The following is a 70,497-nucleotide window of genomic DNA, read 5'->3' as shown; positions in this document are numbered from 1 at the left end:
GGTCATGGAGTTTTGCATTGCTGTTTTTTAACCCATGGAAGCATGCTTTATGGAATTTTAAATGCAAAAAGTATTTGTGGTTTCACAGACATTTGCTGTGCTATAAATATTACACTTTATGGTTTAATTATTATTGGTTTAAGAGAAATAAACAGCATAAACAAAATATGGCCAATGGTATAAAAAAGCACACCATATAAATTAGAAGCATAAAACAATTACTCGGTATCCTGAGGAATATTTGATACATACATGTGAAATATCTCACACATGTACACAATAAAAGCTTAGGAGTGATTTAAAATTTGACATTGCTAAATACATGGTCTCTGGATAAAAGATATAGCTACATATTCTTGGAAATGCAATTTTATTCTTGTAAAGAACATAGACATTAGAACTCAACTAATAGAATGTTAGAGTCTTCTTTTAATGGATATAAAAAAAAATCAATTTATAAAAAGCCCACTGGTCATTAGTTTCCGAGTAAAAGAGAGCTTCTAAAATATGTTAGGAGAGCCTGAAAACAATTTTTTGAGCCTAGTGAAACATCTCTCTGCCCACCACCTATGTGACTTCCAGATTTAGCAAATAAAAATATACAATGCTCAAGGAAATGGGAACTCGAGACAAAAACAAAGAATTTTTAGTATAAGTATATCCCGGATGTTGCATGGGACATACTTATACTAAAAAATTTATTCATTGTTTATCTAAAATTCAAATTTATCCAGGCATCCTGTACTTCATCTGGCAGCCTTAGACACCTCACTTCCTTAAACCCTCATTTTGCACCATCCTCTAGAAGAACCTGGTCAGCCTCTGCCTCATACTCCATAATTTCTGTATTAGTGAGCTTTCCTTAATGCATTTTCACTTACATATTGTGAGGCTTATGAAGAAACTAGGTTCACCAGCCAAGGTCCCTCAAACCCATTGCACCGTCCTAAAGCAGCATGGCCTCTAGAACTTCTGCAAGGGGAGGGTTATGTGGGCTCTCCCCATAATACCTATTTTAGTCACAGTCAGCGCTGGAGAAAAAACACGCTGGTCATGAGATTCACCTTCTACCATGTCACAAGAGAGTCAGTAAAACCAAATGCCTGAAAGAAAGTGTAGGAGAAAAGATCTGTCTTTTGAACCGAAGACTCTGGAAGCCTTCTTCTGCAACATGCCCACATGTTTTTAGTCAAAACTTCTGACATCTTTCCTGGCACAGAGTTGAGCAACACTTTTTTAACTAAAAAAGAGACTGAGTGATCAGATATTCATTCAGGCATAGCTATGAGACTTAAGAACTTAGGAGAACCAGGAGGAAACACCAACTTTACCGAGCTCATGATACAAATAACCTTGATTTATTTACTCCTCTGCTGGAGCGTGGCTCCATTTTACAAGCAGAAGACAGAAGCTCAGAGAAGTCAAGCCAGAGACACATAACTAGTGCAGAGACACATAACTAGTACAGAGCCTGGATTTAAATTTAGGTGTCTGGGGCTACAGAGGGCCAAGCCCTATTTCCATGCTACCAACCTTCTTCCCTAGGAGGAAGGAGATGCTAAAGAAAGCTAGGGTTGGGGATCCCTGGTGGCTCAGTGGTTTAGTGCCTGCCTTCGGCCCAGGGTGTGATCCTGGAGTCCCAGGATCGAGTCCCGCATCAGGCTCCCTGCATGGAGCCTGCTTCTCCCTCTGCCTGTGTCTCTGCCTCTCTCTTTCTCTCTCATGAATAAATAAATAAAATGTTTTTAAAAAAATTCTCTACAGGGCAGCCCCGGTGGCCCAGCGGTTTAGCTCTGCTTTTGGCCCAGGGCGTGATTCTGGAGTCCCGGGATCGAGTCCCACATCGGGTTCCCTGCATGGAGCCTGCTTCTCCCTCTGCCTGGATCCCTGCCTCTCTCTCTCTCTCTGTGTCTCTCATGAGTAAATAAATAAAATCTTTAAAAAAAAAAAGAAAGAAAGCTAGGGTTATAGAATGTTCTAAAAGAAATTATAGGATGTAACGGGGTAGCTTGATTCCTAACCAATTTGCAAGAGAAGAGTAGAGGTTATGATGTATAACAAAACGAAAATGGGCTTCAGAGATAGACATACCGGGGTTTGAACTCTGCCTCTACCACCTTTTAGCTGCATGATTTTGTTACCTAATTTCTCTTTGTCAGTCAGGATCCCAGCAGGAAAAAGATGGTATACACAAGTGATTTAACGGAGAAGAGTTTATTTTTTATTTTTTTTAAAGATTTTATTCATTTATTCATGAGACTCACAGAAAGAGAGAGAGAGGCAGGGACACAGGCAGAGGGAGAAGCAGGCTCCATGCAAGGAGCCCGATGTGGGACTCGAACCTAGGACTCCAGGATCATGCCTTGGGCCAAAGGCAGGCGCCAAACCACTGAGCCACCCAGGGATCCCCCTGGAGGAGAGTTTAATAAAGAGATATTAACTGAGCCTTGGGCAGCATTAAGAGATTTGGCGAGAAGGGATGGTGAAGTATGGAGAAACTGGTGAGAGCAGGAAGTCATTACCGCGCCAGGCCTGAAGGGCAAGGGGAGGAATATTTTATTGGATCCTGCTGAAAGCTGGAGCCATGAAAGGGAGGCGGGCTGATAGGAGCCATGGCCCTGGAGGAACACAGGCACTGACTCAGCACGACTCCTGGAACAGAGGTCCTAACCTTGACCTCTCTTTCCCTGGCCAAGACTCCAAGTTTATGTGTCTGTGGAGCTCAGCCTCCTGGGGCCCAGAGCAAGGCAGACACGGAAGGAAGGGAGTGAGGCATTGTAATCAGAGAACAATAGCTTTCAAGCTGAGCTTCAGTTTGCTTTTTTAAAGATGGGAATTGCAGTACCTACCATGTGGTCTTGTGGTGAGGAATAGCTATGAATCTACCGACTCTTCCACAAGTGTTTACCAAGCACCTACTGTGTGCCAGGCTCTCTCTCACAGGTACAGTGGTGATCAAAACAGAGTATTTCTGCCCTCATGGAGAGTATACGTACAGGAAAGCGAACATCACATAAATATTTACAAGGGGGAAGAGATAAAATGTCACCCGAGAGCACTCATAAATAGGAGCTACAATTATTTTTTAAAGTCTCCCCAAAAGGCCCACGTCACATGGCACTTTCTCATTTCATATACCAATGTCTATAAACAACTTTCACCATCAGACAGTATTCCCCACCATACTAAAAAGTTCTGAGCATCCTGAAAAGAAAAAAAAAAAAAGCAGTTATTATTACCTATATTAGTCAGGCTTCTCCAGAGAAACAGAACCAATAGGAGATTAGATGGATAGATTGATAGATAATAGAATTGGCTCCATGAGTATGGAGGCTGGCAAGTCCTAAGATCTGCAGTCAGCAAGCCAGAGACCCAGGAGAACTGGCAGTGGAGTTCCAGTCAAAAGACTGGCAGGCTTGAGACCCAGGAAGGGCCAATGCTTCAGTTCAAGTCTGAGGGCAGGAAGAAAATTGTGTCCCAGCTCAAAAACAAGTTCCCTCTTACTGGACAGAAGGTCAGCCCTTTTGTTTTCTTCAAGCCTTCAACTGATTAGATAACGCCCATATTATGGAGAGTAATCTGCTTTATTCAGTCTACTGATTTAAAAGCTAAACTCATCTACAAACACCTAGAATAATGGTTGACCAAATATCTGGTCACCTGATGATGCAGTTCGCTTGATAGAAAATTAACTGTCACACCACACTGGTCTCAAAATTTGTCACTAAGTTGCCCCACTCTTTCTCCCTCCTGCCTAAATATGGCCTCCCTCTTTCACCTGGAGTCTCTCAGACTGTGCCCTCAGACCACCTGTATCACTCCTGTGGGAGCTTGTTAGTCATGCAGAATGCAGGCCCCACCCGAACCTCCTGCATGAGAGCGCCCAGGAAGGAGAACCAAAGATCTACTCTTTGTTAAGCCCTTAATCGTCTAATATGCCCCCTTCCAACCTGCCAATACCAAGAGGAGGAAGTGAGGAGAAACCCTACGAGGGAAGGTCTGTTCTGAGGACCACTGAGGCTTCCAAAGGCACAAGGGAGATAGGCCTTGTATAGTGAGTCAGAACCACAAGCACAGTGCGAAGAAGAGGAGGGTTTATTATGAAGACAGGGGGCCAGGGGTGGAAGAAGGACTTCTGCATTATAGCAGCTTTAGGGCTGTTAACTCCTGAAGGACCCAAAGGCCCTGCTGGATCTGCTTGTCCATCTACCTCTACAAGCTCACTTTGGTGTCCTCCCTTGCTCACTATGCTCTGTCACACTGAAATTCCTGCAGTTCCTCGGAGAGCCCAGCTCTCTCCAGCCTCAGGACCTTGGCTCATGCTATTCCCTCTGCCTAGAGCCCCGTTGGCATGTCTGGCTCCTTCTCATCCTACAGGCTTCAGCTGGAAGATAGACCTGTTTATTTTTTTTTAAGATTTTATTTATTTATTTATTCATGAGAGACAGAGAGAGGCAGAGACATAGGCAGAGGGAGAAGCAGGCTCCCCTCAGGGAGCCCGATGTGGGACTCGATCCCAGGACCCCTGGATCACAACCTGAGCCAAAGGCAGACGCTCCACCACTGAACCACCCAGGTGCCCTGAGGATAGACCTGTTCAAAGGGCCCTCCTCAAACCACCTCTTCCCACGTGAATCCTCCCTCTCAGCCTCTATGTCATCACCTGTTTTTTTCTCCAGAGATTTTATGAAGTGTGTCATTTTAAAATTTATTTGTTTGTGAAGGGAAAACAAATTCATAAGTCACATATGGGTAAAATGTAATAAATTATATTTTGTAATTTTTCATTGCTTTGTCAGAGGAAACATAATCTTACCTTCTTCTGATAAACTCAGCCAGATTAATGACTCTGGAGTCATCTCAGATTGTCAATTTAGGTTTAGCATTCTGCGCTTTAATCTCTTTCTCAAGTCCCCTTAGCCTTTGATCATTGAAATCTATCCTCCTGGCTTTCATGTTGACCATGACCCGGGTCCTGCTGGGGCCTCCAAAGCCCTCTGCATCCTCCTTTTCCCAAACCTGATGGGGTGTCTGGCCTCCTTCACCTCTCCTGGGTCCCACCTGTGGACAGAGAGTCTCGGCTACTCTTTCTGCACCACGCTGTGAGGCTGCCCCCAGGCCAAGGACCTGGATGCCTCCCTCACCCACACCTCTTCTACTCTCACAGCACAGGGTTCTCTGGGAGTTTCCTGTGGAAGCAGGGCATAAGTCTCCTCTGCTCTGAGCTTCTCCAGTTTTCCATGGAACTTCTTTTATCTTTGACCCCAGGGCTTTTTGATGGCAGAGAGGAGATGTACACAGCCAGCTCCCCTATTGCTACCTCTCCTGCTTCTCCCTTCTCTACCAAGCTGGAATTTTATTTGGGGCAAGGGAAAGGTCAGAGGGAAGGAACACTGCTCTTGGGCCATGGTACTTTCTTCCTCTCTACTTCCTCATCAACCAAGTGCAGGGTTGATGGTATGAAGGTAACTTCAGGAAGGCACCCCCAGCCCTAAGCATGGTGTCGGGCACATAGTTAGCCTTCAGTAAGACTCGATGAATGAAAGAATGAATGAACAAATGATTGTTATCAGTATGTGTTTGCCATCTTGGATGAGACTCTTGCCCAGAATAACCTTGGAGAAAGTGCCAAGGAACTTAATTTGGTAAGAGTTTCAAATGTCCGCTGCAAGGCAGTTGTCCCCTCTCCTCATAGTGAGAGCATTGTTCTCTGGGAGCCAGAAGCAGCCCAGCGTACAAGAAAATAAACACATGAAGTGCTGCAGCGGGAAGGCCAAAGAGAGCCAATGGTTATTGGTGTTAAGTCTTAAAGAGTGCTTTTTTGTTCAAGTCAGTGCTGCAGCCTTAGTAATCCCAAAGATATTGATAAGGAGCTAATTTCCAATTCTCACAGTGTCCTGGAGAACGCACTGAGTGGCTTCCTAGGCAGATCCCGTCACTGGGCAGAGGAGTCCTCTGGGTGCTTCTCCCTTCTAGCATCATCAGGAACTTTCTGTCTCTGACAAAGGAACATTTTCACTGACTCTGACATAAGTTTTGCTTGTCTCTAAGGTGAGGCTGGTGAGTTGGGGGAAGGAGGGAAGAAGGGGGTTATGTTTGGAAAAGAGATGACCATTTGGAAGTTAAAAACAATAGAAGCTAAAAATTGAGCCAAATGATGTATTTTTAAAATTTTTTTGATAGACTCATGATAATATAATGCTCAATTGGTATTCAATAAATATAAAGGATGAGTATATTAGTAAATAAAGAATATATCATATATATATATATATATATATATATATATATATATAAGCTTTAAATAGACCCTTAAAAGCTGGCCTAGGAACTAAAATAGTTCTTTCTTATATTGTTTCTGTAGGAAAATATGTTTTGCATTCCAAACAACTGACTTGCAGTGGGACTTTGTAGAAAGTGGGGTCACTGCCACGGGGGTGGGTTACGTGACACATACCACAGTCACTCGCCTCGGCCTCTTGTGATCAACCCACATGTTTAGAAGCCCACAGGCTGGGGGCTCAGGGAAGCAGTATTGGCCAAAGGGACAAAGTCTCACTAACAGGGAAATACCTCAGGATATGAACCCACAAGAAAGGGCAGGAAATGGTAAATAAAATCCAGACTTTCTGTTTTAAAGTCAGTTGCCACTTCAGTTAAAATGGAGAATTAACCATTCATTCATTTATTCATTCACTCACTCATTAAAAATACGTGTATAGTCCCACTCTTTCTCCCCATAAGCCTCCTGAAAATAACACCAAAGGGATAAAAACGCGAGTTAACTTGAAAGGACAGGGGGATTGAGAACAGTAGACAAGAGATGTCAACAGAATTCTGGAAGATGGGGTGCAGGGATGGGATGGGGCACATGTGATTACTTTAGGAAAACGGAAGAGTCCAAGTGAAGTGCCAGCCAGAAGGGATGGGGGTCTCTCTACAGACCCCTGCCAGGCTTAGCATCTGAAGGCAGCAGTAACTGCAAGAGGTGAGGGTGAGGGACGAGGCTGAAATCAGGGAGACTTACAAATCTTTATCAAGAGGGTGACCCACGACTGCCCCTACCACCTGTAGCTAGGTGACTGACTACTCCTCCCACGTTGAGAAGCTTCTTCTAAGGAGAAATTAAAACTGGAGAGGCTCAGGATGTGAAGACTATAAGCAGGATGTGGACTTGGATGTTAATGGGGGGGGTTAAGTGAGGTTGCACGTTCTGAATTTTGGGGTGCTCAGCACACTTCCCACTCTGCTCACAGACAGTCCCCAACCAGGTGTGCTACAGCCAGCCCTGACCAGAGGGAAATCAGAGAAAGGACTTAGGCTTGCTACCCTCATGGTCCTCCAATGAAGAACCACATCTCATGCCCCTCAGGCATCACCACCAGGCACAAGGCTTGCCTCACACAAACAGCCCCAATCCCCTCTCTTTTTGGTGCCTTGCTTTCAGCTATTAGATTGGGTGGGCAGCAATCATTTGAGGAGCGGGATAAGAGAGCAGTTACTATATTTTTAAATTTAATTTTTATTTGTATCAAAGCAATACATGCACAAAGTCCAACTATTCTGCGGGACTCTGTAATGAAATATACAACTGTCTCCCAGCCAAGGCCACCCCATCCTTGATTTCCATTTGCCAAAGGCAATTGCTTTCCATTCTTTGAGCTGCTTTTGCTTCTATATTTATAAATAATATGGTTATACTTGTTAATTTCCTGATTTTTCCATTTTTGGATGTTATCTACTGACTTCTCACTTTGGACATTTTGGATTTAGCTCTCTTCCTCCCCCATCTTCGTAATCCCTTCCCTCAACTGCTCAAAATAATGCCACAATTTAGTTGTCTTCATATTTGGTCAATAATTTCCTTTTCAAAAATATAGGTAATACGGGTATGTGATTTTTTTTTCTGTGACTATGTAGACACCGTTACATTTTGAAAAAGAAAATTATTGCCCCAGTTGAAAGCCAACTAAGATATAGCATCACTTTGAGCCCAAGAGGGAATCTGTGTGATTGGCTTTACTAGGCCTGTTCTGTAAGTGACAGAGAGGTGATGACTTGATCTGGCAGAGAAGGAAATATGGTCCTAGCATGCTCCTGGGCATCACAGTAATCCAAATTTACATGGTCATAATAATACAGACCCTGTCTGTTCACTTTTCATTCTTAAAATCAAACCACCCACAAAGCAAGGAAGACTTAACTTTGGTGAGAGAGCTGGTATAGAGGTTTCTTGATGTAAAAGTAAGAGTACAATAGCAGATAGTGGGAAGTAAGGAGAGAGGCAGATGGAAGGGAATGATGCTAATATCCTCAGCTAACAGTGGGGAGTTGAAATGTGCTGCATTGATAAAAGAAGAAAAGGTGGATTAAGTATGTCATATATGTGTACAGAGGGAACCAAAAGAATAACTAACATAAATCAGAGCTGGGAGCAAGGAAGTAGGAAGCTAAATCCTCGTATTTAATGGAAGTGAGTCAAGAGACAGTGTCCTAAGCTGACCAAGAAATTGTTTTCAAATTTTATTTAAGATTTTATTTATTCATGAGAGACAGAGAGAGGCAGAGACACAGGCAGAGGGAGAAGCAGGCTCCCTGTGGGGAGCCTGAGGAGGGCTCAATCCCAGGACCCCAGGACCACAGTCCAAGCCAAAGGCAGTTGAGCACCCAACCTTTTGGCTTGGTTCGTGGTCCCGGGGTCCTGGGATCGAGCCCCCAGTAGAGCTCCTCGCTCAGTGGGGAGTCAGCTTCTCCCTCTGCCCCTCCCCCCTTCTGTGCTCTCTCTCTCTCTCTCTCTCTCTCTCTCAAACAAATAAATAAATAAAACCAATAAATAAATATAATATGTATATTGTTTAAAACAATTTTTTAAAGAGGTGGGCAAAAGCAGTGGTCTCTAGAAAGTGGCGTCAGTGTGGAGTGAGCACTGTGGGATTTCTCCCAAACAACTGAAGTTTTGTTATATATTACTTCAATTTTTCAAGTGGAAAAGAAGGAAATGCACACATTTTTAAAAGTTGAATTCAATGTGAATACAGGAGCCAGAATACAGACGTCCATTTTGCAATGGCAATCCGTATGATTATTTCTTCAAAAACTGCACATTTTCCAGGCACTTCTTTAAATGGTAACATAAGCTTAATGGCTGTCCTGTTGAGATACTTACAAAGTTAGCATTGGATACGGGCAACATGAGAGGAGTAGATAATGTATTTTCATTGCTCTTAATGTTGGCTACGACGTAAGTGAGCCAACCACTCAGATAATGAGGACAATCTGCACAGAAGTGGGAAATATCTCTTTGTGATGGACCTGGTTTCTTGTATCAAGCCCAATTTATCATCTGGAATCTTCTTTTATTACCTAAGCAGGTCTCTCTTACTTGCCCTAGTCCCACCCATTTCTGCAAAGCTGGGTTTAAAGGAGGATTTGATTCAAATAACTTTGGGTCCTACAGCTACATGTCCCACATTGTGCATGGATAATGCATTTCCCTTCATCATTTCTCCTCTTGGTCAAACTTTTTAGAAAGTCTGGAGGGAAAGGGGCAGTGTCCATCTTTGCAAAGAATGTGCCTCTTAGTAGGTTCTTAATTTGTTAAAAGAATGAAATTCATAGCAAGACATATAAAAGCACAATTTGAGCCCAGCTAGCTTTTCCAGCCTCCTCTTCCCTTCCATGTCCCTGCAGCAGGAGACACTCCTTTGTGCTCCAGTGCCTTTGCATAACCCGATTCCTCTGCCTGGAATGCTTTCTTCCACTGTCTTAAGGCAATGAATTCAAGACCTGCCTTCTCTGAAGGAGCCTCCCCCACTGCAGCTTCCTCACTCTCCTTAGCAGACAGGACTCCTTGCAAGTATTTCCAGCAGCCTGGAACTCAATAAAGAGCCATCCTATTGCTCAGCAGTCAATTATTGTCCCCAGGACCCTACTGCAAGGAAAATCTAAAGTGTTATCTTGGCTTATACTTGCAGGAAAAATATAATTCAAAAACTCATCAAACTGGTTGAGAAAGACAGGTGTTGCAGTAAGGGCAGAGGTCAGGAAAATGTTGTAACTGAGTTTTGAAAAAGCAAGCAGTCTTTACACTCTAATGGTGTATGGATTACTCGGGTGGAATGTAGAAGAGGCTCTTCGTAGCCTGGCATGCAGTCCATTGCATGTGCCCTTCCAATCGGCTGGACTTCATTATGTTTGCCAACAGATTTCTACTGAATTCATTTACCCTTGAGAGTCAAACATTTTGCTGTCATTTAAAACCTTCTACTTATGGAAATTTTCAAACATGCACATATCAATTCTCATATACCCATCCCCCAGTTTTAACAATGATGGATATTTTGCCAATCTTATCTAGCCTTCCACACCCCTTTTTACAGGAGAAGGAGGTAGAAGTATTTTAAAGCAAAGCACAGGCATCTATCTCAGGTTATGTCTCTAACAGAGAAGTACTTTTTAAAAATTGTGGTAAAGTACACATAACCTAAAATTAACCATTTTCTCATTTTAAGTATATAATTCAGTGGCATAATGTACATTCACATTATTGCGCAATTGTCGCCACAATCCCTCTCCAGAACATTATCAGCATCGTAAAGTGAAACTCTATACCCATTAAACACTAAATCCTCATTCTCCCCTCACCATGACCCCTGGTAACTTCTATTGTACTGTTTGTCCCTATAAATTTACCTATTCTGGGATCCCTGGGTGGCGCAGCGGTTTAGCACCTGCCTTTGGCCCAGGGCGCGATCCTGGAGACACGGGATTGAATCCCACGTCGGGCTCCCGGTGCATGGAGCCTGCTTCTCCCTCTGCCTATGTCTCTGCCTCTCTCTCTCTCTCTCTGTGTGACTATCATAAATAAATAAATAAATTTAAATAAATAAATAAATAAATTTACCTATTCTAAATACCTGGTACAAGTGGAATTGTCTAACAGAATTGTCTAACACTTGTCCTTTTGTGTCTGGCTTGTTGCACTTCGCATAACGTCTGTAAGGTTCATCCACACATTGTCACATGTATCAGAAGTTCCTTCCTTTTAAGACTCATAAGGACTTTGTAAGTAATCATCACAGCAATAATCCCACTACACCACAGCAAGAGAGGACCCTGGTGTCTGGTGGTCCTACTTCTGGGGATATTAAGATGGATCGATGGGTTCAAGGGCTGTCAGCCAGATCCACCTGTTGATAATGTGGCATTTTAAGATAAGTGTCCTTAAGTCTTTGTAAGTGATCTTAAGCACACATGTGTCTGTATAGCTCTGTGTATGTATCTATACCAGTTGCCATGCTCAGCCCTACATCTGTCCTCTCTTTGTTCTGTAGATCTTCAAAACTCCCCACCGTCCCTGCTCAATCTCTGATGCTGAATAGCCACTCTTAGGATTCTTGAGCTCTCAGGTTTCATCCAAGACAGCTCTCTATTTCCAGTTAGTCCTTGACTTGCTTGCAAATGGGAACCCTCCCAGAGCCACACAGATCTACCTAACAGGACCCTCTCCCGCCTGCCTTGAACGCTTGTCCTAAAAGCAAAGCTTTCTCAGAGAGTAAGAGTAAGTGTAGGAGCTGAATTCTGTTTCCTCTAAGTTTGGAGCTTGGTGAGGCTGAAGAGCAGACTTTGCAGATGGGGCCTGGGGACATGACACACGAGGCTAAGACACATCCTAGGCGGCCTACAAGCTTCATGAGTTTAACAAAACAAGGACTAGAGTATGTTTTATTGTAACTTCCCAGCTTGGGTTTCTTATTTTTCTTTTAAAATGAAATACAGATAAGTTGTGTTTAAAAAGTACGTATTTAGAGAATAGGAACTAGAAAGGCCCTGACCATTTCCCAAAGTTCAGAGTTGACGTTGTGCTTATTTTGCATCCTTATAAATTGGCAGAGGCCAACAAGTGCCAGACTTAAAAAGTCAGTCTGTGTCTGTGTGTGCTTTATTAGGGAGGAAAGATGGAGCAACAAGGAGGGAAAAGACAGAGCAGAGACAGTGGGGCAGGAGTGCCTGAGGTGAGGGTGGCAGGAGGGAAGAGGAGAGCTTGAGTCTATAGATAGAAACAGAGCACGAGCCAGGATGCTGGATGCTGGATCAGTTATCCAATAGAAATAAAATACGAGCCACAAACGCGAGCGGTGCATACAATTTTCAGTTTTCTAGTAGCCACATTAATAAAAGTAAAATTAAGCAAGTGACATTCATTTTAATAATTTATTTTATTTAATCCAATGTATTCAAAATAGCATTTTAACATGTAAATAATGTAAAAATTATTAATGTGCAATTTTACTTTTTTTGTGTGTGTACCAAGTCTGTGAAATCCAGTTGGTATGTTATACTCACCACACATCTTAATTCGGATTAGCCACATTCAAGTGCTCAATGGCCACATGTGGTGGGCTGGCTCTCATACTGGACAGCATTGCCCTAGATCCTGACGAAACTGCTCAGACTGTTCTCTCAACTTCTAGCCTGTAAAATGGGGAAAACTCACCCTGTCCTGATCCCTTTATAGGGCTGTGTGAGATGCATGAGACTAATAGGTGCGAATGTGCTTTGTAGGCCAAAGCTATTGGGCCCCTCACAGGCCCCTACCTCAGGAGAAAGAAGAGAGTGTTGCCAAAAGCAGCCTGTTAATCTATTGCCTGGTCTTTCAGACTTAGCATGGATGGAACCAAATAGAAGTGTAGCAGGGCCTCGCAGACATCTCCATGTTACAGACCCGTTAAATTTTCCAACAAAAAAATCAGAATAACGGAGGTGAGGTTGTCAAGTGTTGTTTTACCATCTACTATCACAACCATTCTGTGTATTTAGAAAATGAAAGGGTATTTTAATACTATCCCAAGCACTAGGGATGGTAAGATAAGAAAAATAAGCTGCTTGCTCCTGATAAGGTCATAAACTAGTGGGGGAACATGTAGACAAAAAATTTGTATATAATGTATCCCCTATGGCTCTTATTTGCAAGCATCAAAAAACCCAGTTCAAAATGGCATAAGCTAAAAGGGGGAAATTTACTGGCTCCAGTAACTGAAGGCTGCATGGTAAAAGTGGCTGCAGGCCCACCTTGATGCCCCTTGCCTCTCGGCTCTGTCCTGTATCTCTGGCTCCATGTGGCAAGCCCAGCAGCCCCTGGCTCACAGTCCAGCAGGAAAACCAGTGAGCCTGTCTCCAGCAGCCCCAACCAAAAAAGCTCCTGGAGGCTCATGGGCCCTGATTAAATCCTCAGTCACGGTGGGCCCCCCCCAACATGGTGTGCTCCTGGACCAGGAGCATGAGTGGAATGGCTTTCACAAAGGAAAACTGGTCAACAGGTTCTTAAGTTGGGTGGAGAGATGTTAACCGGCTAAGAAGAAACAATGCTAACTAAAAATTATGGGAACATAGAAAAGGTGAGACCAGGGCTAGCTTCATGAGCCTTTGGTCTATGAGGTCCTGCTCTTTAAAGGTCCCACACTTGGTTTACTGTTCTGCTGTCAGCAGTGTGAAATGTTTAATAATTTGGGAACAAGGGGATCCACATTTTTTTTAAAGAATTTATTCATTCATGAGGGACAGAGAGGCAGAGACATCGGCAGAGGGAGAAGCAGGCTCCTGGAGGGGAGCCCGATACAGGACTCGGTCCCAGGTCCCAGGACCATGACCTGAGCCAAAGGCAGATGTTCAACCACTGAGCCACCCAGGTGTCCCTACATTTTCATTTAAATGACAAATTCCATACATATCCTGGATGTGACTGATGTTACATTATACACACGAAGAAGTGACTTTGGAACTGAATTTTTAAAGCTAAAATAGGAATTTTCCCAGTGGGAAGGGCTAACGGATAGAAAGGTGCAGAAGGAGGTTCCAGGAAGAAGGATAAGTATAGGCAACCACCAGGCGGATGGGGAACTTGAAACCAGTAGGGTCTCAGGTGGTTGGGGCTTAACGGGCAGCTGGGGAGTGGCCCCAGTTGAGCTGAAGAGACCAGGACAGAGAAGGATAAGTGGGTGTCAAGCCCCAAGGCTGGCACTCAATAACTATTTCTTTAACAAATTAATAAATACTTTTCCCCAATGCTTTCTTTTATCTAAATTCAATTTGCCAGCATATGGTATAACACCCAGTGCTCATTTCAAGTGAATTACACTAGAAAAGGTATTCAGTTGTAAAACCTTACATTATTGCAAGCGATCATTATAAAGGAACTGGCCCCACTTTCCTGCTTGTTTTTCTACCGCAGAGAAAAGCTAACTTTTCACCATGTAGTATTAGCATCTACTGATCTTTATCATCAGCATGTTAACAAGGTTTGCATTCCACCTCTGTGACTTCACCACCCAAATATTTATGAATCAGAGAGATGTTTCTAAGAACGTGTTTTCCGACTGTTTATAACAATCATAGTGTGCTGTAATTACAAAGATGACGTTTTCAAACCTAAATAGAACAAGCCTCAATTGTGTGGGAGTTCATTGCTTTGGTGATAAAAGAGAAACACAGACGGTGACTCAGGTGGAACACTGTTTCATTTTCATTTTGTGTTTCCTTTGGTTCTACATGTCAGGACATGTTACGGAACCCATGCAGAAGTGTGCTGTGGGGATGTGAACGTTAACACTAAGGCTTTACATGTGAGCAGGAAAGAACAGCGTCCCCTTTCCAAGGCCTGCATGAAAGGGAGGGGGGGCTTCCCTCCAGCACATGGCTGATGAGCTGGTAATGGCCAATATTTTGCTCCCGGATTACTTGAAAAAATGCTAACGAGGCAACACTGGCTCTTCTGAATTGAAAATCTTTTTGAGACTTATTTCAATTTAAAAGAAACATAAGAGGTGAAAGTAATGTTCAGGTGTTTGCTCAGTGCTGAGTACGGAGACTTTGTCTGCCTTGTTCATTCTTGTATCCCTAGCACTTGAACAACACCTGGCATGTGGCAGGCACTCAATGAATAGTTGACGAACAAGTGAATAAATTTATTCCTCTCAGCAATCCTGGATGGCTGTGACCACTTTCCAGATCAGAATGCAGATACTAAGACTATGTGCTGGAAATTGAGGGAAGGGGATGGTATGTCCAGGCGGGTACGTGTAAGACAGGCAGAGACAACGTGTGGCTTCCTTGGTGACTCACATCTTTGTGACTAAGTGTGTTTCTCTTCTGTAGAACCCTTGGTCAATAGAGAATGACAACAGGAGCAAAGAGGCTCTTCAAGTGTAACATCCCTATCATGATTATCATCTTTATCATCATTATTGACTATAGGCACAGCTTAAAATTATAGATTGAAGAACTGTAAGAAGGTTTCAGAATTTATCATATTAGAAACTCCCATTTATAGAGAAAAAAAGAAAAAGAAAGAAAGAAAGAAAGAGAAAGAAAGAAAGAAATGACTACCACATCTCCTTATCAGACCTCCAAGATAAGTCTTACTATCTCCATTTTCAATGTCCCAGGTCAGCAAATATCAGAGCTGGGACTCTTGTCACCTCCCAGAGCCATCCTATTAGCACAATTCCTTGTTTAACACAGAAAGAATCTGACCGTCAGAAGAGGACCCAAGGTTATTCAGTTAGTACAGAACCAGGACCTGAATCTAAAATTGATGCCGTTTCCACTTACCCAACGTTCCAATTTGAGATGAAAACCCTTTGGATTTCCTTTTGTTTTGTTGATGTCAGTGAATACTAGGGGTAGCAGGACAAAAACAATTTGAGTTTATTGGGAAGTGATAAGTAATAAGTCATTCCGTTTCCCACCTACTACTTTATTTTTTCCTGTAACCCATCTCAGTCCCTGGCACATGATAGGTATTCAGTAAGTGCTTGATACACTTAATTAAGCCAGGATTTGATGTGGATGGAATCTCAGTCCTTGTCTTTCAGTGGCAGGACTAGGAAAAAGTAGGAAACTATACCCTTTGAAAGACATGGGATGACACTAGTTGTTACCTTCATTACAATATAAAATGTATGCTTTTATCTTTTAAGAATTAACATACTCCATTATCAGAAAGTTAAATAATTCAGATATATATATAAAGGGGGGAAAATTACCTATTCGTATTTCCAACCCGAATAAAGCACTTCCATTATTTTATGGCAATCTATTTTTTCTCTATTCATGTATTTTATTGTTTATAGTTTTTATTAAGTTGTGACTGGCATATATTTTACAATACATGTGTCTGGCCTTGTTAAGCTTATATTATCCCCAGCATTCCCTAGGTTATAAGCTCTTTGTAAGCATCTTTTTAAACAGGGACATAGCATTCAAAAAAGTAGGCTCTTACTTAAATCAGCATCTATTTTGTCAATTCTCAATTATGGCTGGCTAGGGTTCACTGACTTCTCCTGGTTCCTGACTCCACTGCTAATTAACCACTTTATCAGAAAGCTAGCTGGTCTCAACATTATTATTTTTGTAGTATTAAGACTTAATTTTTTAAAGCAATTTTAGATTCACAACAAAGTTGAGAGGAAGATACACAGATGTCCCATAGGCCCCTTGGCCCACACATGCACGGCCTCTCTCATTGCCAACATTCCCTATCAGAGTGGTACATTTGTTATAATTGAGGAACTCACACTGACACATCATAATCACCCAATGTCCACAGTTTACACTAGGGTTCACTCTTGGTGTACAGTTTATGGATTTGGACAATTGTATAATGACATGTATCCTTCATCACAGTATCACATACGGTATTTCACTGCCCTAAAAATCCTCTGCCTATCCATTCCCCCAACTTCCTACACACACACACACACACACTCAACCCCTAGCCACTACTGATCTTTTTACTGCCTCCATAGTTTTGCCTTTTCCAGAGTGTCATATAGTTAGAGTCATATAGTATGCGGTCTTTTCAGATTGGCTTCTTTCTCTTAGTAATATGTGTTTATTTATTTTTAATTTTATTTATTTATTCTTGAGAGACACAGAGAGAGGCAGAAACATGGGCAGAGGGAGAAGCAGGCTCCCCACAGGGAACCTGATGCGGGACTTGATCCCCAGACGCTGGGATCACGATCTGAGCCAAAGGCAGTGGCTCAACCACTGAGCCATCCAGGCGTCCCTCCGTAATATGTGTTTAAGGTTCCCAATGGTTTCCAATGGCTTGATAGCTCATTTCTTTTCAGTGCTGAATAATATTCCATTGTCAGATGTATCACAGTTTTTATCCATTCACCTACCAAAGGACAGCTTGGTCACTTTCAAGTTTTGGCAACTATGAATATGCTTTAAGGGTGGGGGGTGGCTATCCATAGGCAGGTTTTTGTGTAGACAGGTTTTCAACTTCTTTGGGTAAACACCAAGGAGTGGGATTGCTGGATTGTATGGTAAGAGTACGTTTAGTTTTATTAGAAACCACCAAACCATCTTCCCAAGTGGCTGTAACATTTTGCTTCCCTACCAACAATGAATGAGAAATCCTCTTGACCCACATCTTCACCAGTATTTGGTGTTGTCAGTGTTCCGGGTTTTGGCCATTCTAATACCTATATAATTGTACCTCATTGGTTTAATTTGCATTTCCCCGATAACATATGACATGGAACATCTTCTCATATACTTATTTGCTATCTGTAGAGCTTCTCTGGTGAGGTGGCTGCTAAGGTCTTTCTCCCATTTTTTTAAATTGGGTCCTTCGTTTTCCTATTGTTGAATTGATGTCAGTATCACTGGCAAAAGCCTGAGGGAAAACACAGATGAAAGCTGTGGAACCAGTGGGGGCAGATTTCATGGCACTTGGTAATTAACAGTAAGTTGCCAATAATCCAGAAGAGGTTACATTAACCCCCACATTGAGCCCTAGAGCCCAGCTTGGCCACCCTTTGTCCTTCTCTCCCTCAAGTCTTTTTGTCATTTTGATGTCTCCAACATGCTGATGCTGGGGCCTCTCTTCTTAGACATCCTACTGCTAAAACCTGTCCCCAGATGAACCCACTAGCCTTTTCCATGCCCCTAGTACCTATAATACCAATCAGCCCCCTCCCTACCTGCACCCAGCTCTCTGCTCTATAACACCTGAGACAGGGGACTCCTCTAGGACACAATCCAAAATGATTGTGTCCCTAGGACACAATCCAAAATGATTATTACAATCTTCAAGACCTATTATAGTTGTCCTCTCTTGCCTCTCCCCCAACTTGCCCTCTCCTCCCACACACCCCTGCTCAGCAGCTGCCTCACCCTTCTTCAAACATGCTACAGGTTTTCACAATTCTCTATTTGCACTCATTGCATGCATAGTTATGGTGGGGCCAGCATGTGCCAGACCGGTGCATGGAGCTAGGAATAAGCCTAGAGGCGAGCAGGGCACAGCCCCCAACTTCCTGGCACCCAGAGCTTCTGCATATGCTTCTCTTTATGCCTGGAACACCTTCCCTCCTCCTCTGCCCAGAAAATGCTCAGTCTTCGGCATCCAACTTAAAAGTCACTTCACCCATCAGCCTTTGCCAGCTCCCCTGGGCAGAGCCGTCCTGCCCCACTTATATCAGCCTGTAACTACCTGTTGTCAAAGTCTGTCTCCCCATGAGCTCTGAGCACTTGCGGGGCAGGGAAGCTTCACCGTGTATCTGTAGCTCCCAACCCAGTACCTAGCGCACACTAGGTGCTCATTAAATGCTTGCAGAATAACATTATATGAATATATGAATATACATATATTCATATATTTTCATATAACATATAAACGGCACCTGCTATTGCCGGATACTGTTTCATGCAGGTTAATTGGCCACCTAAACAAGATTTAAAACTCCTCAAGGGTAAGGAATGCTCTTACCCTTGCAACCCCAAGGTGTCTACACATATTGCTGAGAGGATCTGGCAAGAGGACACATTTGAAGAATTGACAGATGGGTATAAACTCACCGGAGTGACTCACTATGCCCTCAGCCACTCCAGTTTCAAGTACGAGTTCATCATCAGATGATTTCAGTTCATCATATTTTGGGAAACAGAATAAAAGTCCAAAAAGCCCTACTCAGTTTACTCAGTCAATAGCAGGGCTTATGTTTGTGGTTAAAGCAAATTATGGAATAATTGCAAATTTGGCAGATGGGATAGTATCACAGAGGGCACAGGGATGTGGCATTTGTCAAGTGAGAATCTTCTGGGACTTTGAGTAAGGTCAACTCTAGAAAGTTCCATGCGTTCGACAAGACTTTGGTAAAGGAACGGTGGCCGTTTTCAACATGGGAAGCAAGGGTAGAGAAAAATAAGCTCTCGAAGATTTGGAGGATGATATAGCTTAAGAGAAGTTTTCAAGGAAGCCAGTGTTTGAATCAAGTGCCTATGAGCAATTTTCTTAACATTTCTGAGCTTTGGTTTCCTCATCTGTAAAACTGAAATCATGATACCTACCTCACAGGGTTATTATAAGGATGAAATAAGATACTTGGTATTTTAAAAAGTGCTTACCATTGTCTGGCATGTAGTATGTGCTCAGTAAATAGTAATTACTAAATATAGTGGGAGAAATAAGTTCCCTTGCTGAGCAAGGAGCCCAGTGCGTGACTCGATCCCAGGACCCCGGGATCACGACCCGAGACGAAGTCAGACGCTCAACCACTGAGCCATTAAAGGTGCCCCTTTAATCTGTTTTAAAATCAGTCTGAGAGCTAGAACTTCCCTTTGGAGTCTAGACATTTCTTATGCATCTGAGTTCTTTGTGACTTGTTAACTTCCGGGGTTTAAGTGGGAGAAAGGAAGAAGGTGACATTTATTGAATCCCTCCTACATGGAAGCCTTGAGGCGGTTCTTTAATCCTTGGGTATTACTCTGTACAATCAATATTGTCCTCCTTTTACAGGGCAAACTGAGGTTTCAGGACCCACCCAAAGCCAAGTAGGAGGTGGTGGCGTGGAGATTTGAACCTAGTTCTGAGGGCCTGCCCAAGGTTCTTTCCAGCCATCTCTGGCTCCTACCCCTCTGCTGCTCACCTTTTCAGCTCCAGGGATGCTGTGCATGGATGCCCCCCGAAATGTTGTGTGTGGCTTCCACAATCAGCTTCCTTCACCTTGGCTCCAGTCTTGGCAAGGAGGGCATCTCCCAGGACGGAGGGCAGAAAGGGGGCTCAGAAACCTGGCTGCTAAGTTTCAGTGTAAGAATTGATGATCCTGAGACCATGTAGAGCTGCTCTTCCTCTCTTAGCATCATCTCCCCAATATCAAGTGAGGACACTGAGCTTCCCAAGATTTCCCATGAACGGTGGCTGAGAGGCGGTAGTTGTCATGGGTAAGCACCCACGGGGGCAATGACTTACCCTCTCTGTGCCTCAGTGCCCTCATCTCTAAAATGGAGACGTTCGCAGTACTTACATCATAGGGTTGTTCTGAGGATTAATAGCAGTAAGTACACCTAAAGGGCTTAGCTCACAGTCCGGAACACAGTGAGTGCTACATAACCGCATTTGCTGATATTATATTACACTTAAAGGCAGAAGAGAGCTCACTAATCCCATAATCCCACCCCCCACTGCTGGGTCCTAGGAATGGAACTTTCCATGGCCCATCCCATGCCCAAAATGTACTTAATATCTTCTCCCTTTCCTTAAACATTCTTATGTGACTTGTATTTAAACTCTACATATCCATATTTGTTTAATATAAAAAAATGAAGTACTTATTTTTTTAAAGATTTATTTTTTTTTTTGAGAGAGAGAGAGAGAGAGAGAGAAAGTGGAGGTGGGACAGAGGGAGAGGGAGAGACTTTCAAGCAGACTCCCTGCTGAGCATGGAGCTCCATACAGGGCTGGATCTCATGACTCCGAGATCATCACCTGAGCTGAAAGCAAGAGTCTGATGCTTAACTGACTGAGCCATCCAGGTGCCTCAAAATAAGAAAGCACTTATTAAGACAGACACTCCAGCAAGATCTCTTCTGTTTACCCCCTGGCTCTGGTGCACAATGGTGCACCCATGTGCATGGTCATGACCAGTTTGATGGAAGTAGATGACTTCCAGGGTCTCTTTGGCTCTGATGTCTTCTACTTTGGAGAATTAGCACCACCCGACTCCAGGAACCTGCTCTTGTGGCCACCTCCCTAGTATCACCCATGCCACCGTTGCCACTAAGCTGGCACAGAGATAGATACCAGAGCTGACGTGCTAGTTAAGCCACAGTGAGCCAATTGCCCAGGAAGCAAGGTAGAAGCATCGCTCCAGCTGTTCTGCCTCTGTTACCACTCATCCACCCATGCCACACACTGGATTTCCTGGTCTAAGGTGGACAAATAGAAAATAAAGGGGAATGGGTAGGTAGAGAGCGGAAGGATGAAAGCAAATGTTCCACAGGGGAAAGTACCTGCAGGGCTCGTTTGTTTGTTTGGATGTTAGGAAGCCAGGAAAATCCACAGGTGGTCACAATTACTGAGGATCCTTCCAGCTCCCACTATGCCCTGTGTGGCCCTTGAAGATAGAAATCAAGACCCCCAGAGATCCCTGGGTGGCTCAGTGGTTTAGCGCACCTGCCTTTGGCCCAGGGTGTGATCCTGGAGTCCCCGGATCGAGTCCCACATCGGGCTCCTGCATGGAGCCTGCTTCTCCCTCTGCCTGTGTCTCTGCCTCTTTCTCTCTCTCTCTCTCTCTAATGAATGAATAAATAAAATCTTAAAAAAAAAAAAGAAATCAAGACCCCTTTCTGAACTCCATGTAAGCAGTGGGGGTAAATGATGGAATTCAATGCCCTTGCTCCCATAATAAAGACTTAAATTTGTAATAGCACTCTAGCAAAATATTGAAAATACCCTAACTGCTAGAAGTAGGGAAATGGCTAAGTAAATCATACTACATCCATGACTGTGAAAATTTACAGTAATAAAAGTGAGGACAGTCATTATCTCTGGGAGGTAGAGAGAGGTAGGTATGATCCGGAGTTGTCACATGGGGGATCTTCATGTGGTAAGTTCTTGAAGTTTTATTATTAAAACAGGTTTAGGGGCACCTGGGTGACTCAGTGGTTGGGTGTCTGCCTTTGGCTCATGTCGTGATCCTGGGGTCCTGGGATCGACTCCAGCATTGGGCTCCCTGCAGGGAGCCTGCTTCTCCTTCTGCCTATGTCTCTGCCTCTCTCTGTGTGTCTCTCATGAATAAATAAAAAAATTTTTTAAAGGGTATATATGTTCTATATAATCATATGTATGTATACTACATTTCACAATAAAATGAACAACTTTTAATTTTAAGAAAAAATTATGGTAATAAAGACCACATACAATTCACAGTAATAAGCAAAAGAGCAAATTTCAAAGTTGTATGCAATTTCAGTCATATGCTCTTAAAAATCATATGCATGAAGAAATAACTGAAGGGAAACACACCAAAATGTTAATAGTGTGAGACTATGGGTACTTTTCTTCTCTTGCTCATTTCTCAAATGTTATGATGGTTATACATATAATGGTTTACAATGGTGATAGAAAGAAGGAAAGAGAAAAAGGAAGGAAGGAAGGGAGGGAGGGAGGGAGGGAGGGAGGAAGGGAGGAAGGAAGGAAGGAAGGAAGGAAGGAAGGAAGGAAGGAAGGCAGGAAGGAAGGAAGGAAGGAAGGAAGGAAGGAAGGGAGGCTCTCCTACTTAATTATTTTCAGGTCACTCTCATATCTGTTATCTCATTGATTCTTACACACCCCTTTGGGAAGTCCATGTTAAATAGTTCTGTTTTTAAAAAAAATAGTTCTGTTTTACAGACTGGAACACAGGTGAAGTGTTTATGACCTGCACTAAGTCACTGAGTTTGCTAGAAGGATACCTCTGAGTGGGTCCCAGGTCTCCTGAGTCCTGCTGTCACATAGCAGCTGGAACCTCATCTTGGACACCCAGGGCTCTAGGCTCCCCACTCTTAAATGGCAATAGCTGTTACCTGGGCTTTGGTCACATATTCCAGGGTGGGTGTCTATGGCAGTAGAAGATGGACTATGTACAAAGATGTCCCCAAAGATGTAATCCCCACCTGAAGTGCTCTCACACCCCCTCCTTTCTAGCAAGGCACCAAAGTCCATTGGTAAAATTCCTTGGAAAGGCTGAGAGAGTGAGAGAGAGATCCATTGTCAGGACCACGGGCTGTTTGAGAATCAAGTTGGACAACATTTCTTAACTCTAGTTTTTGGAGAGGAAAAGTGTTTACCAAAATGGGCCTGTCCTTGTGCTATTTAATGTCTTCTCTCGCCACTTCTCTCCCTCCAGCTCTCCCACTTCTCTCCCTCCAGCTCTCAGGAGAGGTCGCCAGGGGCTTGCAGGATGGCTTCACAGCAGGTGTCTGTTTGAGACCCTCAGAGCTCATCAGCCCAGGGCGCCTCACTTCAGAGAAGGTGGGGCCTTAGAGAGGGAGTAGCTTGCTTAAAGGCAGAAACAGACCAGAACCCAAACCCTCTGCTCCCAGCCCAGGGCACTTTGCACGGGACCACTGGGAGCTTGGAGCAGCACCCTGCACTGAGGAGAGTGGCGGGTGCGTACCAGAGCTGTGTGGGTGGAGAAGGGGGATTCCCTCTCACTGTTTTCTGCACAGAGTCTTATCCTCGCTCCCTTGAAGAATGGTCATTTCTGGATATAGCTCCACTTCGTCCACGGCTGTTGCTACTGACTAAAGGGACAGGATGGGCTCCAGGACAGATTCAGGGGTTTACCCTAGAAAGCTCTTCTTGACTCATAATTAATGATACCACAACTGAGGACTGGCTGGGTGCCCCACGCTCAGTGAATCCTCCCGACAAGTTCATGTGTTAGGTGCCGTTATTGATGCCATCTTCCAGCTGAGCCGAGAGAGAGAGAGAGAGAGAGAGAGAGAGAGAGAGAGAGAGAGCAATGACTCCTCCAAGGTAACCCAGCTGCTTGGTGCTCAACCCAGCATCAACACACCACCTTCCCCACTTCAGAGTTCCGTATGTGATGCTTCCCCGGTTTTTCTGAAAGGCCCATTTTGGAGGATCTTAAATGAGTAATCCCCACATTCTAACTGACTTTATGGAATGTGTGTACTTTGGGAAGCAGAGCAGAGAAGAAAAATCCGCCCTTTCGTGGTGAGGAAGTGGGTGGAGCCAGATTAGGGCTGCCAGGCCAGCGCCCCGCTGCTTCCCTGATTTTGGGTTTGACTTACCTGCCCTGAGCTCTGTAAGCAAATGCAATCTTGGGGTTTGAAGAAGAATAATGCTGGGGCGGGGTGGAGGGTGGGGGTGGAATAGGAAGGGACTGTTCCCTGGACTAAGAATCTGCTAAAACCTTTAAATATCCCTTGAACTTTTTTTTTTTTTTTTTTGGCTCCCTGCAATGTTTTGGTGTTTGGATTCCGTTGCCACGAGTGGGCTGTTTTTAGCTGCCTAGTTCAGTCCCCTCTCCTTTTAACTTTTTCCCCTTCCTTTCGCACATGCCCCGGCATGAAGTTTCCAATTCTTATCTCAGCAAAACACACTACGGCTGGTCCGAATGTGGATTCCCTCGGTGGGTCTCCAGGGTGGCACCTCAGTAGTATTCAAGTTTCTGCTTAACCCTCTTCCACTGAGGATTAAACACCCCTTCCCACCCCCACCCCTTCCCCAAACCCCAGCCCCAGCTTCCTTTCTCAGCAGGGAGGGGAGGTATGCTTTGCCTTTGGATAAAAGAGCATTTTGGTCTGGGGAGCTTTTCTAGCCCCCTCTGCTCGATGGGACACAAGGTGCACGCTAGACATTGGTGGCATTAACTCAAGTCAGGGTGAAATGAGGACACACAGGACTGAGATATTGATCACTCCTCCAGCACCGCACACACCTCGAGGCTCTTCTCTTGCACGGAGGCTCTTCTCTTGCACGGATCTCTCCCAGTCTCCCTCCAGCTGGGCAGGCATTTCACAGCCCTCCTGGGGGCTGGGGGCAGGGAGGCAGGCGGCGGCGGGTTTTGTTTTCCTTGGATAAGAGTTTCATTCACCAGGGGCGGACTTACTTCTCTATCAAGATTCTTATCACTTTTAGAGTTTCAGTGGGACAGAGAGGCAGAGAGTGCGAGGCTCACACTTCTGTGAACAGCATTTTCTATCCAGATGTGACTTGGAGATTGAAAACCAAGACTTACTCGAATGAAACAAGACCACTAGAAAAGGGACGGGAGGCACGATGGTAATAAAAAGAAACGGCTGGGGGCTGTGGACTCCTGTGTCGTAATTACCCTTCTCTTGCATTGTTTCGTGGAGGCTGGTCTGGCTGTTTGTTTACCCTACGCCCTAAATTGAATTCCCCCGCAAGGACAGGACTAAACCACAAATCTGGCTTGGGTGTATTAAAATGTAAACCGGTTTAAGATTTCTGCCAGCATTCCACGGAAAGAAAAAAAGGGGGGGTCGTTTTTTTTTTTTTTTTTCACATGTTCTCCTCCATCTCCTTGTTTCACTTTAGGATCGTGCAATTTATTCCAAGGCGATAGATGTAAAGAGGCATCCGGTAGATGCCAAATAATTTTCATTTGAATTTACGAACGTTCTTCCTCCCGGTCCTGCAGCGTCCTCGGGGTTGTGCCGACACGCCCGGGGCTTACCTGCCCGCGCGTCTGCAGGAGGGAGGGCTGCGGGAGTGTGGGGCTGGGTGCGCGGCGGAGTGGGCGTGGGGCCGGAGGGTGCGGCCCGGAGAGCCGTTACCTGGGCGAAAAGTAAAGCAAAAACAACCTCCCCACGCTTCCCGCGCGGCGCAGCTGGAAACTCGGTCAGGTCCGGGGCTACCTCCTGGAGGATCTCGGGTGAAACCCCTGGGCTCCCCGAGGGGCTGCGGGCCGGGTGGGGGGACTTCCGAGGCTGCCTTCCACGTTGTCACGTGCGAAGCTTGGCGAGGGGGTGGTCTGAATGAGGTTCGGGGTTGGGGGACACGAACACGGGCGTGGGGGACCTGCAGTTTCACCTGCAGCTCTGAGGCTGTCTGCCCCAGGCATCGGAGGGGCTGCGGAAGCGGACAGATATCCCCCGGGTGTGCAGGGCTCTGTGTGTAATTGGGGGTAGGGGCGGTGTGGGAGGAGGGGGCGACCCCTCCATTACCGCGGACCCTAACAGGTTAGGGGGTGCAGGTGCGGGTGTGGGGCTGCCGGCGAGGCCCGGGCTCCCGGGCACGTCTAGCTCTTGCCTCCAATCACCAAACCATGACCTTCGATCGCCTCTCGCAAGAGGCAGGTGGAAGCAGAGGTTTCTGCCCCCGACCGTGCCCCCAACACGCTAGGGGCGCGCGCCGGTCCCTCCTCCTCCCCCGCAGGTTCGAAACTTCGCGAGCCACCCTCCCCCGTCCACGTTATGTTCGTCCTTGGGCAGCTGAGCAGATCCCTGGTTTTGCCACTTTCGAAGCCGAGACAGCTGGGGTCGAGGAATCGGAACCCGGAAATCGGTTTTAGGGTTCAAATCCAGTTCTGCTGAAGCTCCAAGCTAGTATCTGGGGCCACAGGACCCCCCCTTTCCCGACAGCCGGGCTTGAGTGTCGGAGGAATTTTTGAAACTGGGCCTCATTTCGGCTGCGGTCAGTGCGCCCCCACTCCCCGCCGTCCCGTCCCGGCCAATTCCGCTCTGGGCGCAAAAAAAACCCAAAAAAACAAAAAAACAAAAAAACCCAAAAGCAAGCAAACAACAACAAAAAACACGTGAAAGGCGAAGATGGGTTTCCTCCTTAACTTAGCCTAAGAGGGTGGAGACACCCCCCGCCCCCGCAGATCAAAGCCCCCTCTGTTCCGTCCGCGGCCCCGGCCCCACTCGTGGCGCCCAAGTCGCCTCTGGGTTTCCAGCTCTCTCGTCTTTCCGCGCTGCGTGCGTTTCGCTGAGAAAGTGCCCGTCCATTTCAAATGCTTCGCGGTTGTAAAAAAACCCTAATCGGCACGGTCCTGGCCCTGGCCCCGGCCCGGGAGGCCCGCTCCCCGCCGGCCCGGAGGCGGTGCCGCGTGTGCGCCCGTGCGGGGGGCGCAGGCGCTGCGGGTGGGGGCGCCCGGTGCCCGCGAGCGCTGCCCCGCGCGGTCGGGTCAACCCGCCGACTCCAAGCGGGCCGAGCCGCGGAGGTCACCCCCGGCGGGTAACCGCGTGGGCTCACGCAGGGGGCGTCTGGGCACCTCTCCCACCGCGCGCACCAGCGCTCCGGACCCTCCCTGCTCCCCCACCCCCACCCCCACCCCCCACTTGGGAAGGCGGCGTGCGGCCGGGGAAGGGGTATTTTCCTGAGGCTCCAGAAAATGACCACGCATTTTAGAGGAAGGTCGTGCCCGCTTCCCAGCCTCACCTAGACTGGGCCGCGGCCAGGCCCCGCCCCGCGTCCCCCCCCATCCCCCAGCCTAGCGGAGGGAGAGATGCCAGCGCAGTGCAGTCATGCCGCTGGCTTGGGCACCATTGGCTCATGCCTGGAACACGCAGCGGCGAGTACGCACATCTGGCGGCCCGCCCGGCCGGCTCCGGGCCTGATATGGAGAGAGAGGGCGGGCGGCTGCGTGTCCCGGCGCAGGACGCCGGGGGAGCGCGGCCCGGCCGGCTCCTCCCCGCGCTTGCATCACCGGGGTCCCCTCCTCCCTTCCCCCGGTGGCCCCTCCCCCGCCCTCCCCCCGGCCCAGCCTAGTTCGGCTGGTTCCCGGGGGAAGCTATTAATAGCATTACGTCAGCCGGACTCGTAACCCGGAGTAAACTGGCCCGCCGCCAGCCGAGGGCTATAAAAGGGGTGATGCAACGCCCTCGGAGCCACAGTCGCACGCAGCGAGGCGCGCAGTGCCCAGCGCTGTCCTGGCGCCGCCGCCGCCGCCCGAGCCCGAGCCCGAGCCCGAGCCCGAGCCGACCCGCCTGCCCGCGCGCCGGCCGTGAGTCCCCGGGGCCCGCCCCGCAGACAGACAGCCCGACCCCGCCCCGACCCCGCCCGCCCTCCGGACCCTGGCCGCCCCGAGTGGAGACGGGAGGTGAGCGCCGCGACGGGGGCCCGCTTTCACCCCCCCTGCGCCCCTCTAACCGCCGGGCCCGCGACCCCGGCGCCCGTGCCCGACCCGCGCGCTCCGCCTCCGGCTGCCGGAGCTTCTCCCCGCCGAGGCTGCTGCTCCTCGGCGCCGCGGGAAGTTTCTCGCAGAGAACTTTCTCTTTTGACTTGGGGCGCGAAAGGTTCGCGGTGCCCGAGAGGTCGGGCTCCCGCTCCTCCCCGCGCTCGGCGCTTGCTTACCCCGGGCCGGGCGGGCGCGGGGAGGTGGTGCGCCCGGGCGGCGGAGGCTCCCCGGCGCGCTGGCCCGCTCGTCCTCCGCGTGGTGCCGGGGCCCGCGGAGGGGCACCGAGGCCGGCCGCCCCGGGAGCCCGCCCGAATGAATGGAAGGGGGCCGGGCGCGGCCGCTGGGGGTCGCCCTGCGCGCCCTGGAGCGCGGGCCGCGCGACCGCGCCGGAGCCCGGAGCGAAAGTTCCTTGGGATTAAGTTCCGAGGTGGCGAGCGCTCGCGTCGCTGTCCCGGGGCGGAAGGCGGGGAGATCTCCCGGCCCGGCTGGCGTCCAGCCCCTGCGCGGGAGGCTCCCTGTCCCGGGGCTCTCCACGCCTTGCGCCCGTGGCTCTGCCCCGGCGGGCCCGCGGGTCGCTCTGCGTTTCGCCCACGGAGACCCACCTGGAGGAAGCCAGGGTGCGAAGCCAGCGCAGATAATTGAGAGAATGCCCTTGTGGTCTAGCGCCGGGACCCTGAGAGCTGATACTGCGCTTCGTGTCTTTGAGCCTCAGTGTCCCCAGCTGGGAGAAGTGCTGGCTCCCTCTCTGCCTGTTTGGAAGCCCCAAGTCATGGTTGGGACAGACAACCCGTAAGGTCCTCTCTGGCAGAAGTTTTTCAGATTCCAGGGTGGTGTAACCAAAAGAAAGGGGGCCGGTGAGAAGACTTGAATGACTTGACTGAGGGTCTCTAATGACCCTGACCGGTTTTGGAGGGGATGAGGGGGAGGGGACCTCTCAATGGAGCATGTCTTCCCTTCCTAAACTTCTTTACATTGGTTCCAATGGTTCTCCTTCTCTGCTGCCTTACACCACATTTTCATTTCATCTACTTATCTTCTTTCCTCCGAACCATTTACTTTTCCCTGATTCTATTACCGAGGTCACATATGCATCCTTACAATTAAAGGTATTGCTAAACCCTTGATTTAGCAATTTAGGGGGGGATGTGCTAGAGAGTTCAGGAGGTCTCCCAATGCATCTATTTCGGTGTGGGTGACAGTCCCATCTGTTGGAAGCCTCCTCATCTTTAAATGAAGGGGAGATTGCTATGACTGCCTTTCTTGTTTTGTATTTAGTATTGGGTGTAGAATAATTCTACAGCATAGAGACTCTTGCCTTGAGGATATCCTGGAAAAGACTGGAGTGGCAGAGGGGTTTGTGGTTGTTATCGTTTGGATGAATTCAGAGACAAAGTGACAGGTAACACTCCAGGCTAACAGTGTGGTTAAGATACAGCATCCAGAACCCATGGCAACTGTTGGAACCTTCCCATCCTTCCTGTTCTAACCTCACCCCTCTTGGCCCTTTTGCTCCATTGTTCTCTTTCTTCTGTGTTCCCTCCCTGCGCCAGTCCTGTCAACGCCTCCTCTGTGGTGGATACCAGTTTACTAAGACTACTGACCCTTCATCTACCTGGCCAGTGGCTCTATTCTCCATTTGCCTTATTGGTTAGTCCTCTTGGTGTTGGATCTCTGTTGGTGGTGAAGCAGAATGAGCAGTGGGTGAGTGGTCAACAGCTTGGTGAGAGCTGAGCCAGTCACCTGCTTTATGGCCAAGTCATTATCTTCCTGGATCTCATGTTACTCAATTGCAAGATGAAGATCTGACCTCCGTTGCCTCTAATATCAGGCATTATATCCCATTCCATAGAGCCCATGATTTCTTCTCTTTTCAGTGGGCTGGGCATGGAACAGGGTCAATGATTCTAAGTGTTACCCTGCCTGGAGAGGAGGAAGTACATAACCAGGACAACAGAGAAACCAGAAATGGTTTCATGTGTGAGCACTGGCTATTTCTTAAGTACATAAGAGCAGTAGAAACAAGCTTTTGCCAGCAAATAAATAGTGGGGTAGAACTGACCTGGTGTGTTGGGAGCTCTGGGTCAATCAAAGTGCAAAGGAAACTATGACCTGAATTTCATTAGGGTTCCAGTTAATTCCTGGAACTAACTAATGAAGCTAACTTGCTTTGACAACAACACTTGGAGTTCTTCCTGAAATGGGGAAAGTGGAATCACAGTAATAATGGCTATCCAGTGGGTGTGTAAATCCACCTGCGTGACTCTTGTTTGGTCTTCTTGACTGCTCTGTGATGGTGCCGGGGCGATATTGGTCTCATTTTACAGATGAGGAGACTGAGGCCCAGAAGGTATGAGTGGCTTGTCAGTGGGGTCTCAGCTTGTGAGTGGTAGTGATCATAGGCCTGTTCATGAAGCCCCAGCCTTACACCAACAGTTTTTAGGTAGGCTGGGATAAAGACCAAGATAGGAAGTTAGTGAAAGATCAGTATTGGCTTCCTATACCGTGAGATGTTTTACGAGCAGCACTTAGTGTGAAGAGTTGAAAATTAAAAGTGAAAACACAGCGTAGTTGTAACTACTAGGAAATAAAATCTGGGAGTTGAATTTCCAGTTAAAGAAATACATGAGTAAAGTTTCACTTTCTTGAAAATGATGAAACTGCCAAAGATATGACATGGTTTCTGATTGAAGATAATGAAGCAAAAGCAAAATGCAGGTTCTTTGTAGCAAGTCTGGGCAATTTTAAGATCAATGTGGAAAGCCAACTCAGAAAAATCCCCACACAGATTTTTTTGTTCTTCAGTGAGGGGGAATGTTGGCAGCTCTCGACTTTCAGAAAAGTTGTCTGAAGATTTAACTTCATTTTCCCTGTAGGGACACAGCCTGAGTCTGGGCTGAATCAGACCTTAAGAGAATCAGTAAAGGAGTAACTAGAAAATATCTGAAGAAATTAAGCTTTAGCAGAATGCAGAGAAAGCTCAAATCTCTACAGATACAGCTGCTCTCCTTTCCGAAAGGCTTTTAGCATTTTTACCACCCATTTCCATCCCCCAAGTGAGCCCACCCAATGCTTTTCATAAAAAACATTCCATACCACTGACATTCTTCAGTTTCTTTCATCGGGACTGCGGACTTTAAGAAGGAAAGAAACCAGTCCCAAACAGCAGACCCCAAGCCCCGAGAGCTCATTAATAAACTTAACTGGGGCTGAAACAGGACTGTACTCCACTGCAGTGGAATTCAAACTACCCTTTTACAGGAGAGCCATCCAGGCCCCCAAACAAAGGCCAGCCCAGTGGTAGCTCTGAATTCCATCCCTGAACTACTGGGTTTTTTAATCAAATTGGTTAAGGGAGGGAAAACATGAATGCACGGGAGAATCTTAAGCCTCGGGCTTTAGAAGGCTGGTTTCTCCAGAGTTCATCACCTGCCGAGAAGTATCCTCCCTCCGTCCTAAGATGATACGATTAAATTGCTGGAGGGACACCAGTTCTGGCTCACAACACAGGGCTTTGGGAAGAGAATTACATGCGTTTCCCAGATTTCTTTGAAGAGTCAGTAGTGGTATTGGTTGGCCTGGAATTCTTGCCTCCCTCGGTGTATTTCAGATCTTAAGGGGGAGTCAGTTAAGAGGCCAGGATGCTCTATTCAGAAGTGTTTAAGGTCACAGAGAGTGATGAGCCACCCTGCCACCATGACCCCACAGAGCCAGCGGGGTTGGAGGGATCCCTGGGAGGCTTCCCAGTTGCCTTATGTTTTCCAGGGCACGTTCATGCATTACTTCCTCAACTCCTTGCACAACTCCGAGGGTCCCCAAGTCCTCACTTTTTCTTCTGTTTGCTGATAACACATTCAACCTGATTTCAGATACCTTCCAAGTTTCTTTGCAAAATAGAGACTGAAAATGGGGTTACGTAAGAGTCTCACTGGGTTTTGTTTTTTTTTTTTTTTTTTTTTTTTCCTTTAAAAGCTCTTCCTCTTTCAGGACTGTTTGAGGCTGCATTTGCATATATGCACACCAGCCAAAACTTACAGCTTCTTGAACTCAGAATAGCCTGAAATGCCACCTCTGGTAAACTTCAAGTAGGCATTTTTTTTTAAGATTTTTATTTATTCATTCATAGATATGCAGAGAGAGAGAGGCAGAGACACAGGCAGAGGGAGAAGCAGGCTCCATGCAGAGAGCCTGATGTGGGACTCGATCCAGGGTCTCCAGGATCACGCCCCGGGCTGCAGGCGGCACTAAACCACTGCGCCACCAGGGCTGCCCTCAAGTAGGCATTTTATCTACATCACTGAGCTGTGTATCTTAAGAACCTGTTTTACCCAAGATGAGGATGGCATGAAATGAAAATAAAACAGAAGCCTGAAGGCTTTCACGACCTTCCTCTGGGGGTACAGCTCTGGTGTTGGAGGCCGCAGGTGTGGGGAGACTTGATCCCGTACCCCTAAATCCCTGAAGTAGTTTGGGTCTCGATATTTCTTTCAGCAAAATGATGCTTCAACACCCAGGCCAGGTCTCTGCCTCGGAAGTCAGTGCGTCGGCCATCGTCCCCTGCCTGTCCCCTCCTGGGTCACTGGTGTTTGAGGATTTTGCTAACCTGACACCCTTTGTCAAGGAAGAGCTGAGGTTCGCCATCCAGAACAAGCACCTCTGTCACCGGATGTCCTCTGCACTGGAGTCGGTCACCGTCAGCGGCAGGCCCCTTGAGATGACAGTCACGAAAACTGAGGTAGGTCCTCTCCGAGGTGCCCGTTCTTCCAGGGCTTATTCATCATCTACCCACCATGCCAGGCATGCTCCGGGCGTGGGGCTGCACAGAGTGTAGTGACTGTGTTCATCACTGCTGGGACCTGGGCCGCCAGACTGTGGAGCAGGGACCAGCCAGCCATGCTCACCACCCTGGTAGCAGCTTCTGCTCCAGGTTCACTTCTATCTCTGCCATTTGCATTCTTCCCCATCGAGCAACCTTTTATGAGACACCTGGAGTCACATATGTGGCGACAGTCTTGAGAGGTGCCTGCTGGGGATGCAGTGGTGGCTGGAGGACCTCAGAGTGGAGGTCTTGGCTACTCTGTGGGCCTTCCCCTCGTGGATAAAAGATGAGAGTGTATCATGCTTACTTAATTGCCACGATCACTGTCTTTGGTCAAGGGTAAGTGGAACTGGCCAAAAAAGAACTGAGTTTAAAAGGAAGTTGGTTATGAATCTTTATGATTCTATAAAAGGGGTTGGGGATAATAGTGACTCCTGCATGGGACTGATCTAAGGGTTAAACAAGATGGCATTTGCTAGGGGTCTAGCTGATGGTCGACATTTGATGACTGGTAGCCAGGACTACCATATGACGCTGTATCCAGACGGCATCATTGGAGGCATTGCCTGAGCTCCAGTTAACCTTGGGAGGTCATCATTGCCTTCTCTAATACTGCACAGTGCTAGGTGGGCCATGGGACACACAAGGAATTTTTTTTTTTAATTCTTCAAACATCTTGAGTTATCTCAAGATAATCTCATGTCATGAGAAGTAGTAGGATCCCCACAGAAGAAAGAAAAGAATTTTGCAAGGGTATTTGGAGGGTTCTTCATAGGAAAAAGCAGATGTCCAGGGCAGAGGACATCCAAAATATTTCCTGCTCCTTGGAAAAACTCTTTAGAGCCACCCAACTCATCCACTGATTGCGTGTTTACTAAGTGACCTTCTGATCTTAGGTCACTTTCACAAATAAGTTCTCCTATTGGAAAGAGAATGCACCAACTGACCTTTTTAATTATTCAAGTCCCCTTGGTTTGCTGCAATTCTCATCTTAAAATAAAATTCTGAGCCTATGAAACCCATACGCATCCTGTACGTTTGGGCAGTTGGAGTCTGTTCCACCGGGTCCCTGTCACCTCTGGGAAGAAGGCAACAGGTGGAGTGAGGTAGTATGTCCCGGAGAAGACACAAGACAAGGAGCCAAAGGCCTCGGTTTACACCCAGACTTTGTAGCCTACTGGTCTGGTGACCAGGGGGTAGTGATTCTTGGGCCTCCCTTGATGCACTGCTCCTGGCCACCCTGTGCCTTCTTTCTACATCGTACGGTGAGGGGATTAAACTGAATGGTTTTTGAAAGCCTTTTCCATCTCTGACAGTGTATGATTCTGAGATTTGCTCTACTTTCAAGTACTTCCTCATGTGAGAAAAACCCTGAATCCTCTCCCATCTATCCCAAAGTATCTGTAGGGTTGCACAGGAAGTATTATAATTACCGAGTACTTGATGAAGGTATCGATGGTGGGGTTAATAATGATAGTCACTGAGGCTTACATATAGCACTGGCTATAAGCCAAACACTGCAGAGCATTTTAATCTTACATATATCTGACTTAATTTGACCTTCCTCATAACCTTATTGATAGATAAGACTATTGATCCCATTTTACAAGTGAGGGAAACAGGCTCAGAAGAGTATGGTAACTTGCCTAAGTTCCCTCAGCTAATAGGTGGTGAAGCTGGGATTCAGAGCCAGTTTAGTTTAACTCAAATGTCTCTGCCTGTGGGGTTCTGGGATCCAGGATGTGAAAGGTGGAACTGCCCCTTGCCCTGCTTTCCCCTCGGACTTTGTTTCTCTAAACTATGAGGCCTCTCATCTCACTGCAAGCTAAGTCACTGTCATTGATCCAAAGTACTAGTAATAAGACAGGTCTGAGGGGATTACTGTGTCCCAGGATTTCTTTGGTTTGAGGTGTGGCCTCCATGTCCTTTCCTGCTATCCAGGGCAGTGAGTGACAATAGCGGCCTAGACCATCACCACACCCACTCAAGCCCATGCCTGTGGCCTTGAAGCCAAGCCCAGCAGCTGAACTTCATAGGTTTCCCATCCGTCATGAGACAAAGTCAGGATCAGAGCCAACTTCTGTAGAAGACCAGATCCTAAAGCAGGACAGGGTTTTGTTCTCTGAGGACCCCCGTGGCTGACTCAGGGTAGGGCACAGAGGAAAGGTCAGTATTTGTTTGCTGGATGAATCAATGGTTGGTTCATGTTCACCACCCACAGGTGGCACCAAGCCCATAGGCTGATAATGCCACTTTGTTTGGGGAATGCGCTTGGGTTCTTCTTTTCCAAGGGCTCCACGGGCTTCTTTTGAATTCATGAAAGAGGTGCTTTTATGCTCTGGGTGAAGGTGGAGGTGGATGGGGGTGCCCTTGGGTCTCAAATCAAAGAAGAGGCAGGAGGGAAGGGGTGGCTAGGTGATGTTCCTGAGGTCATTCCTGGATCCGGGAGAAAGGACATATCTACCAAACAGAATCTATTTTCTGCCCTAAGCGATTGACAAGTGTTATAGACAATTATCATTTTGGATATACAACTCATTTCAAGATCCAAATGCACTTTTTAAATAAACTGAATTTTAACTGACTAATATTGCCAATGTAACTTTAACTGGTAGTTCTTCAATTTTGTTTTTTTATTCGTTCCTGTGGCTGTGTGGAGGGGATTAAGGTAAGAGGCTGGGACCTGACTTCTTCAGCCCTCCTCGCAGGGGGGCTGTCCTGGTTTGCCAGTTTTTGCTGCAACGAAAGGCAGTGCGTTGAAGGCGGGTTGTAATTCTTGCCTCCCATTAAGTGTGTGGTCTCTTGAATTTTATAGGTAGCCCCTGAAGAAGATGAAAGGAAAAAGAGGCGGCGGGAAAGAAATAAGATTGCAGCTGCCAAGTGCCGCAACAAGAAAAAGGAGAAGACAGAGTGCCTGCAGAAAGTGAGTCTGCCCGGGGCACCTGGGTGCTGCAGTCGGTGAAGCGGCTGACTGGGTTTCAGCTCAGATCATGAGCTCCTGGGTCGTGAGATCGAGCCCTGCAGTGGGGTCTACGCTGAATGGGGAGTCTGGTTGTGGATTCTCTCCCTCTGCCCCTGCCCCCACTCACTCTCTCTGGCTCTCTAAAATAAATAAGTACATCTTTTAAAGAAAGAAAAGGAAGGAAGAAAGAAAAAGAAAAGGAAAGAAGAAAGGAAGGAAGGAAGGAAGGAAGGAAGGAAGGAAGGAAGGAAGGAAGGAAGGAAGGAGAGAGAGAGTCTTCCCCTTCTGGCCCCCTCCTCTTGCTCATGCCTGCCCCTGCCAACCTCATGTTCCCATCACAAGAAGAGTCCAAAAGCGCCCTGCCTAGAAGTCTCCCAAGAAGGATGTGTAGCTGGTAACAGAAAGACCAGTTGCTGAATGAGGAGGTAACAAAGCTGTTAGCACCATCGAAGGGAACTCTGGTTGTAGAAGCAGCAGGTGTGTGAATTAAAAACCACAGATTGTCTGCTGCCCAGATTCCCAGCAGTCTTGGCTCGTCCATACACGTCCAGCAGCTTCCAGGCTGCAGGATATGTCAGCCCAGTTAAAGAAGCTTCACTCACCCGTTTTTACCGAGAAAAGGAAGCAGCCAGTTCTCACTTGGCTCAGTATGAAAAGCCTTTAATTAATCTCTTCAAACAAGTTATTTCCTTAAACTGCAAGCAGTGGTTATACTCTTTTTCTTGGCCCTCTTGTGTGTTGGTAACTCTGCCTCCCTTGTCCTGGGCTCTTCCCATAGTCTGAGCTCGTGGCTGTGTTCAGCTAATTCCCCTTCTGAGGGGAGAGGTACAGATGGGCACAGCATCTCTGGGCAGGTGGGGCGGGCCGTAGCACAGTCCTATGGCTGTGTCCCCTTCCCCCAGGTGTGGACAAGCCAGCGCTGAGTCTCTGCCCAGGTCCTCCAGGTCCCCAAGGATTCTGTTGATTGCTTCAAGAGAGGTGGTGAAAATTGAGACCTTTTGTGTGTGTTGCCATGTACATTTTTTCTGGGGAGGTGAACCTCTCACTGAAGTTGGTGACTCACGAGAGCCTGAATACCATGAGTCTGCATTTCTCCCCAGCCCTCAAGGCTCTCGGGGGCTCGGGAGAGCTGCACGGGGGCTGTTGGACTCACACAAAGGAGATCGGTGAGCTGTCGGTTCTGCAGCAGCCTCCTTACCATGAGAGTCACAACCCACCCTCAACCTTCAGTGGAAACTCAAGGGCATCTCTAGAAGCCTCCAAGTTCAAAAGCTTCTCTCCAGGGTCTGGGTTCTCCCAGACCTCATGCTGTTGTCCCAGCTTTGCGGGGTTGCTGGACCAGCGAGCCCACGGCACTCCCCTCCGCAGGCCATCCCCAGCTTGATGAACTCCCGAAGATGTGTGGCCACCGCCGCCCCAAGGCCAGCCCCTCTTCACTGGAACCATGGCTTCTTGGCTAATAATTCTGTTGCTTGTCCCCCAGGAGTCGGAGAAGCTGGAGAGTGTGAACGCCGAACTGAAGGCCCAAATCGAGGAGCTCAAGAACGAGAAGCAGCATTTGATATACATGCTCAACCTTCATCGGCCCACGTGTATTGTCCGGGCTCAGAATGGGCGGACTCCAGAAGATGAGAGAAACCTTTTTATCCAACAGATAAAAGAAGGAACATTGCAAAGCTAAGCAGTTGTGGTATGGGGGCAACTGGGGAGTCCTCATCGAAACCTACTACATCCCAAACCCTGAAGCCATTGGAGATCTGACTTCCTGTGCACCTCTCGCATCCTGGCAGTGAAGGACCATCGAGGCGGGAGAGCCCTTGATGACTCAGCTGGGCCTTTCCTCTCTGCACCAGAGTGGACTTTGGACCAGGGCAAGGGCATCTTTTGTCTCAATGCCAAGATTTAGGCCTTAACTTACTGGCTATTCTTGGATGCTGTAGGTGGCCCCTGGTTAGGGTCTTGCCCATCTTTTGCCTGGATTCTACAGAAACCAGGACTCTCACCATTAGGACTCATGCTCAAGAAGTGTCTGTACCTTGGGTGGGTGGTGTGGGGCCACGTCCTGCGCCGCCACTACCACTGTCACTCCTCGGGGACACAGAGTGAGAATGGCATTTAGTGAAGTTGTACAATGGCCAGGGTTGTGCTTTCTAGCAAACATGCTGTTATGTACAGGAATTACTGTGTGCAAGGCATTTGTGTCAAAGCTAGGCATTGTGCTCTTCTGATGTTTGTTTTGCACAACACCGGTGTGATTTTCCTCAGATCTGGCTGCTGAGAGTTTGAGGGGGCTATCACCATATGCAGTGTCTTACAAAACGTTGAGGTGGCCAGAAGAGCTCATCAGCTCCGGGAGAACAGAATTCTGCTGGCGAGCAGTGCGGTTTTGTGTCAACAGAGAAAGCTGCCTTTCCCGTGGCACCCAGGCATTAACGCAGAGTTCATGGGCATGACTGCAGGTCCTCTGTCACAAACTCAGTTATAATGTCACAGGAAGAAAGCAGAAAGTCCAACTTCCAAAGGTCTAGGACTCTCCACTCAGTGACTTAGGTCAGGAGTTATTTCTAGGCCAGCAGAGCCAAAGAATATTCCATTTTCCTTTTCTTGCAGTTGCAAACCACATTCAGTGGAGACAAGTTTGAAGCCAGGTGAAGCCTAGGCTTTAGCATTATTGGATGTTAATGGCATTGTTTGTCAGGCGGATGTTTGTAGAAATCTGGCCCAGAGCATTTATTGCTGTGAGAGGTCATTCACACTGGCCATAGGACTCTGGCTACTGTCTGTTTAAATTCTGATGTTTCTGTGAAATCCTCAGAGTGTTTAATCCTACTTAATAGTGTCATTACAATTTTCTGTAAGAGAATATATTACTTATTTATCCTAGTATTCCTAACCTGTCAGTACAATAAATATTGGAACCAAGACATGGTAAACTTAAGTGTTGTACTGGTTTCTGTTCTTTTTAAATCAGTTGCTCGTTGAAATCTAGTCATTCTCCAACCCCTCCCTCTCCATTGATGGGGAGGGGCGTTTAGCTTAAAAATTCTCCCAAGTGTCATCCCTTTGCTCTTTGGGGGGCCACCAGGTGAGATCGTTGACTTTCAACCCTGTTCCTCAGTCTGTGGCATTGGATGATGCTGTTTCTCATTGACAAACCCTGGAACACGGCGCCAACCAAGTATAACCTTTAGGCCGTTTGGTGTCAAGATAGAGGTTTGATATAAAATCCCAATTGCAGGGCAGCCCGGTGGCTCAGTGGTTTGGCGCCGCCTTTAGCCCAGGGCGTAATCCTGGAGTCCTGGGATCGAGTCCCACATGGGGCTCCCTGCATGGAGCCTGCTTCTCCTTCTGCCTGTGTCTCTACCTCTCTCTCTCCGTGTCTCTCATGAATAAATAAAACCTTAAAAAAAAATAAAATAAAATAAAATCCCAATTGCTAAATACCTTGACTGTGTTTCTCGGAATGTACAGACGCTGAAAACGTAGACCTGATGTTCACCTTGACACCGTACATTTTGCCACGGAGCACCTCTTATTTGCTCAATTACATCAATTATGTCCACACATGTGTCTGATTGTTGCAGGTATGTCTTTCAAATATGAGGAAAGAACAGAGGGAGGAAGAGAGGGCGAGAATCATTTTAGACAGGATAGGTGTGACGATACAAAGAAAGGTATCCCACCTGATTTTCTGGAATCTCGAGGGCATATGATTCCTTAGGTCTAGAATGGAATGAAGCCCCCTTACTCTTCGCCCGTGCACACAGGTATCCCTCACAGGAAATAACTGGCTACTCTCCTACTGATGTCGTTCTTCAGAGATATATTAGCTTCGTTAAATGGTAAGATTCACGTACCTGAATGGGGAGCCTGCTCCCTCGAACTCAAGTATGTTTCCTTTAAACTATCACCTGTGACACAAGTGTCCTCGTGTTGTGGCTTTATTTGCGCATTAGGGATACTTCCCAATCTGTAAAGAGCCATCTGGTGGAAGTGCCATTCGCCACAGCTTCCAGGAGCTCATCTATTTTTTTTAAGGGAAGGGGGGCAAATTCCTTGCATTTTACCCTCTAGTTGTAGGTGTAGATGCCACCAATCAGCTGTTAGAAAACTCAAGACAGTTTGTGAGTGGCCGCAGACAACAATGAATTGGCAAGAGTGGTGGTGGCTATGGCCAAAAAACTTGATCCCAAAAATACACTGTATATGGTTAGTGGAACTGAAAGCTCCGTTTACCAAGTGCGTTAAAAAGTTTTGTCTTCTGGGGCCAAGTTAATGTTTTGATACTTTTAATTTGAAAAAAGGATGAGGGGGATCCCTGGGTGGCTCAGCGGTTTAGCGCCTGCCTTTGGCCCAGGACGCGATCCTGGAGTCCCGGGATCGAGTTCCGCGTCAGGCTCCCGGCATGGAGCCTGTTTTTTTCCTCTGCCTGTGTCTCTGCCTCTCTCTCTCTCTCTCTCTCTCTCTCTATCATAAGTGGATAAATAAATCTTAAAAAAATAAAAATAAAAAAAATTAAAAGGATGAATGTTTACCATCCAATTGTTTAGTTCCTCTTGTTTCACATTGGATGAAGAGGGCAGGTTGGGAGGGGCTGAGGGTTTAAGCTCAGGTGGGACCTCCATCAGAGCCAGACACCTGGCTTGACACCAGGTTGCCCCCTGCTGGGTGGTGATGTCACACTGGCCTGGCACGAGGAGCCCACCCTGTCTCTTGTCCTCACCTCACCCTTGTCCCCTTGCCTCTCCTTGACATCTGGCCTGACACCTCCTTCAGAATAAAGAGTTTTAAAGGGTTCTGGCCCCGGGGGGGGGGGGGGGGGTGGATTTTGGAATTCAAACTTTCACTTTCTGCCAAGAGCTAAAATGCTATTTTCCATCTTGATCCTAATTTCTCCCCATGGACTTTGAAGAACCCCAAACCCATGGTAAGCCATCCCATGCTCTGGTTGTGTTCAGTTTCTCTGTGTTGTCATGGATCAGCCTGAGGTAGAACCTCAGAGGAGGCCAGTTTTGCCCATTGAGCATCCCTTCTGTGTTCCCGTAGTGGCTCTAACCCCAGACGCTTCCCCACTTGTCCTCTCAAAAACTGCTCTTAGGAAGGAATTCACACGGAGGCTTCAAGGGCCAGTGGGGGATGAATGCTAATAAGGACTACTGTTTATTGAGTTAGACAATATGCTCAACACTTCACATGCATTATCTCATCGAATCCTCACAGCAACTGTTATCCCCATTTTACAGACAAGGAAACGGAAAGCTGAGTTGCTTGCTCTATGTCACACACCACTGACCTTTCTAAAGGATTCTGAGCAGGAGTGGATATTTGTGTGTGTGAGAGAGAGAGGAAATAACACACCATAAAATCTACTGTTATACCCATTCTAGAGAGTATAAAATTCAACACATTCACAATGCTGTGACCATCCCCACTATATAGCTCCAGAATCTTCATCCCCCACAAAGTAAATCCTGTATCTATTAAGCATCACTCCCTACTGTCCCCTCCCTCCAGCCCCAGGCAACCACTAATCTGTCTTTGGATTTGCCTCCTCTGCATATTTCATATGCTTGGAATCATATGGTATGTGGCCTTTTGTGTTTGGCTTCTTTCACTTAGCATCATGTTCTCAGGATCCATCGATGTTGTAGCAGGTACCAGTAACCTCATTTCCTTTTCACAGCTGAAAAACATCCCACTGTATGGACAGACCACATTTTCCTTATCCATTCACGTGTTGATGACCAGGTATGTGTATTTTAACAGAAAGATAGCCTTTCTTTTCAAGGAATAAATCTCTAATGTAGGATGTCAGGCATAACATCAAACTAGGAGATAGGAGTTGGGAGCAGGTATCTTTCTCAGAACTTTCTTTTTAAAAACAAATAGGGGCAGGGATCCCTGGGTGGCGCAGCGGTTTGGCGCCTGCCTTTGGCCCAGGGCGCGATCCTGGAGACCCGGGATCGAGTCCCACATCGGGCTCCCGGTGCATGGAGCCTGCTTCTCCCTCTGCCTGTCTCTCTTTCTCTCCCTCTCTCTGTGACTATCATAAATAAATAAAAAAAATTTAAAAAACAAAACAAAACAAAACAAATAGGGCAGCCCCGGTGGCTTAGCGGTTTAGCTTCGCCTTTGGCCCAGGGCGTGATCCTGGAGACCCGGGATCGAGTCCCACGTCGGGCTCCCTGCATGGAGCCGGCTTCTCCCTCTGCCTGTGTCTCTGCCTCTCTCTCTCTCTAGTAAATAAAAATAAAATCTTTAAAAAATAAAAACATTGAGAGAGCACAAGTGGGGGGGGCAGAGGAAGCAGCAGACACCCCTCCCTCCCCCCGCTGAGCAGGGAGTCTGACATGGGACTCGATCCTAGGACTCCCAAGATTATGACTTGAGCTGAAGGCAGACACCTGAGCTGAAGGCAGGCGTTTAACCTACTGAGCCACCCAGGCACCCCCTTCTCAGGGCTTCTAGTAGCAATTTAGAAATCACGCATTCTGTGGCTAGCTCTGTGGGAGTGGCAATAAGCAGGAGGTCTAATGGTACACACCCCCCATAGGTGTTATTGCTTCCAAACCACTTCCGCATGGTAGGGAAGTTGCTGCAGGAAGATGTTTTCCAGGCTCTTGGAATTGAAGATGACATCTCAGCCCCCTACTTCATTTCACTAGGGAAGAAGGGAAGAAAACCGAGGGTCTTGAGAGAGAATAATGAAGTTCAGCACCCAGGCTATTTGTTCTGTGGAGTCAGGCCAATGATACCACCTCCATGTCTTCACCTGTGAAACGGGGCGGTAACAACAGTACCAAACTCAATGGATTCTCATGGTCGTGTGTTGGTCATGTGTGGAACATAGCGTGGTACTGAAGCGATGCAGTTTTATTTTTTAAGAGTTTATTTTTTTACTCATGAGAGACAGAGAGAGAGAGAGGCAGAGACACAGGCAGAGGGAGAAGCAGGCTCCATGCCAGGAGACCGACGCAGGACTCGATCCCGGGCCTCCAGGATCACGCCCTGGGCCAAAGGCAGGCGCTCAACTGCTGAGCCACCCGTGCCGCCCAGCGATGCAGTTTTAAATGTCATTCTCAATGGCTGTGTTTACTGTGTTTACTGTGTTTACAGTGTTCACTGTGCTTTTATGAAAGGGCAGGCAAAGGGCCAAGGCTGCCAAGTCTAGGTTTGTGGATAAAATGAAACCATGGTTCAAATGTAGCACATCATCTTACATTCCTACCGATTTTGTCCAGTTGCTGAATCTTTTGAATTTGAGGTAGGAAAAAAAAAGGTCCCCACACAATATGTTTCCATTTGAAGTTTTTATTTTGATACCCACCTGAGTCCCTGGCAGGGTGGACCTGTCCTCTGTGGGGGTAGTGGGGCGTTTGTGGGGACGATGGTGGCCCTGCCCCGAGGGGGTGTCTGGGGGATGGGAACAAAGGGGTATGTGACAGTGACAGGTCACAAAGGGCAGCAGAGGATAAATATGGCTGCGCTGGGGTTTAGGCCAAGAGAGTGGTCACTGCAGTCTCTCAGGAAGATAAAAAATCCGGGGCAGAGGTGAGGTGGAAAAGCCCACCATCCATCTCTACACCCTTGCAGAGATTCAGTCTGAGGTCCAGGCACCCTACAGCATCCCCTCTGCAGTCCTCAGAGCCCCCACCCCGACCTCTGCCATCCCTCTGGGAGGCTCTGAGGCAAAGGGAGGGCCTGTGGGGTGGGGTGGGGTGGAGACACCTGCCGGAGGGCCACGCGTGGGGCACAGGAGCGCTGCTGCAGCCTGTGCCGAGGAGGCTGAGGAACAGAAGATCCAGGGCCCCCCGGCCCTTGCCATCACTGCTTGTCACACGAGGCAGTCATGAACACCGAGTCCCTGCTCCCCTACCACACGGCCCAGAGCGGCTCGGGAGTGGGCATGTTCAACACCACCATGGGGAAGCTGCAGCGACAACTGCACAAGGGAGAATACGACATATTCAAGTATGCGCCTATTTTTGAAAGCGACTTTATCCAGATTACCAAGAGGGGAGAAGTCATCGACGTGCACAACCGGGTGAGAATGGTGACGGTGGGCATCGCATCCACCAGCCCGGTCCTGCCGCTCCCGGACGTCATGCTGCTGGCCCGGCCGGCCGCGGGCTGCGAGGAGCACGGGCGCGGCCAGGCCGCCAAGGGCAAAGGCCGCAAGGCTGCAAAGGCCTTGGAGCTCACCAGGCTCCTTCCCCTGAAGTTCGTGAGGATCTCCATTCACGACCGTGAGAAACAGCAGCTGCGCCTCAAGTTCGCCACGGGCCGCTCGTGCTACCTGCAGCTGAGCCCGCCTCTGCACGGGCGGGAAGACCTCTTCGCCCACTGGGAAAAGCTCATCTACCTCCTGCGGCCACCGGTGGACAGTAACAGCAGCACCTACGCCATCCCGGCGGGGGACATGCTGTGCATGCCCGAGTTTGAGGAAGAGGACGGGAGGAGCGCGGCAGGGGCCGATTTCCAAGGGAAAGGGGATCAGGACCAGGTCAGCATCCGGAGCCTCCACGTGGTCTCCGAGGTGGCCGGGGCCACCTCTGCCGCTTTTGCTGGCGGGGAGGGGCCCCCTCGGGACGCCCACAAACCCTCCCGGAGCACGCACGCTGCAGAGCTCGCCCTGGGGTCGGCGGCAGGTGCAACGGCGGCGGCGGCGGCGGCGGGGACAGCGGCGGGGTTCGCGGCGGCGATCGCGGCCGGCACCGCGGCAGGTGCACTGGGCGTGGCCATCACCAAGCCTGGGGGCGCCCCCAGCGCGTCCCCCAAGAGCGCGGCAGCGGCCGTGGCAGGTGCCGCCAAGACCCCGGGGTTTCCTTCGGACTCGTCCACCAGCCTCTCCCCGGAGCCCAGCAAGGCCCTGGCGTTCGCCGGGGCGGCGGGAGAGGCGGCGCAGGACGCGGCGGCGGCCCGGCTCACCCAGGCGCGCAGGGCGGGCGGCGCGGCGGAGCCGGCGGGGCGGGGCCGCGGGCGCCGCAGGGAGCGGAGGGAGCGCCGCGAGAAGGAGCGGGCCCGCCGCGGGTCGCGCCGCCGCAGGGCCGCCGACAGCCGCCACAAGGCCTCGGGGGACAAGGGCCCCCGGAAAGCCTCCAGCCGGGCCTCCGCCGGCCGCAGGGCCGCGCGCGAGGACCAGGAGCGGGGCCGCCGCAGCCCCGGGGACGCCCGGCGCGCGCAGCCCTCGGGCGGCCACGCCCCCGCGGCCACGGAGTCCCGGACCTCGCACAGGTCGGGGCGCAGCGCCTCCACCGCCAGCTCGGGCTCCGCCCGCAAGAGGCTCAGCAGGATCGGCGTGTTCCTGAGGAACGTCAGGGCCAACCTCGCGACGCGCACCGTGGCCTCCGCGCGCCGCCGGGGCGTGGACGCGCTGGCCAAGACCGCGGAGGGGGGCGGCATGGAGGCCATCCTCGAGGCCGCGGAGAGCGGCCAGCTGGCGGGCGCGGGGAGCGGGACACACGGCATCCTGGAGACAGTGACCTTCGGAGCCCATTCGTAGGACCCAGAGCTTTCGGCAGCTGCACAGGGCAGCGGGGCTCGGGGGAATACCCCACCCCGGAGACCCCATTCCGGCTTTCCTCCCTGCAGTTGAAATTAAAAAAAAAAAAATTAAAAAAAAAAAAACAAAACCAACATAGCATCTGAGAATGGCATGCTGCGTTCTGTCTGAATCTCGAAGTCCTGCAGCCCAATAGTGACCTCACAGCGGGTTCTGTGAGGTCCTGCAGTCCAGTTAGTGACCTCACAGTGGGCTCTGTGTGAGGTCAGCCGGGCTGCCACCCGAGACCCCAGGGTCTAGTCGAGGGCAGCCCCCACCTCACACCCATGCTCAGAGCCAAAGGGGTGCTTCATCTTGCCCCCAAGGCCTGTGTGGCTTGGTCCTCAGGGCCACGGTTGAGAGTCCATCAATGGCCTGGAAAGCTCTACCTCCACCATTTCTCTGTTTTTATAAACACAGGTCTGGGAGGTCCGCAGACCAAGTAAGAGCAGGTTAGTCAATGGAGGGAAGAGGGATAGAGCAGCATTTCTTGCATTGAAGAGGGGTACAGCAGCATTTCTTGGCAATCAAAACAGGGAGGATTCTCAAACAGACTTAGCAAGTTCTTTCCTTGGTATATATACCTTGGAGAGACGCCTGTTTTAAGACGCTTATAGAATGTTTCAAAACACTGCAAGTGGTCCAAACTACCATCAGCACAATTGATAATACACTAGAATGTGAATAGAGAGATTGACTATACATTGACAAAGTTATTTGAACTGTTCTATAATATTCTATAGTCAATCTCTATGTCAATGTATATTGACATGTATAATGTATGTTATAGAACACTTGAAATGACTTTGTCAAATAACGGTGACAAAAACAAAGGAATAGTAAACACAAAACTCGGGACAATGGTTTTCTCCAGGGTGGAAAGGCAAGACAGGGTCACAAGGTACACACAGGAGATGTGTGTCATAGTGCTTTCACATTACGGCAGAATGGCCCTTAGACTTGCTGTGGCAGTTATGATGAAGTTACTGCTTTGGACACACCTTAACCAATGCCTTTTCCTTTAAATTGGGTTCCGGGTTCTTAATCATCTATACCTACAATAAATGGATCTATACCTACAATAAAGGGAATTTAACTCCTTTGTTTAATATCTCTATTTTACAGATACAAACACTGAGGCTCAGAAAAGTTAACTTGTTCTTGGCCCCACACAGTAGAACCTTTGCAGAACAGTGATCTGCTTCTTTATGCAAAGCATTCCCACCCCTATGTTCCAAAACTCTGCATCAAATGTACTGGTTAAAGGCAAGGAGGGATGGGAGCTGGGAAACTCCTCACAGTGAGCCGCTGTGAGCTGGTTTTTGAATTCAGTGAGCTCACAGCCCTCAGCTGGCCTTATCTCGAGAGTGTCCAGACCACCCTTAAGCAGCATCTGGCTCGGAGTCTTCTATCCCTAGCCTCTGTGTGACCTGCACTACAGACATAAACAGACCTCCTGCCTGGGATTCCAGGGACCAGTCTGGAATCTCCCTATAATCCTCCCACAGACACTAATTAAACTTTAGTATGGAGAAACCATGTAAAAAAAGTTTCTGGGGTTCAGAAAACAAATCCTTAAACCTCACATGAAGTCACAGCATCCGTGTTGCTTGGACCTTCAGTGTGTGGCTTCTATTGGTAAAGGGAATGGTGGCCATGGGATAGGGCACTGGTGAGGAAGGAAGACAGAGACCCATATACATCCATGACTACTTCTGGCAAAACAAAGTTTGCAACCCCAGGATGGAGAACTATTGGAGTGAGTCAAGTTATTCTTAAAGAATAGAACATGCCAAAGATTAGATACGATACGGATTGGCCCTTGGAGGAAAACAAGTTCAGAATCATTAACCCAGAGTTTCAGAGAAGACTAGGAGCTGCAGGGAGACAAAATTAATGGTTTACTCTTAACCAGCTTTTCCCTGGACTCAAGGTGGGGAAGTTAGAAAAAGATCACATCACATTCCTTTGATCTTCTGATTTCCACACAGGCAAGTGCAGGTAAACACTAGTCTGGAAATAAAGACATCTGCATAGCATTTCTCTGCTTAATAGCACTTAGCCGGTTAAAGTTCTTTAATGTATGTGGCCCCTTCTGATTCTCACAGGTCTCCACTTTGCCGATCAGCAAATGGGAGTTCAGAGCATTTAAGGGACTTGGCCCAGGTGGAGGTGATGGTGCGGGGAAGGATGGGGCGACTCCTTTCACGTATCACCTACTGAGTGCCAGCTCCGTGTTCCACGGGGAGCTACAGGGTGGATGGAAAAAAACTGGAAGGGCTTGGGTAATTATCACAACTCTGAGGGACAGATACAAGGAGATACGCCTGTTCAGGGCACGGGATCTGTTCAGAGGAGGGGTTCCGGGGCATGGGAAGGAATCTTGGGTCAGGGAAGGGCTCACAGAGGAATGGGCAGTTTTAAGGATGAACAGGGCTCTGCTGGTGGAGGAAGTATGGGAGCCAAGGGTAAAGGGTGGAGGAGGTGCAGGTAACAGAAAAGAATGTGTGCAAAGTACAAAGACTTGAAATAGCACGATGTGTTGAGCAATTACAGGTATTTCAGTATTGCTGGTTGGAGCGCAAGGGGAGAAGAGGGCCATGAGGCCACAGAATCAGGCAGCTGGATCTTCGGGTACCTGGGGCCCTGTGTGAATGTCCTGGACTTGGGGAGCCATTGAAAGCCAGCGCCTGATGGGAATAAGTTCTCTCTGGCTCCAGGGTGGGCAGCTGATGGGCAGGGGGCTGTCTGGAGACAGGGGATCCCCCAGCAAGCCATGGCATTAATCCTGGCCAGACATGAGGAAACCTGATCCTGAGCGGCAGTGGGGAAACAGAAGGGGGCAGAGCCAGGAGATGCTGAAAAGATGGAACAGGACAGTTTTCCATCCCACATCTTGAAAGACAGGGAGCTCATTTGTAGGTTCAGCACTCATCTAAAGGAGGTGGAACTGACCAAAGGAGAAGTGTCCTGCCCCCTTGGGGACTGGTGGTCAGTAAAGGGGATGGCAAGTAGAGAGGCTCATGGGAAAGCAGGGATGAGTGTGTTAAGATATAAAACAGCTTCTAGGTGGCTAAGGGGTAAAACATCAGGATAAGGGAGCCAAAGGGAACTGGAGAGGAGAGGAGAGACTGACTCCCTGAGCGGCTCCTTTCCCACGGAGCCCTCCTTCTCTGCGCAGATGACTCGCCCGATAGAGCCCCTTGTGGCCACATCCTGGTACTGCAGGCTATCGCTTGAGGGATGGGAGCCAGGACTGAGGCTGAGTGGCAGTCACCCCTTCCCTTTGTCACACCACAATTAGCCTAATGCCAATCCCAGAGGTGTGAGCCGGTGGGGGAGGGGCCTGAGTAATGTATCCCATCCAGGCAGCTTGGCTCCAAGCCTCTGGCAGGGGAGTGGCAGACTGTGGAGAGGCCACAAGACCAGTGTCCTGGAAAGTTGGGGCTTCCAACTCAAGGGGACAATGAGTGACCATCAAGAATAGGGGTAGGGGGAGTTAACGTCTGGGTCCCTCTGCAGCCTAGAAGTCATTCGAGGAACAATTGTTGAGCACCTACTATGGGCGAGATAGGAAGACATTCATGTACACACACACACACACACACACATCAGTAACACAAATCAAAGTGTGGTGGTGGCCTTGGGCAGTGTACAGAAAGAGACATCATGGAGAAGGGAAGATACAAGCAGGGAGATGGATAAAGAAAAGGACTTGGGAGTTTGGGAGATATTTCTAGATGACAGACTAGTACAGTGTACCCAGGATGTCATGTGTTTAGGGGATAAGGTGGGGGACAGATGGAGGTGATGGGAAATGAGTCTGGAAGGGGGATGACACCACGGCATAGAGGAGAGACTGGGGATGCTGCACAAATCCCTGAACCCCATGATCTTCATTACTGCAAATGGGACCTTTAATCCAGTGGTGAGGGGTATGTAGAGTTGGATTTTCCTGGAGCAGAAGAGCAAGAGAACTTTACATGTGCTATGGAGGTTCATGTCTTCCCACACTAAGTGGGTGTTTCCCATAAAGTGTGCTGAAGTAGTGATACCACTTATCCTGGGGGTGCCTCGAGGACCCAGCCAGTCTGCTTTGCCTTCCGGGAGCCCCATCTGACACCCCAGGATGCTGTCCCAATGTTGCTATTTTCTACATGTGCCACGAGCTGCAAAAGATTGGGAAAGATCTTTCTAGATATGCCCATGTGTGCACACAATACAGCTGGCAGCAAAGAGCCACTGAGAAGCACCTTCCTAGGAGGGCTGGCCTGTTACTGGTCAGTTGCTACTGACCATGTCACCCCTGTTTCTTTCTCCCATGGACATTGTCATAGCCCCAGCACCTTGCCATAATGCAATTCACAATGGTTTAAGGAAAGAGAAATTAGAAAGTTTTTCATACGCTTTTTAAAAAGCTAAATTAGTTTTTTAAAGACCCATCCTGTGCTTTGAGAGCATGTCAGGAAGCTCCTGTTTTTAACATTTTAGTGTGAAATATAACATACATACAGAAAACCCCCACATAGCTAGCACCAGTGATGAATCAGAACATTGGAAAAGCCCCCCTCATGTTCTCTGCCACCCAGGGTAACCATTATCCTAACTTCTGACGTCATAGATTAATTTTGCTTATTTTTCCACTTTAGGTAAGTGGAATCACATTGTATTGACTCTGATTTCTTTCCCTCCACATAATAGTCATGAGATTTGTCTGTGATTTTTCTGACAATAATTCATTCATTCTCGCTGCTATATAGTGTTTCATGACATAAATATACCACAATTTATTTATTCATTCAGCTGTTGGTGGGCGTTTGGGTTATTTCCAGTTTTTTGGCTAATAAGAATAGTGCTGCTATGAACATCCATGTGCAGATCTTTTGGTAAAAATATACACAAATTTCTGTCAGGCATATACTTAGAATTGGAATTGAATATATGCATATGTTCAGTTTTAAATGATATCCCTCAGTGACTGTGCCATTACACACTCCCACCAGGAATGCATGAGAGCTCTGCTTGTCCCACATCCTTGCCAATATTTGATGTTGCTCATCTCTTTCCTTCTAACCCATCTGGTGGATGAAGTGCCTTTTATCCCTTTCTCATAAAAATATACTTTTTTAAAACATAATATGGTGACCTATAGAAAATGGTAATTTTGTTATAGTGTCCCGAATGGGCAAAGTTAGAAGTTGCCTTCCAAATTAGTTTTGAAATCTCACACATCTCTGTGATCTTAAAAGTCTTGTTCATACATTTTTTAACGGTTTCTCATTTTAAGGAAGCTTATCTTTTTATAAGCCTCTCCTGCCATCCTTTTGCTTTATAACAAACTACCCCAAAACTTTGTGACCTAAAAAATGATTATCTCATAGATTCTTCCACATCAGGAATTTGGGCAGGGCTCGACTGGGAGCAGTTTCTTCTGTTCCTCTTGGTTATTGAATGAGGTGGATCAGTAGTCTGGTCCAGGGAGTCAAAGAGATCTTCATTCATACGTGTAGTACCTTGAGGGAAATGGCCATAAGGTGGGACGCCTCCATGTGGCCTTCTGCATGATGGTCACAGGGAGTCAGACTGGCTTCCCTCAGAGCAAATATCTCAACCTAAACCTAGTGGAAGCTGCTTCTGACTGAACCTCAGAAGGCACCCAGCGTAACTGCTACCACACTCTATTGGTTATAAGTGAGTCATAGGGGCAGCCCAGATTTAAAGGGAGAAAAATTAAGCTCTGCTTCTTAGTAGGGAAATGACAAGACCACATTGTATAAGGGCATGGGGGTGGTAATAGTATTGTGGCCTTCTTCGGGAACTGCAATGTGCCCCTCAACAACCCCATGCTCACAAAGTCAGCCTGGCCAGGACGTACCTGAGGAGCCCTGAAGTAATTGTGGCCACTCCATCTTTCATACTTTTCCTGTCCTTAAATCCCTCTCGTGTGTTCCTCCCTCTTTTTACTTTATTTTCTTACTCCCTTCTTTCCCTCCGCCTTTCAGGTCACTAAACACACAAGGACTCCCACTGGACATTTCTTCCTCCTCTTTTCCCCATCCCTCCCCACATATCTTCAAGTTCTTTGACCCCCAGGGAATAGAGTATTGGGACACCTAGAACCACAGTATGACAGGCCCAAAAGGATCTTGACTAATCCCAGATGTGCTTTACATATGAGGAAGTTAAAGCCTAGCAAGGAGAGGGGGCTTTCCCAGGGTCCTCCTTCAAGTAAGCAGCAGAGTTCTCGCTAGCGCAGCACAAAACCTAGCTAACAGTGAGTCTCAAAGAAGATCAACAACTTTTCCTTCCATTTCTGACTTCCTGGAACTAAAGCCATTTGTTTCTGTTTCACATGCATTGCCTCACCATTACAATGTCCTTTTGGCCTCTAAGTCAAGGAGCGAAACTAATGCTGGCAGGCCTCTGTTGCCAGAGAGGCCTGGCCCAGGCCTGGCCCAGGTCCCAGCCTTCAGAGATGGATGGGGGTCTTGTGGTTATAGCATGTCAGGATTAGCACAACCAGTCACCCTGAAAGCCAACTGACTGTACCTGGACACGGTTGTTCCTTTCTGATGCGGAAATTCAAGAATCCTCTAAACTTGACTAGCAACTAACAACCGGTGTGGGGCTTTTCTGGGCATCCAGGGGTAGTGACTTTAACTTAAGCTGATGATGATGAAAGGCAGGCTAAGGATAAATCTGACATGACATAAGGCAAGAAGACACAACTCTCTGGCCAGGCCCGAGAGACAGAAATGTTGTTAGGTCAACTTCATTTGGGGGGAGGTGAGGGCCCAGAGGGCAGATCAAGTGGGGCTACCAGACATCCTATAGCATCAGGCTGGATTCCAAGGGAGAAGAAAATACAAGGGGTTGGCCTGTTGCTTTGGGATCTCGGTAGTAAGGACATGGAGAGTAGCCTGTTAAGAAGACTCTCAGAACTCCTTGTAATCCACCAGCTTGGCGCTTCGGCCACAGGATAGCAGCTGTGCAAATGGGGGATAAGCTGAGAGTGTGACATGGGTGTGCTGTCAGGGAAGTCACCGTGCACCAAGTGTGAGAGTCCTGGAGGCAGGCTGTGTCTGTGTTGACAAGAAAGGGTCCACCAATCATTCTTGCCTCCAGGCACTGTATGTCTAGAGGATTCCATCCTTCCCTATGGCCTTCCATCCTGTCCTTCCTGAGCCCTTCGCCTAGCTGACTGACAGGAGGCCCAGGATGAGGAGAGACACCGCTAATGATGCTCAGCCCTGCCTTGCCCACAGAGGCCAGACCAGCAGACCCTCCCCAAGGCCCCTGACTGCCAGTGGTACGGTACAAACAAGTCACGCAAGGTCTCACGCCTTTCTTCTTGCTGGGGTCTCTTTCTCCAGCTTGTGTGTACCTTCCTGACAAATAAAGAAGCAATTTCTCTTCCTTCATGAGCAATTCTCATTCCTTTGCCCCTCCTGGAGAGAGAGGCGAAAAGGGAAACCACATCACTGCCAGTGTCATTTCCCAGCTTGTGGTTGGCCAGAGCCGGCGCCTGGCCCTCATCCACGCGGCCTGCTGCTGTGGCTGCATCAGCTGGAGCTCAAAGCCTACAAGCAGCTGCCACCCCGGGCACAGGGCCAAGAAACTGGGAGCCCACCCCGTGTGGGCTGCAGTCTCTTCCCTGCATCTTATTTGGTTGGGGCTGCCACGTATAATGACAGTAGTATCTGCTGAGGGCTTCCTCTCTTGGCAGCCACAGTTCTAAAAACTCTACAAGGGCTATTGTGTTCGGCTCTACAAAGTCAGCATAACTATTCCCATTTTACAGATGAAGGAGCTATGAGGCATGGACGAGTTCAAATCACTTGCCCAAGGCCAGGGCAGGATGGCGCCAGGATTAAATCCCAAGGGGTCTCTGCCCTCCTGCCCCCCTCATGCGCTGACTCTGTGGAGGCCGTGGCCTCAGAAGGTATCTGACTCCGCACCATGGTGAGCGGCCAGCCCACGGCCAGGGTCAGTCAGTGAACTCCGTGGCTTAGAACACTGGCCACCATGCCAGGTACCCCCCTGGCCCTGGCCCTGAGGGTCCCTCCATTTCCCTCCACTCCTCTGCGACAGAAGCACCTTTCATTCAGGCCCAGGGTGTCTTGGCCACTGGAGGAAGGAGCTGCATACGTGGGCAAAGTGGTTTGTGTCTTCTAGTTCCAACCTGCTGACATCTGTCTTACCCAGAACCACTATAAAATCTGTCATTGGCGCTCTCATGCTGTGACACCTCAGACCATCCCTGGGCAGACCCTGAGCAGACCCACCTTTCTGGGCCCAACAAGAAGGCCTCGTCTAACAGAGAGGAAAGAAATAACCCTCAGGGAATCTGCAGGGCCACACACTCGCTGACTTTGACCATTAACTTCCTAGATAGCAAGGGTCGCCTGGGTGGCTCAGTGGTTGAGCATCTGCCTTCGGCTCAGGTTGTGATCCTGGGATCGAGTCCCACGTTAGGCTCTCCTCAGGGAGCCTGCTTCTCCCTCTGCCTGTGTCTCTGCCTCACTTTCTGCATCTCTCATGAATGAATAAATAATATCTTAAAAAAAACAACAACACTCCTGGATAACAACTGTCCACTCTCCCTTCTAACTAGCCACACAGTGTTTACCCACCCATTCTCGCTCCCTCTTACATTTCCCCTCTCTCCCTTTCTCCCAGTGGTCTCTCTCAGTCTCCCTAAATCTCCCTTCCTTCCATCTCTACCCCCAACTTCGCCGCTCCCTTCTGACCTTTCCTTAGATCTGAGGGCCCCTCCTCAATAGCTCCTGTCCCATCTAACCCCTCACATCTGAGTCATGATGACTCAAAGTCCCTCTCTCAGGCTCCACCACATTAAGAATGAAGCTTCAGTGTCCAGAAAACAGAGGCCCCCCCCAACCCCACCGACGGAGTTCTCAGTGAGCCCAGCATGAGGATCTGCAGGTCAAGTGGATGACAGGACCTCTTGCCAGAAGTCAGGGTTGCCACTCTTGCTTCTCTCAGTGGGGCACAAAAGCTGAAGATCATTTGCATTAATGCTCTGGGTTTCTTTGACTCAGAGTCCCAAACTCCAAAGCATGCTAATTTTATGTAAACTGAATGCAAATGAATATAGAAAATTATGCGACCCTGAGTTTACTGGAAATCAGAGGCTTCCCTGACGGGAAGACTCACAGAAATTTTGGAATCTACTTCCCAAGAGAAATTTAAAAATAGAGTGGCCTCCAGTTGGGGGTTGGGGAGGGACATAGCTGGAAGTCATTCAGAGGAAGGAACACGGTCTGGATTTCTGTGTCATTTCTAAGTGACCCAGCAAAAGTCAGAGGAAGAGAAAGCATCTGGCCACCAAGCCTTCCCCCTTTCTCCTCTCTTGGCGCTAAGCTCTGGTTCAGCTCCATGCCCTGCCAAAACCACCCTACGGTGTTCATCTTGGAGAGCAGAGCATCCAGGACATTATGGCATTTTTGGAAATGTGCGTTTTATTTATACCCCACTTCCCATGACAACACTACACTATTCTCTTCTCCCCCTTTGCATTTCCTATATTGACCTTCTACTTGTTCCTCATTGGATATGGCTGGTCAAGTAAACAGAATGTTCTGGAACCTGGCCAGGGAGAGTTAGGAACTCTGGATTTCATATAAAGAACATCTCAGAGGATAGCTCCTGAGGTCAATCCAGGCATGAAGCCTTAGGCACCTCATTTCCCGGAGGAGAGAGGAAAGGACCACTCTGAGAAAGGACAGAGAAGAAGGTGGCCCCAGAAGCAACAGCCCATTCTTCGGACCCTAAACTGAGATGTTCTGACTAACCTCAAAAGGGAGTAGCTGGCCTTTTCTTAAATATTTCAAGAGAAGGGAAGATTTTTCCAAAATATTTCCCAGAGTCTACTAAGTTTCATCAGAGTATTTTTTCCTATATTAACAAAAATGTCTGGTGTTGTCCTGGCAGTCATTTTCTTCTGGTTCTTTTTTCCAGTTCAAGAGCTCTTGACAGAACCTTCTACTGCTCATTAGTATCCATATTCTCCTTTTCTTTCTAGGCAGGTGTTCACCTACATTTCCCAGCATTCCTATTATTATAGACTGGCCATGTGACTGAGTTCTGGCCAATGAAATAGAGACAGGGATTATTTTTGCCATTTCCAGGCCTGGCCCATCAAAATCTTGCAGAAGGTCCTTCATCTGCTTTCCCATCACTATCTGGACAACCCAGGGCACCACAAAGCCACATGATTAAGATGGAAAGAACTTGGTCCCTGAATGACTCCATGGAGCGGATCACCCTTCACCCTGCCCTTTGCCACCTGCCCTGGACTTTGACTTGGATGCACATAACTTCACTGTTTAATCCACTGAGATTTTAGCTTATCCAGACTAACCATATGGTGAAGGCAAGATCTGAAACCAAGTCATCAAACTCCAAAGACCATCCTCTCTCGTTAAGCTATATTGCTACACAATACAGCGGAAGTATAAAAGTGGAGCTACAAAATATTGTCTGATCTCACAGCTCCCCTCTCTCCCTCCGTGCTTCTCCCACAACCAAAAACTAGAATCCTAAAGATTTTAGAAGAAATTGAGTAAACAAAAACATAAAATCAAGGAAGCAATCCACAAATATTTGTTGACTACATACTATCTTCTGAGCATACACAAAACTACTTTTGTTGCTATATGTCTGGAGAAACCTTTTTTATCATTCATGCCAAGAAAGGTTCTTCCTCCACCCCTGAGGCTTCATTTCATGGTTGTAGAGTTATGGATTTGGAGGACATGGAGTACAGTCATGGTCCTATGAAAGCATGCAAAAGCCATCATCATGATTTGCAGCTCACCACCGAATCCTGTCATCCCTATCCCAGCCAATGAGAGTTGAGTCAGTGAACAAGGACCAACCACACTATGATCACGGCAAGAAGAAATGTATATAATCAATCAACCTCTCTAGCAGAGTAGCAGCTAGCCACCAACACTCACGTGGACCAATGCTCCTGGGACACTTGGAGTCGGTGAACCTTGTCCCACCAACAAGCACTGCCAGATGTCAGAACCCTGCTGCCTGCCCATCCAGCCAGGGCTTCCACCCAAGATTTTCCAAGTTCACATAGGGTCCCAGCATCAGGCTTGAGAGCCTTGAAGTCACAGCCTCTGCCTTTTGATCTCCCAGATAAGATAGGGTGGAGGTGGACGATAGGGTGGGAGGCAGGTAGGGTCCTATTCTTTTTATTTTGAGAAAAGATTTTTTTTTTAATTTATTCAAGAGAGAAGGAGAGAGCAAGCTGGAGGAGGAAGAGGGATAAGCAGTCTCCAAACTGAGCACAGAGCCTGACACAGGGTTCAATTTCACAACCCTGAGATCGTGACCTGAACCGAAATCAAGAGTCAGACTCTTAACTAACTGAGCCACCCAGGTGCCCCCATCCTATTCTTTTTAGCAATGTGATTCTTATCCTTGATTCTCCCTCTTTCTTAATGAGCTGTTTGGGGAAAGTCTGATTTTTATACTTGGGAAGAAGAAGAATATAAATTTTCAATCTGAGACAATTTTCACCTAAAATACTTTATTTTACTCAAGTTTCATATTTTACAGATGGGCAAATAGAGATTCAGAGAAGCTTAGTAATGGTCCCTGACCACAGCGGCAAAAGTTAGATTTGAACCCAGCGTTGTCTGATTCCAAAGGCCTTGCTGGTTGCACTATGCCAGTGTTTCTTAAACTGGGCTGCTCTTCAGAATCACCAAGAGAATAGTTAAGAATACAGTTTCCCAGTCCTGACCGCAGGCTTCTGAATCCCTCTCCAGGGGCAGGGCTCAGCAATCCTTGTTTGCACTCAGCCCGGGGGCAGATAAAGATGAGCCAAACTGGGGCTACGCCCCATTGTGCCGTGCAGTAGGAAAGACCAGAGAGTAAGTTGAGTGGGGACGCTGAGAGAATGAACGGAGAAGAGAATGGAAGGGGCCTTCTGTGCTGTTGCCCAGGGCTGGCCCTGCCCAAACACTGGCGCCTGTCACTTAGTAGTTGAGATCCTGACATTGGGCCTGGAGGACAATTAATGACATCAAGAAAAGGCCTTTCCAGTCAGCTGTTTTCCTTACATCTCTACTGTGGAAAGGGAATATCGTGCCTGTGGAATTCAGCTGCAAAGAATCATCTCCAGATCTATTTTTAATAGATCTCCAGAAATGGAGAAAAGCCTGTCAAGGTTCAGAATGTGCTCATCATTTTCCTGATTCAGGAAAACTGCCTTGATTTAGTGCTCATTGCTTGTAAGCCTGCGCTCACAGACAAATTGGCTGAGTGTGAGGTATGCGGGCAGTCGGGGAGCTTCAGCTGGAGACTGTGTCACAGAGGAATCCAGATGGCAGGAGGGCGGGCTCCCTTTCTCTCACTCTCTGGTTGTGCCCAAAGTTCAGAGCTGCCTCAGGCCTGGAGGTCTGAGCACCTCTCCCAGAGCTCCTGGTGGGAGACTCGGGGATGGTCCCTCAGGAGGCTATTTAGAGGCCTGAAAATCTGAGGGAAGAAGTGGTTTTAAAGATGGTTTGGCGAACAAGGGGTGGTAGAAAGGGAGGTGGGTGGGGGGTGGGGGTGAGTGGGTGACGGGCACTGAGGGGGGCACTTGATGAGCACTGAGTGCTATTCTATATGTTGGCAAGTTGAACACCGATAAAAAACAAATTAAAAAAAAAGGAAGGTACATCTGAAAAAAAAAAAAAAAGATGGTTTGGCTTTCTGCTCCTCCCCATTGGACATTTTCTGGTGCAGTGCCAGCCATGTCCTGGAGACACGACGGTGAAGGTCAGAGTAAATGGGTTTGACCATATTGGGCACCTGGTCATCAGGGCTGCTTTTAACTCTGGCAAAGTAGATATTGTCACCATCAATGACCTTTCATTGACCTCAGTGACATGGTCTACATGTTCTAGTATGATTCTACCCACAGCAAATTCAACAGCACGGTCAAGATTGAGAACAGGAAACTTGTCATATGTGGAAAGCCCTTCTACATCTCCTAGGAGCAAAATCCCAAAATGAGGTGATGCTGATGCTGAGTATGTTGTGGAGTCCACTGGGGTCTTCACTATGGAGAAAGCTGGGGCTCACTTGAAGGGTGGGGCCACAGGGGTCATCATCTCTGCCCCTTTTGTTGATGCCTCCCTGTTTGTGATGCGTGTAAACCATGAGTAATATGACAACTCCCTCAAGATTGTTGGCAATACCTCTTGTACCACCAACTGCTTGGCTCCTCTGGCCAAGGTCATTCATGACAACTTCAGCATCATGGAGGGAATCATGACCACAGTCCATGCGATTGTTGCCACCCAGAAGACCATGGATGGCCCCCCTCTGGGGAGTTGTGGTGTGATGGCCAAGGGGCTGCCCAGAACATCATCCCTGCTTCTACTGGCACCACCAAGGCTGTAGGCAAAATCATCCCTGAGCTGAATGGGAAGCTCACTGGCACAGCCTTCTGTGTCTCCATCTCCAACATGTCAGTCTCCTGCCACCTGGAGAAAGCTGCCAAATATGATGACATCAAGAAGGTGATGAAGTAGGCATACCCCCTCAAGAGTATTCTAATCTACACTGAAGACCAGGTTGTCTCCTGTGACTTTAACAGTGATATCCACCCTCCCACCTTTGATACTGTGTCTGGCATTGCCTTCAATGGCAATTTTGTCAAGCTCATTTCCTGGTATGACAATGAATTTGGCTATAGCAACTGGGTCCACATGGCCTCCAAGGAGCAACAGGCAGCCCCAGTGAGAGAAAGAGGAAGAGAAAGGCCCTCAGCTGCTGGGAAGTCCTTGCTCCAATTCATCCTCCAACACACTGAGACTCTCCCAACCTCTATGGTCTCATCCCAGATCCCCTGAAGAAGGGGAGGGACATGGGGAGCCCTACCTTGTCATGTATCATCAATGAAGTATACTGTACCCAACAACAAAAACAAAAATTGATTAAAAATGTACAGTGATTGTATTTGAATACTCAAGTTCTCAAGTTGGAAGTTCAACCAATAAGAGAATGTTTCATTTTAGATAATGTGATAACCACCATTGTTGAGTTTCTTTGCCAATGTTGAGTGTGAACCAAGAGAAAGGGCTGAAGTATTTAAAATGTCTAAATTGCCTAAATGTAGGAAAGGATGTTTGACATGCCTTAACTTGATGAACCTCTTTACTAAGAGTAAGGATGAATCCTACCCTGAAGCCTCCAGCAAAGAGGTCACTTTGTACCAATTAAAATCCAGGCCATCACTTTGACATACCCTGTGGCTTTGCTGTCTCCGGAGCCAGGAGCAGCCTGCCCAGAGCTTTCAAGGCTCAGTTGTGCAGCATCAGGATCCAATTTCACATCAATGAACACGGCAGGAGTCAGCCCTGGTTGGGGGCATTGTTCACATGTATGTGTTTGTGCTACGTGTCCACAGGTGAGTACACACATCCACATCACTCACTGGCTGGGAGCTCTCTTGTTCCAACCTTCCTTCCATCCCAGACCTGGATCCCTGTGTTCAGGGATGGTGGGATTGATGCTGCATGAACTTGTGTTTGACTCCTTTTAACTGGAGGTCATGTGGATGACCAGAAGTTGTGCCTCAATATAATAGAACTTGCTAAATCCAAGACCACTTGCTTTTCTCAGCCTAAGCGATTCAACCAGGTATAATTGGTGCCCATATGGAACCTTTGCTCCCATCGGTATGCTCCCTGGGTGGCCCATTAGAGAAGACCCAAGGGAGAAGCAGCTGCAGGTATGATCCCTCTCCCCAGTCCAGCTTCCTCACAGATAATGTTCCTTCCACTATTTGTTATTTGTTTTTAACCATATTCTTCTAATTCCTTGAAGGTGTGAATAGCTAACCACACTGCCAACTTGGCTGACACAAATAGGTATTAGTGTTGTAATTAAGTGAAACTTACCCAACAGTTATAAGACTTGCAAAATGATAGGAGGCATATAAGCATTACTTTGCTTCCTGGTAATTAATTCTAGTGGACGTAAATAAGCTCAACCACTGCCTTCCCGAGTACTGTACCTCTCAAGCTGCAGACTTAATAGAGGCTTTTCAAATTCTTAGATATTAGCTGGATTGTCTGGTTTTGTGTTGGCGGGACACCAACCGACATTTCTTTCCTACTGGAGGAGAATCTCCCAGCGTGTAAGGTCTCGGTAGGTGGCTACTTTAGAGACTAAAAAGGCCAGGCACTCCTTGTCTTTGCACCCAGGTGTCCAGGTATCAGCCTGATTCAGTACAATATGTGTGCCAAGACTTCAGTGTTGAACAAGTGACACAACGTGCAGAGGCAAGAGAACTCTTTCACAGTGAGGAGGGGTCTGTACCAGGCCATTCTGGCTACAAAGCATTTGTTGTGCTTCCTGCTTCTTTCCTGCAGACTCATCCCATACCTCTTTCCAATAAATTCCCTTTCTGGTTACAACAACCAGACACTGTTTCTGGATCTTGCTCCTGAAATCACTCCCTCAGTTGTGGCAGGCATTATCCTACCCAACAGCTGCTCCACCCCTTTCTTGCTATTGGAACCATACGTTTCATTTGTTTGTACTTCCAGCTGGTCCAAGTGAATGGATCATGATTGTCCAGTCCCATCCTCTTGTCCAGTGACCTGTAACTCAGTTCTGGCCAGAGACCCAAAAGGAAGCTGCTAGATGGAAGCTGATTGTGCCCCTCCCCCATTTTTCCTCCTTGAGAAGCTGCTACAGGAGAAGGGAAGGTTGGAGCCCCGGCAGCCATCTCACCTCAATGAGGGGACACCACAGCAGTCACGAAAAAGGCAGAGAAGAGAGAAGAGTGAGAGTCCTTCATGACCTTCTAGAGGCACCACACCAATCCCAGAACTACCTTCGTGTCTGGTCTTGTGGGTTTGCTATAATGAATCAGCCTGTCATTTAATTCTTTATTCCAAGTGTTGCATTATTTGCAGCTGAAACATTCATATATGCTGATTCACTGAATTTCACTGTTTTCCCAAATAATTAATCACACGTTATTGAGGCTAAATGAGATCTGTGAGATCAGTTAGCTTTGAATCACTATGTAACAGAAGAAGCTGAAGCAGATGCAGAGGCAGAACCAGAAGGAGAACCTGGACCTCTTTAGTTTTGCCCCATGGCAGATTCCCCAACACCCTGAAGACTGAGAACCCACAGCAGGGCACTGGTGGGCAACTATAGGGACAGAGCCTGAATCCTAGTGTCTAAGTGTTGTTGGGCAAAGGGGCAAAAAAGAAGAGCAGAGTGGGCTGGGCTTAGACAGGTCTGTGGCCAGAAACACCTGGGACACCAGAGCCTGAAGAAGGATGAGATGTGTTTCCAGGTCTTTCTGGCAGGGCTCACTCACACATACACACAGGCAACCCTGCCCTTGTCCACACCACCCCCCAACATGCACACACACTTTTACCCTGAGCTCCACTTCCCAGCCTCTTGAGCCTGAGATCTCCAGTTTCCCTACGCCTGGCATCAGAGTCCTCTTCCTCTCACAGATGAGTGCTTTTTGTAGTTTTTGTTGGTTTCATGCCCTGTATTTTGCTCTACTTCACAATTTTTCTTGCCACTGTGCTTGGGCCAAAGATAGCTTGAGGAGAAGCTAGAAATTAACTTTCGCATCCGCAAAGCTGCAAAAGAGTGAACCGGACCTAGTGGGGATATCAGCCAAGGAAAGCAGCTAGCTGGCAGAGATGCCGGTGTGCTGTGATTTCTTCAGAAAGACCCCTCTCCCCCAACTGCTACCCCAAATCGTGCTTCCTTTGCCTGGGAAATTGGTGCTAAAATTCTACCATTAGAGATACAATGGAAATATTCCTAGGAGACAAAATGCTCCATAATACTCCTCAAGGTGAGTGAATTTTTATGATCCTATCAAGAGGGTAGACATCGAGAGGGATGGGAAGTATGTGATGGTTAGTTCCATGTGTCAACTTGACTGGGCTTGTTCTAGGTGTTTTTAGATGAGAAGGACATTTAAATTGGTGGACATTGAGTAGAGCAGATTGCCCTTCATAATGTGGGTGGCCAGCTGAAGTCCTAACGAGAATAAAAAGACCAACTTCTGAGCAAGAGAGAATTCTCCAGCCAACTGCCTTCAGATTTCATCTGCAGTACCAGCTCTTCCTGGTTCTACCACAGATGGTCTTTGGTCTGGAACACGTGCATATATTATATACGTACGTGTATATAATATATATATATATATATACATTCTATTAAATCCATCCCTTGGGAGACCTAAAACAAGTGGTATATACCAGATATATTGGAGTGTTGAGGGTAGCATCAGAAGACTCCTTTCGTTATACAGGATAGTCTCTGTAAGTAAGACTGTCCTGCTGACAGGGCACACACAGGCGAGCAAGAGGGCAGTGGGGACAGTTGCATCCTTCCTAGGGGAAACATTGGGGGAGGGGGAGGGCTGGGAGGAGGATGGCAGGTATGTCAGGCCATAGCGGAGGACCTGAGCCATCAGGGTAAGGAGTGGAAGTTACAACAGTGCAGCCACGAAGGAGTCACTAGAGATTCTTGAGGCAGAGAGTGGCATAATCCAAACACTAAATCTGGTGGCCATGTGTGGAGGGACAGAATGAGGGAACTGATGTCAGGGACCCCAGGGAAGACATAGCGAAAGGCTGAGTGTGGGCATGAAGGGATGGTAGAAAAATCATGAGAAAAGAACAAAGCGAAAAAAAAAAAAAGAAAAAGAAAGGAACAAAGTAGAATCCAAGTGGCCAGGTCCCCAAGGATATGATGGGGGAATGTAACACTATGAAAAGAAGCTAAAAAGTGAGGCCAGGGAACTGGTATGTGGGGAAGAACCAGTGAGTATTAGGGGCTGGTTGGTCACCCAAGTGGAGATATTACTGCAATTATTATTGGCCAAAACACATTGAGAACATACCTTCTACCAGGCACCGTGTTAAGCCCTTTGCATGCATTATCTCATTTATTCCTCACAGCCCCCCAATGGGCAGATGCTATTATTATCCCCATTTTACAGATGAGAATATTAGGGCTCTGAGAAGCTAAGTACTTGCCAAGTTTCCACAGTTAATAAGAACCCAGTTTTCTTACTCCAAAGCTCCTAACCACCTCGAGGCTTTGGCACTTGAGCAAGAGGTCAGAAGCTGGTCCATGGCCATGGGAATGACAAGAAGGGTCTGAGGAGTATCTGGGACCTCCAAGGAAATTTGGAGAAGGAAATGGACGGGAGAACTAATCTTTATTGAATACCCTTAGACTAGTCACTTAGCTATTACTATCTGTAAGTTAGCCTTTAATCAGACTCCTAAGAGCAACTTCCCCCTTCAGCAGCAGGATCATAGTGGGGTCTAGAGTTGGTGTCCATGTGCCACCAACAGCTCACTAACCATGGCGTGGAGTCACCCTTACCTGAGCATGAAGGAAGCCCCTCATACCTTCTACTTTCCGCCTCAAGTCCCCAATTTCTATTTTTTTCGAACTGGGAGTTCTTTTCTAGTTGTGAATCTGGACAGCAGATGCAGAGGTGAGGGGAGCAGGTCTGGGGGTCACTATAGTTTTTGGTTACTCCCTGGAGAACTTCAGTGATAGTCTGGGATGGAGACAAAAGTGCTGAGAGGATGGCCAGTGAAGAAGGGGAGATGTTGGAGACAGAGAAACAGGGAAGGAGGACTTGAGGGCATTGGGGCCGCAGAAGCATTCGCCCTCTCTCAAGTCTCGCTTTTATCCACTCACATCTCCACGCTAGGCTTTTTGACTCCCTTTTCATCTCCTAAAAGAAAAGATACTCAAGAAAACACTTGAACTGAAACCAAATTGATCCCCTTTCCCTTGAAGCCGACCCCATGGCTCTTTTCCCCCCCGGGTACGGCCATCAATGCCTCCTCCTTCCTCATGCACATCTCTGCAGGAGCCAAAAACAAACCATTCGCCTTCAGAAACTTCTCCTTCATCAGTCCTTCCCCGTGACCCCATGTGAAAAGACGTGAACCTTAGGAACCTGGAGCAAAATTCCTACCTATCTTCAGTCTCGTTCATGGCCTGCAAGTAGAGATGGAGATGAATGGGAGTACCCACCTCAGTCCTTCCTGCTTTGAGTCTGCCTTCCTCACCCAGATCTGTGTTCCCAGCACACCTGGGGCTCCTGGCAAGTGTTTGTGGGATAAATGAATGAATGAACAAACATGAAATGAAAGGTGTCAAGGGAAGAGACTGCTGGATGGAGGAGCCTCCAGTCTCCTTGGCTGGCACCGTGGTGAGTCACATGGCTCTCCACACTTCCAAGGAAAAGCTCTGAAAACCATTAGCTTGGACTCCGGCCCAGCTGGCATGGAGTAGATTTTAGTCAGCCTGCTGTGGAGGTCATACACTGGATGCCCATCCTTGGACCAGTGGCCTCGTTTCTGGTACCCAACACTCCTAGCCAGATCCAGGCTCAGACCTTCTGGCTATTGTCCTGTTTGGGCAAGGCAGTGGGGTGGAAGCTCCCAGCAGGTGGGCACTTGGGCTCACCACCTGTGTACCCTCAGGGGCAGGATCACCATAGGTGGTGGGTGGATGTCAAGGGGGAAAAAAATAGCTCATTAGATCTGCCAGCATTCTGAACACAGAGCCGTCATTCAGGTCACACAGCAGCTCAGGGAGGAAGATGAGGAAATAAACATGGGCAAAGAAGTTAACAGACTTCTTGAAGCCTGCACAGGTATTTTGGTAGAGACCCAGGATTGGTTCAAATCAAGTCTTTTGTTCCAAAGGCCATGTTCTTTTTTTCAACCATGAAAACTCAAATGGATCTGAAGCCTAGAAGAGGGAACCATGGTGTCCCAGAGTCCAGGCAGTTAGTGCTCACCCCTCTCCCCACCCAGGCTGAGTCGTAAAGGGCAGCAGCTCCTTTTAGGCTTCAAGTGGCTCACTGACATGTTGCTAAGACTGGGTCTCTGCGACCTCTCAGATGCCAGGATGGGAAAGAGAAGGCTCCTTCTGAGACCTACAGGGCCTGGGTAGGGTCTGGATGCCAAGGATAGGCCTCCTGCTTCTACCTGAAACCCCGAGGGTCTCCTCCTCTTGCTGGGGCCTGGGGGCCCATAGCAAACAGCCAGAGGTCAGGCCATACTCATGCTCTGGAAGGACCCAGTGTCCCATGGGCGAAAGGAGAGGCAGAGCCAAAGAGCCTGGCAAGGGAAGACCACTTGACCCCAAAACAAGGTGAGCACATGGGCCAACCCAGCCTCTCCAAGCATGCTCAGGTGTCTGAGAGGCAGCTTGAAGGGGCCCCAATCATGGTTAGCTAACTCCAGCCGAGTCTGTGGCTTGCCTCCAGAGCTCTGTGGCCTTGAGCAAGTCACTCAACCTCTGTGAGACCCCCTTCCCTGTGATCATCACACACTTCAGAAGACTACAATGGGCATCGAATGAGATGGGGGGTGTGAGTGAAGCACTGCCCAACAACGTGTACAAAAGAAACGGAGAGAAAACATTCAATTAACATTTGTCAAATGGAACTGTTCTTATTTCCAACTAGATGTTGACTTTGCAGCTTTTACCTAGTTGGATTTGGGTTAATATTCCCCCATATTTTCTCATTCTGCCTTTTAATTTGTACTTGAGTGATTGGGGAGTGACAAGGAGCATTAATTGCGAGTCTAGTGTGTGCTGAATTAGTCCTTTTCAAAGTTAGTTCCCTGGGCAGATTGTACCAACATCTCCTTGCAATTTAGAAATGCAAATTCTTCGAGGCTCACCCCAGGCATACTGATTCAGAAACTCTGGGTGGGGCCCAGTAACTAGTATTTTGGTAAGTTCTCTGCTGATGCCAGTGCATGCTAAATCCACTGTCCTAAATATTGTACATGAGTATCTCATTTAATTCTAAAATGCCTTAGGAGGTGGCAATTACTATCTCTGACTTACAGATGAGAAGCGGGCTTTAGTGAAGTCAATGCCTTGCTCCAGGCCCACACTATTGCTCTTTGCTCTCACTACTACAGTGCCTCCCAGAAGCGGGAGAGTTTTGTTCCCAGAGGGTGTCCTACGAGCAGGTGTGAGGGGCAGGAGTAACTGGTGAAGAGGGAATGTTCTTCTGGGCTGATGAATAGGATAACCAGATGCTTTTACATGGTGTGCAAGACCAGCCAGACTGTCACCTTTAATGAAAACAGACAAAGATTAGTGCTAGGGCTGTCCTCCTATTGAGCTGGCATTCAGAAGGCGCCACTGCTAGTTTGCAATGTGCCCAGAGCTCTGCCATCCCAGATCAGGAGTTTCAGCGGCAGACCTGTTGCTGATGACACCGTCAATGACGCACGGAACTCCTGCTGCTTGCCCTAGAGGATCTGTAATTTGATCTCCACCCAGCGATGTCATGCCCTTTAAAGGAGGAGAGAATGGAGATCTAGAGAGGCCCAGGGACAAAAGCTCACCATCAAGGGGCCCGGCTCTAAGGATCATTCCTTCCATCAGGCTTTCATTGGGAGAAGGCAGTTCTCGGAGTCCTCAGAAACAGGCAATCCCCTAGCCGTGGCACCCTGGCCCTCCTCCCCGCGGGCTCCCTGCCCAGGAGAAAGCCAGCGGGAGGGTGCAGAGCCCCGGGCGCCCCAGCCGGAGGAGCCCAAGAGCGCCCGGTCCGCGGCCACGAGATGGCGCTGTGGTTCAGGGCACTCGGGGGCCCCGCCCGGCCGGCCCCTGCCCTCCCCTCTCCGCCCCTTTGCCAACTTGAGGATTTTAAATATTGCACAACTCGGCCTCAAGAATGAGCCCTTTGCAAGCCGGGAACGCCGCACTAGCGTTGCATGGGGACCGATGGGGCCTTGCGCTGGCCACCGCGAGCCCTGGGGACCGTGCGAACTGAGGGAGGGGCCGGGCTGTACCCCAAAGCTAACAGAACACGGGGGGGGGGGGGGGGGGGGGGCAACTCTAATACCAAGAAAGGGTTGCTTGGTTTTGTTTTTTTCTTTTTTTGCCATGAATAAATGATCTCCCTCCCCCTAAAGCACGCTCCAACTTTAAAACTTAGCCATGGCAGTTTTTTCCTTTATACCAAAAATAAATTACAAGGGGAGTCGGAGTCCCGGCCTGCTGTCCCTTCGGGCCCAAAGTCTTTTTTCCATAGCTTAAGAAAAACAGGCACAGGTAGGTTTGTGCACATGCTTCCCCAGAATTCTGAGTTCGAATCCTGGATCTGCCCTTAAAAATTGTGTACCACCCAGAGAGTTCTTTAATCTCCGGAGGCCAGCTTTTCTCGTAGGGAATAATATAGTGGATTGTCGGGAAAATTAAATACATGTAAGCCACGGAGCATAGTGCTTTGACATGTAGTAAGTGCTCAATAAATGTTACCATTATTTCTTTTCCACTAATACTCACTGGCTTGTCGTTGTTAGCAGGGTAGGCCAGACACTTGGCATTCAGTCCAGGCAGCCTTGTGTTTGGGGCTGACTTCATTTGGGCTGCCTTATGGCCCCCAGGGGGCTGGCTGATAGACCTCTAAGCTCAGAAGACCCAGCACTGGCCCCTGCATGGTACACAGTAACTAAATTGGGTCGCCCTGGTCACCACAGACCACAGCCTCCAGCTATGATTCTTCCTCCATCCTGTCTTCTCCAGGTGGCCGGTGCTCGCAGACACCTGCCATCACAATTGCTCAGTGCCCCCCCTTCTGTGCTGTGGTGCCCAGTTTTGAGTGACACAAGCTACAGCCTTTTACTTTCCTGCTCCCCAGGGCTGGAGGGATGTCTAGAGTGGGCCAGGGCAGCTCCAAAGCTTGTTCGATTTCCACTCAGGGTTGGAGAGACCATGTGGTCCGTAGAAAGCCCTGCACGGGCCCAGGGAGGACCCTGGTTCCAGAGCCTTGGCCCGGGGAAGTGTGCAACTCTCGCCTCGCCGCGCACAGTCACACAGGTGACCAGGTCAGTTTGCAGACGTTTGTGTCTGGAGTTCTTTGGGGTTTCTATTTCTGTCTTTCCTGACTTCTACATTTCTAAGCGCTGGGTGTTCCCTCACTATCTCTCTGTCTTGCACAAACCAATCCTTGACCGAAAAAAAAAAAAAAAAAGGTTTTGCTAGCAATGCAGAAGCACTCCACGTGTGTTGACGGACTGCCTGATAAACTGGCTGTGAGATCTCCACCAAGATCTTTAAGGAAGCTACCATCCGACCGACTCATTAGATTCCATCAGGGCCCAGCTGAAGCCGCTCAGAGATCACTCCTTGTCAACAAAAGGCTAACCACATATGCAAATGAAGTGTTGGAGGTGTGGGGCGGGGGGTGGTTAGTAATCTGAGGGGAGAAAGGGTTTCTGGTTCATCTAGGAAGGCTTTCTGGTGTGGGGTGGGGAGGAGTGTGTGCTGCTGAAGCTGTAATTAAAACGGACGCAGTTTGACAAAATGAGAGAAGGGTGTGGTTTTAGGGCCATAACCCATCCTTTCCTGGTTCAGGTCCTCACTTGACTCATTCCAAAGTTCCCCTGCCAGCCCCTGGGAACGTTCCAGTGCATGACATCTCTCAGGAAGCTAGCTGAGGTTCCTAGAAAACATCACCCACACAGCGCCAATCTGCCACCTTCACCCCCACATCTTTCTTAGAAATCCTACCTGCAGCTAGGAATGAATGGATGGGAGGTCAAGGATTAAGCAATAACCAAATCCTGAGGTCGGGGCACCCCGGTTATAGAAATCTGGTTTCTGGTCGGGGCCACTTGCTGGCACCTACTCCCTGGGGAAAATGTGAGTTAAGGCCCAGTGGGGAAGGGGGTGTCTGAGGGGCTCTCCGGACGTCCTGATCCCTGGCTCGGCTGGCAGAGTGGGGCTGGCACGGCCAGCTGCCCTTCCTCGCCTTCCTGTTTTCCTCTTGGGCCTTTGAGAGGGAAATCTAAACCGTGTGTCTCTGATTCATTACTGTGAACTCATCAAGTTGGTGTTTGGTAAGAGTCCTTGGATGTTTCGGAAAGAGCTTTTGGTTTGGTTTCATTTGTTTTTGTAGCGCTTTTCCTTTGAAATAGGAAGTCTGTTTTTGCCAAGAAGAAAATGAAAAACTAGATTTGAAGTTGGATCAGAGCAAAAAAAGAAATTTACATTTTTATCCTTTTGTTTCTCTGTTCTTGACTGTGCCGTACAAAATAAGTGATAGCTAACATTTAATCTTGCAGATTGGGTCGTTATTATCATCCCCAATCTACAAATAACAAAACGAAACCCAGAAGAGGTAAGTGAATTGCCCAAGTCCACAGAACCAGGAAGTGGTAACCTGATATTCGAAGCACAGTGCCAAGGGCCCCCCCTTAGGGGGACTTAGAAACATGTTTTAATCTCTGTTAAACTCAGAAGAAAAATGTGAATTTTTAGATCTGAAGAAAATGTTTTAATACGTCATATTAATATGTCTGTCTTGGGGCACCTGGGTGGCTCAGTCAGTCCAGCGTCTGCCTTTGGCTCAGGTCATGATCTCAGGGTCCTGAGATTGAGCCCCACAACGGGCTCCCTGCTCAGTGGGGAATGGGTTTCTCCCTCTCCCTCTGTCCCTCCCAACCCCCACTTGTGTGTAAATGTGAAAGGAAGAAATAGGGAAGTGGAAGCATTTATGAGAACAGGGATTTCACTTGGGGAAACTGAGGCAGGAGATAGCTTGTGTTGATCATCAGTTAAAATTCAGTTCCAAAACCACTTTGAACGTTTTTCTTCTACATTTCTCTTTTTTAAAAAATGATTTTATTTATTTATTCATGAGAGACAAAGAAAGAGGCAGAGACATACAGGGAGAAGGAGGCTCCCTGCAGGAAGCCTGATGCGGGACCTGATCCTGGTACCCTGGGATCACCACCTGAGCCAAAGCCAGGTGCTCAACCACTGAGCCACCAGGCATCCCTCTCTTATACATTTCACATCCAGGACTCAGATTTAATTATTAAACTCCATAGTAGTACTTAAATAGCACTTAAGTCCTAATTGTTACTTAAACTCATAAATGATTATCTTATATAATGACAAAAGGATAAACAGGACTTTTGTTTTTGTTCATAGTTCTTTCCTGTTGGTTATTAACTCCTATTCATTCTCTAGCAGTTGGTGTCCACTAGTAATTAGCAAATTGTCCTAAAGGTCATAAGAAACCATCTCACTTCCTTCTTCTTGCATCAAAGTGACATATTAAGCTTTGCAGGTTTCCATGGAGCAGACTGGTAGTTTACAAACAAGGCTCCTCAAAGCTGGTGCTTGGTAAAGATGCCCAGAACTGGCTTGA

The 70,497-nt window shown here is 48.0% G+C and overlaps 2 protein-coding genes and 3 long non-coding RNA genes across 8 annotated transcripts; 4 read left to right on the top strand and 1 right to left on the bottom strand.

Moving 5' to 3' along the window:
- Nucleotides 1-15,388: 15,388 nt before the first annotated feature.
- On the bottom strand, nt 15,389-40,390 carry LOC144316344 (uncharacterized). The gene is made up of 3 exons (XR_013382238.1): nt 40,258-40,390; nt 39,167-39,312; nt 15,389-15,674 (listed from the first exon to the last, which is right to left on the bottom strand). It is a non-coding gene; the product is annotated as an uncharacterized LOC144316344 (long non-coding RNA).
- Nucleotides 27,714-38,660, top strand: ATF3 (activating transcription factor 3). Of its 3 annotated transcripts, none has more exons than XM_077902180.1 (4): nt 27,714-27,866; nt 32,433-32,680; nt 35,580-35,683; nt 37,206-38,660. In XM_077902180.1, exons 2-4 carry the CDS (start codon nt 32,437-32,439, stop codon nt 37,401-37,403), a joined length of 546 nt encoding a protein of 181 aa, XP_077758306.1. In that variant the 5' UTR covers nt 27,714-27,866; nt 32,433-32,436; the 3' UTR covers nt 37,404-38,660. The 3 variants fall into 3 exon arrangements, with proteins under 3 accessions (XP_077758306.1, XP_077758307.1, XP_077758305.1); XM_077902181.1 differs by lacking the exon at nt 27,714-27,866 and adding an exon at nt 28,884-29,591; XM_077902179.1 differs by lacking the exon at nt 27,714-27,866 and adding an exon at nt 28,885-29,645.
- Nucleotides 40,391-40,451: 61 nt separating the features above from the next.
- Nucleotides 40,452-42,928, top strand: LOC144316341 (uncharacterized). Of its 2 annotated transcripts, none has more exons than XR_013382234.1 (3): nt 40,452-40,649; nt 41,406-41,470; nt 42,276-42,928. It is a non-coding gene; the product is annotated as an uncharacterized LOC144316341 (long non-coding RNA). The 2 variants fall into 2 exon arrangements; XR_013382235.1 differs by having other exon boundaries at nt 40,453-40,649; nt 42,388-42,928.
- Nucleotides 42,929-43,203: 275 nt separating this feature from the next.
- On the top strand, nt 43,204-46,364 carry GARIN4 (golgi associated RAB2 interactor family member 4). Its single transcript, XM_077902178.1, has one exon. It carries the CDS (start codon nt 43,572-43,574, stop codon nt 45,222-45,224), a length of 1,653 nt encoding a protein of 550 aa, XP_077758304.1. The 5' UTR covers nt 43,204-43,571; the 3' UTR covers nt 45,225-46,364.
- Nucleotides 46,365-57,916: 11,552 nt separating this feature from the next.
- LOC144316342 (uncharacterized) lies at nt 57,917-61,182 on the top strand. The gene is made up of 2 exons (XR_013382236.1): nt 57,917-60,021; nt 60,842-61,182. It is a non-coding gene; the product is annotated as an uncharacterized LOC144316342 (long non-coding RNA).
- The last annotated feature ends 9,315 nt before the right edge of the window (nt 61,183-70,497 follow it).

Source organism: Canis aureus, chromosome 6 (assembly GCF_053574225.1).
Source record: "Canis aureus isolate CA01 chromosome 6, VMU_Caureus_v.1.0, whole genome shotgun sequence".
NCBI lineage: Eukaryota > Metazoa > Chordata > Mammalia > Carnivora > Canidae > Canis > Canis aureus.
The sequence above is the reverse complement of the archived record's forward strand: the minus strand, read 5'-3'. Positions and strand labels throughout refer to the sequence as shown.

Excerpts from the sequence above, each read along its gene's own strand:
- ATF3 (XM_077902179.1), top strand. Across the intron at positions 32,681-35,579 it reads AGTCACGAAAACTGAGGTAG|CCCCTGAAGAAGATGAAAGG; the intron begins GTCCTCTCCGAG and ends TTTTATAGGTAG. Across the intron at positions 35,684-37,205 it reads AGACAGAGTGCCTGCAGAAA|GAGTCGGAGAAGCTGGAGAG; the intron begins GTGAGTCTGCCC and ends CTTGTCCCCCAG.
- GARIN4 (XM_077902178.1), top strand. The coding sequence starts at position 43,572 with ATGAACACCGAGTCCCTGCTCCCCTACCACACGGCCCAGAGCGGCTCG.